We start from the raw sequence: 72,089 nt of genomic DNA on the forward strand, positions 1-72,089 counted from the left end.
AGGACCACCAACTTGATCCGTGAATATTTCTTCTGACCGTACATGCAGAGAGATATTGAGAGGTATGTGACCAGGGAGTGTGGGTGTCTGAAAGATAAACATCCCAACACATCAACCCAGGCACTTATGGGCAACTACAGTATGTATCCGTTTGAGATGGTCTCAATAGACTTTCTACATCTCGAGACGTGCAAGGGTGGCTACGAATACATATTGGTGGTGATGGACCATTTTACTCGATTTGCCCAAGCATATCCCACCACCAATAAAGCTGGTCAAACAGTGGCAGAGAAGTTCTTCAATGATTTTGCTTTGAGGTTTGGTTTCCCTACGAGGTTACACCACGACCAAGAAAAAGAAATTGAGAACCAGCTCGTAGACAAGCTAGGAAAATACTGTAGAATTCAGAGATCCCACACAACGCCCTATCACCTAGAGGGTAATGGACAAGTGGAACGTTTTAAGCGGACATTATTGTCGATGTTGCGCACTTTAAAGTGGTTGTCCACTACTTTTACATTGATGCCCAATTCGTAGGATAGGGCATCAATGTATGATCGGCCAGGGTCCCGCACGCGGCACCCCGGCCGATCAGCTGCTACTAGCGCCGGCGGCGGTGGCCGCAGGCCGGAAGTGATCACCAGCGGAGCTCCACCGTCAAATGGTAGTGGCCGCCGCGGTGTACTGCACATCCGCCTCCTATTCAATTGAATGGGAGGCAGATGTGCAGCACACCTCGGCGGCCACTACCACTTGACGGCGGAGCCCCACAGGTGAGCACTTCAGGCCGGTGGCCACCGATAACAGCTGGTATGTGGGGGTGCCACGTGTGGGACCCTGGCCGATCATACATTGATGCCCTATCCTACGGATTGGACATAAATGTAAAAGTAGTGGACAACTTCTTGTCAGGACTCTTGTTTTCCTTTGGGACATTTCTGCCCTTTTTCAAGATGGCGTCTTCTGTATCATGTGCCCTTACCTCCTGCCCTTATTACTCCACCCCAGCCTCTAGTCCAGTGCTAGAGTATTTTGCCTGAGATCCTCCTTCTGGTGGCTTCCTGGCTTTCTGCATGCTCCCGAAATTCTGCTGGAATCATCTGTTCCCTGAGAGCCTGCTTCATACTCTAGTTTCCAGCATTTCTCGTGCCCCTGGCTGTTTTGTGCTGGTTCCTCTGCACCTCTGCCCTCCATCTGCTTTGGCTCTCAAGTAAGCTGCTCTGAGTTCTCAGTCTCCTTATTCGGATGGTTGCTGAGCATGGGACTGGTCTGCACTGTCCGAGACTTTACCCGGGCCTCTTTGATTGCTTCTGCATTGTATGGACTTGCTGATGTATAATGGTGAACTAACCTTGCAAAGACTCATTATTCTGTGAACTTAAGACTGAGATTTCTCTGCATTTTTGTGCAAAACACTGTGTGCTTTAATATAGACTTTTCACCTATAAACTGTGTACTGTTGTGTCTCGCTCCACGCAAACAGTCTCCTTAGTTATCCACTATAATTGTTACAGGATACTCTAGCCCCTTTAGGAGACTGCTGGAGCAATGACTGCAGAAAGCAAGTTAGAGCAGGTGTATGCCATAATTAGATCTCTGCAGAAAGATGTGGAAGGTGTGCAAAAGAGACTTGGAGGCCTTGTGCACAATCAACAAGTGTTTGGACAAACTTTACAGGACTTAAGTATCCGTATGGCGGCTCAGGAAAACAAACTTGCTGGCTTGGAGTCCCAATATGGACGGGCTTTCCAGGACTTAAACACGCAAATAGCGGCACAAGTGACTTTACCCTCTGGTAAACCGCCACTAGCCAGTCCACCTAAGTTGCCACCATTCAGGCTTAATGGTGATCGTGACAAATTTTGCGGTTTTGTGAACCAGTGTATGCTATATTTTGATGTGCATGTTGACCGTTTTCCTACTGATCGCTCTAAAGTATTGTGTGTAATTATGCTGCTGACCTCATGAGCGCTCGCCTGGGCGAATCCGATGATCGAGTCTCGTGATCCACGGTTAAATGATTTGGATGAGCTCTTGGCCGCTATGGCATTAATGTTTGATGACCCTAATCGCCGCGCAACTGCTGAGTCTGCTTTATTATCTGTACGCCAGGGTAAACGCTCTGTTATTGAATATGCGACTGAATTTAGGAGATTAGCGGTTGATACTAATTGGGACAGTTATGCACAATTGCCTATTTTTAAGAAAGGTCTGTCTAGCATTGTGAAGGATGAACTAGCCCGTTCAGAGTCACCACAAGAGTTAGAAACGTTTATACAGCATTGTGTACGCATAGACATTCGTCTTACTGAGCGTAGACAGGAGAAATTGGCTGTATTTAACCGTATGTCTAATTTTTCCTTTCCTCCAAAAGAGCCTTCAGGTAAATCATCTCGGGAGGTAGAGGAGGTGGCCATGCAGATTGATTCTGTGCAGAGGCGTGAGAGTAATGAGCGCCGAGAGCACCGTCTGCGAGAGAGGCTATGTTTCTACTGCAGTCAGTCAGACCACTTCCCAATTTACTGTCCTAAGCTGTCTGACAAGGTGCTAGCAGCGGTAGGGGAGTATGATAACTGTGACGATGAGTCTGACATCTCTGAATGTAGCCTGCCATTAAACGCTGTTTTCCATTCTGTCTCTCTGGCTACACTTCCCAGGGAGCTGCAGGAAAAGAACTCTCACTCTTCACTCCCTATTAAGATTCTGTGTACAGGGCAGTGGATTTTCAGTGCGGCTATGATTGACTCTGGCGCTGGGGGCAACTTTATGGACATTACATTCGCCAAGGAACATGGCATTGAGATACAGCGTAGAGCCTCACCAATTGCCATGGAAACAATGGATGGGTCACCCTTAGTCTCTGGGCCTGTGGATCAGGAAACAGTACCCCTTGAAATTTTGTTGGAGCCTAATCATCAGGAGCAACTTTCTTTTCTATTAATTTCTTCTCCTCATTTTCCTGTGATTTTAGGCATCCCTTGGTTGCGTGCTTGAAACCAGATTGTCAACTGGGAGACCAAGGAGATTACCTTCCCAACAAGGAGCAACTCAGCGATTACAGAAGCCGTTCCTGAGTCCAGAGATAAAGAATCTCCTGCACAGGTTTTTTCTTTACCTTCTGTGTATAAAGATTTCTCTGATATTTGTGACCAGAAGAAAGCAGATCATCTTCTTCCACATAGGCATTATGACTATCCCATTGAGCTGCTTCCTGGGACAGCTATTCCTTTCAGTAATGTATACCCTTTGGCGGCACCTGAGCTTCAGGCCCTGAAGGAATATATTGATGAAAATCTGGCTAAAGGCTTCATACGCCCTTCTTCCTCACCAGCAGGGGCGCCTATATTTTTTGTGAAGAAAAAGGATGGGACCCTGAGACCCTGTATTGACTATAGGGAACTTAATAAGGTAACCATACGGAATCGCTATCCTTTGCTGTTGATTCCCGAATTATTGGACAGAGTTCATCATGTCAAGATATTCACTAAACTGGACCTTCGTGGGGCTTATAATCTGGTGCGTATTCGTTCCGGTGTTGAATGGAAGACAGCATTCAGATGTCGGTATGGACACTTTGAATACCTCGTGATGCCCTTTGGGCTTTGTAATGCCCCTGCGACGTTTCAACATCTTGCTAATGACATTTTTAGAGATCTATTAGATCAGTTTGTGGTGATCTATTTGGATGATATTCTATTTTTTTCTGACTCTCTGCAGGAACATGAGGAACATGTCAAATCTGTTTTGAAACGTCTGATAGAGAACCATCTGTATATCAAGCCGGAGAAATTTGAGTTCCATCGTTCTGAGATCCAGTTTTTAGGTTATATCATCTCTCCTCAGGGGCTGAACATGGAATCTGGTAAGATTCAGGCAATCCTTGACTGGCCGGTACCTAAGAACGTTAAAGAGGTCCAACGTTTTATCGGTTTTGCAAATTTCTATAGACGTTTTATTCAAAATTTTTCTGATATTGTTCGGCCCATCACTTCCTTGACCAAGAAAGAAAAGCCCTCTAAGTGGTCATCACAGGCTCAAGAAGCTTTTGATCGGCTTAAGACCCGTTTCACCTACGTACCGCTGTTGATCCACCCAGACCCAGCACAGCCTTTCATTGTGGAGGTGGACGCTTCTGATAATGCTTTGGGGGCTACTCTCTCCCAAAGAACTGGAGAGAAGAGTCTGCTACATCCTTGTGCTTGTGGGAGACAAGGAATTGCTGGCTATTATTGTAGCTTTCAAGGAATGGAGGCACCATCTGCAAGGAGCCACACAACAGATTGTAGTATTGACTGACCATCGGAATTTAGAGTTCCTTAGATCCGCTAGAGGTCTTTCTCCTCGGCAGGCTCGTTGGAATCTATTTTTAAATCAATTTAACTTTGTTATTTCGTACCACCCAGGTTCTCGTAATGGGAAGGCTGATGCTTTATCCCGATTCCATGCTGCGGATTCCGTACATGGAGCCCCGTCCAAGACCATTCTATCTGATGCCAACTTCATCGGAGTGATCCACAATCAAGACTTATGGAAGGAGTTCAAGGAGGCCTATGACAGTGATGTATTTCTGGCCAATCCTCCTGCTGATATCAATCTCGTTCTTAGGAGTGGCATGTGGTTCAGAGATCGACGTATCTACGTCCCTGAGGCCGTCCGTCAACAGATCCTCAAGTTGGTCCACGACTCCAAGTTGGCTGGTCCCAGGGGGGTACAGAAGACACAAGAATTCCTAAACAGATTTTTCTGGTGGCCGACTTGCCTGAAGGATACTAAGGACTATGTGCTCTCTTGCGAGGTATGTGCTCGTTACAAGACTCCTCGTGTGTCACCTACGGGTCTTCTTCAACCATTACCTGTTCCGTCTCGTCCATGGGGGTCTATCTCAATGGACTTCATCGTGGAGCTGCCTATGTGGCGCCCAGCTGCGCTTGGTACTACAGATCCTAGAGGGTTGCATAGAAGGATTTCTCCACAAGAGGCCCCCACAGCACACACACACCTCCACCTTCCACCTCAGACCACCAGAGGGAGCCCGTTAGAGATATAAATAGGGAAGGTGGAGCTAGGCAGCTCAGTGATTCAGCAGTTCCTGCTCAGACACAGAAGTAGTCAGTGCAGTCGAGCCAGAGCCTAGCAGTTCCTGCAGAAAGAGTTCAGTATAGTCTGTAGAGTGAGTCCAGACTAGAACTCACAGAGCTCAGGATAGAGAGCTAGGAGTGTGCCGACACTCTGAGAGTGGCGAAGAAGAGCAGCGTCCTGGCTGCAGTGTGTGTAGCCTAGTGAGGGGCTGAGCGGGGCCGAAGGCGAGTGGAAAGGGAGTGGCATAGGGGGCAGAGAAGCTTAACCAGCTCACCCCGAAGCATATACCGGACACCGGGTCCGAGTCTACGTGGATCTTCATGACCAGTAGAAAACAACCGGAACCCCTGGCGAACTACATGTCCCAGGATCACCAAAAGCTGATACGTACCAGGGTCAGGAATCACGGAGACCCCAAAGAATAGGGAGAGTGATCTCCAACAGAAGGCCCTATCACCAAGTCAGCAGGTGCAGAGCAGAAACCAGGTTAGGTCTAGCTCCAGGCAGGTCAGAAACTTACTACAGAGAGGCAAGAGACAGGAGGCTCTACACCCGCTCACTGGGGAGGATCTTGATATGCACCCTTCACCCTACAGTGCTCCAGGATGTGCCTGAACTTCCATCAGTAAAAGGTACTGAAGTGACTTTCGTGTGTGCTCCTATTCTTGCTCTGACCCGGCTGGGTCCCCTCTGTCCTGCATCCCCCTCCCTCCTACGCTGCCCTGAGGCCCTGCTCCACCTGTGGGGAGCAATACCATCTAAGCTGCCACAACACCGGCCTCAGTGGACTGCTGCAGCGCTGGTGATCCTCACCAGGCACCACAGGTGGCGTCACGAACATTTACAAACCTATTATCCCAATAGACATTCCCCTCTTTTCAGTTGTCCGCCCTGGGCCACGAACCGGGCCAGCCACCATGATATCCCCCAAACATCTGAGGGCCCGGCTGCCGAGTACCCCACGGCCCCGGGGGCGCGACAACTTCATCGGGTGGTATGAATACGATCCTGGTGATAGTTGATCGTCTGACCAAGGCTGCCCATTTTGTTCCTTGCACTGGCCTCCCCTCAGCTAAGGATACAGTGAAGTTGATTATACAAAATGTTTTTCGGCTGCATGGGGTCCTGGATGAGATCATCTCTGACCATGGAGTGCAGTTTACCTCAAGATTTTGGAAGGGGTTTTGCTCTGCACTCAATATTAATGTCTGTCTTTCTTCCGCTTATCACCCTCACACAAATGGCCAGACCGAGCGTACCAATCAGACTTTGGAACAATATCTAAGATGCTATATCAGCGATCTTCAGTATGATTGGTTGGAGCTTCTTCCATTAGCTGAATTCTCTTACAACAACTCTCAGAGTGCCTCCACTAAGTTAACACCTTTCTTTGCCAATTTGGATTTTCATCCGAGTATTTTTCCTAGGTCTCCGATTAATGCTCCTGTTCCAGCTGTAGAGGAAAGGCTGACTGCAATGAGGCAAAATTTGGAGGTTCTGAAGGAATCTCTGACCTCGGCTCAGGAACGTTACAAAAGATCGGCTGATAGATTCCGTAAACCAGCACCCATGTTTAAGGTAGGAGATTCCGTGTGGTTATCCACTAAAAATCTAAAGTTGAACTTTCCTTCACAGAAGCTTGGATAGAAGTTCATCGGTCCTTTCAAGATCAACGGTATTGTGAGCTCTGTGGCCTGCCGTCTGAAGCTGCCTAGGAATATGAAGGTACATCCAGTTTTTCATGTTTCCTTACTGAAGCCTGTGTCTCCTAATACCTTCCAGGGACGTGTTGTGCCACCTCCACAGCCTGTAGTGATTGATGGGCAAGAGGAATTTGTGGTGGAGGAAGTGATTAACTCTAGGACTCGCAGGAATCGGCTTCAGTATTTGAAAAGATGGCAGGGGTATCACCCTGAAGAAGACTCTTGGGAACCTGTGGAAAACATCAATCCCCATAAAAAGATTTCTCGTTTCCATCAAAGATTCCCTGAGAAACCGGGTCCAGGATCATCCTCAGGCTGCTAGTAAGGAGGGAGTAATGTCAGGACTCTGAATGTTTCATTTTCTTTTGGGACATTTCTGCCCTTTTTCAAGATGGCATCTTCTGTATCATGTGCCCTTACCTCCTGCCCTTATAACTCCACCCCAGCCTCTAGTCCAGTGCTAGAGTATTTTGCCTGAGATCCTGGCTGTTTTGTGCAGGTTCCTCTGCACCTCTGCCCTCCATCTGCTTTGGCTCTCAAGTAAGCTGCTCTGAGTTCTCAGTCTCCTTATTCGGATGGTCGCTGAGCATGGGACTGGTCTGCACTGTCCGAGACTTTACCCGGGCCTCTTTGATTGCTTCTGCATTGTATGGACTTGCTGATATATAATGGTGAACTAACCTTGCAAAGACTCATTATTCTGTGAACTTAAGACTTTGAGATTTCTCTGCATTTTTGTGCAAAACACTGTGTGCTTTAATATAGACTTTTCACCTATAAACTGTGTACTGTTGTGTCTTGCTCCACGCAAACACTTTCCTTAGTTATCCACTATAATTGTGACACTTCTTTAACAGCTGACGAGAAGAAAGACTGGAAGAGTTCTCTGTCAAAAGTGGTACATGCTTATAACTGTGCAAAGAGTGATGCAACAGGTTACTCAACCTTCTTCCTATTAAATGGCCAAGACTGCCAATCGACATCATGTTCGATACTACTGTGTCAGAGACTTACAGAACGTATCTGGAGTACGTTCGGAAATGGAAGGAACGGATGGCAGAAGCATACAACATAGCGTCCAAAGTGGTTATGCAAGGACAGAGCAAGAGTAAGGAGTACTATCATCGAAAATGTTATGGAACAGAAGTGGTACCAGTAAGCTGGGTGCTAGTCAAGAAGACAAGGTGTATGTGGTCGTAAAGAGGAAAGTCGATGACAGTCCAGTGTATGAAATCCGATTGGAAGGAGGGGACAATAAAACCAGAATAGTCTATCAGAATTTATTACTACCATGTCATTATCTCCCACCACAACAAGACTTCCCAGAAGCAGAGCGACATCGACCAAGATCGACTAAGAGACCACCACAGATTAAAGCTCCGGTGGGAGATAGTGACCTTGAAAGTTCCAATGAAGAAGAGCACACCGTTTTATTTCTCGGACCGGCAAGGAGAGGGATGTACCATCCTCAGGAGAGTGAACTAAGTCCAGAGGCTCCAGAGTTTGTACCAAGGAGTACAGATGAAGTCCAATTCAGATCTGATGATCGAACACCGGTCACTGGAGAGACCGATCGACACTCAGGAGAAGCAGAATTACCAGACCATGTAGAACCAAGCGATTCCAGAGAAGTGCAGGAACTTACAGAGGCAGTTCCAGGAGCATCTGAGGAAGCACGGGAAATGAGTGCGGCGGAAGAAACTCCTGTGACCGAAGAACCCGTGGTATCTGAGGAACAACCCTCCAGGAGGATGTCGACTCGAGAAGTGAAGAGGCCCGTGATACTGATGTATGAGACACTTGGTGAACCGAGTCAAGTGCCAAGGACTGTCGACTGGAAACAGGTATCTTTGCCTACGGACCAGGTAAGCCCACTGGAGTGGTATTCACCACTGAGAGGCAGTATGGAAGATGTTGCCTGGTGGAAAGACTTGTTTTCATGCTTTGATTTTCCTTAAAAGACTTTGTAGAAATAAAGAACTGTTAAGGCCTAGTGAGAGAGACAGCTTGTTGAAGATGTACGAAAAGCTCCAGCTGAAGCTGAAGAGATTGTGTTAATTGTGTTAATTGTTTATTTCTTACAGGAGTACTACAAGAAAAAGGTTGTAGAATAGATTGTTATAAATGTTTATAAATGTTATGCCAATTTGTATATAAAGTTACTCAACTTTCACCACTGTCTCAGAATTGGTTAGATTGACCAATTAAGAAGAATGTTGAGGACGACATTCAAAAAGGAGGGAGAGTGTGACATGCAGAAGTAGTGCGGTTGCTTCAAAAGCATCCAGCAACTCCAAAGACATACTGATACAGAATCTAGATTGTGAGCCCCAATGGGGACAGTGCCCATAATGTCTGTAAATTGTCTGAATTGTAAAGCGCTGCGGAATATGTTGCCGCTATATAAATAAAAAGATTATTATTATTATAACTGTTACAAATAACACAAGCACAGGAGACAGGAAGTGTTGTGCTTCGGTAGCATCCAGCAATTAGAGGGGTTAACACAGTCACAGGAGCCAGGGAGTGTTTCAGCAGAGTCCCAGGGGGATTGTGGGGAACTTGTTATTGTAGTCTGGCTGAAGCCGAAGAGAAAGGTGGTGTGTTATCTGGATCTGACAGAAAGCAACTGAACAGGATTCAGATCAGGAAAGAAACTAAACACAGGTGAGATAAACTCCTTGAACTAACAGTGCAAAGTATTATCGGGCAGGAAGATAAGAACTGGAAGGAATTGTATCACAGAGATCATCTCCCTTATCAAATCCTCCCCCCCTCCATTTCCATGCAGGATAAATAATGCTGTGTACTATTGTGTCCTTGTGAAGGAAAAGCCTGTGGTTGTGTATGCATAGAAGTGTGCTGCTAAGAGATCTAATCTATGCTGAATTATGCTACTGAAGAGACTGTAATACTATGCCTTGTGAAGAAACTACTGTATTGTTACTGGAACCGGTTGCTCAAGAAACTCAGACTGTACTGTAATGAAGATTGTTGCTGTAATATCCCTGAATTGCACTGGCCATGCTTCAGATTAAATTCCACTGTTAAACTGTTGAAAAAGACTCTTGTCAGATGTGTCTGGTCAGCAATTGAATCTATCGTGTGCCTGAGAGAAGCTGCAGCCTATGGTCGCCCTGAGTAACGGTTCCCCGAGGATTCCAAAGAATTCATGAAACCTGTCTCGCCCTATCTGAACCTAGCAGCGTGCGTGTAACACATGTTTAACGCAATGTCACTCTATCACACCTTATCACACAGAGGCCTTATAAATTCTAGATGATTGGAATTTTGAACAAAAAGAACTTCTGAACCTTCTGCGTATCCTGCTGACTACGCCAAATGTTTTGCCAAGTTTTTTTTAACGCTAAGGTTCGGATATGGCTTTAAAGAAGGAAACCACTTGCGATGTTACGCAATTTTATTTATAATAGTTGATTTAAAAGATAAAATACATAATTAAAGGAATAGTATGATATGATGATATTGCGAACACTTTTGTATATGTTATAATACAAATGTTAAGTACATATATATACTCACTTCATCACCAAGGAGCTTTTAAACATCATCCGTCGGGAATATCAGAGAAGCAATTTCACCAAGACAGAGAACTCCTAGAAATCTTCATAACACTGCATGGACAGGTATCACAACACTACACACCAGTGCAGGTACAACTTATGGCTTCTGCTCAGTAATATTCTCTCTGGCCTTATATAGTAAATGTATACTACTAAGTCTAATTCACCTTTGCCCCGACAGTGGCTGGCTGTAGGAAGAAAGATAAATCAGATACAGGCTCTTACATAGACAATGGTACACAATTCAAAAAGCTCTTAGGGATCAAGTACCGTATTTTTCGGACTATAAGACGCACTTTTTTCCTACAAAATTTTGGAGGAAAATGGGCTTACGGAGCACTGAATATTCATGCTCCTTAATAGCGGCACACAGTGTATTCCCAGTGCGGCTCCTGCTGCTGCCGGGCGATCGCTTTTGCCCGCTGTCAAAGGGCATGGATATTCACTCCCTCTCCACACCCATGGGAGTACACAGTCCCAGCGTGAGGAGCAGTGACTTCCGGCAGCTGATCTCTCCCTGTGAGCTGCGCATGGCAGTGACCCCATGCGCGGCTCACATGGCAAGATCAGTGCGGGCAGACAGAACACAGCGCTGGAGGAGAGAGAAGAAAGGTGAGTAGGAGTGTTTATTTTTTTATGTGCAGTGTGATGGGGATTAGGGGGACCATGAATACCAGGATAAGGATGAGGGGGGCATACATAAAGGGATAAGGATGAGGGGGACCATGCGTGCCAGGATAAGGATGAGGGGGCCATACATACCAGGGTAAGGGGGCTATACATAACAGGATAAGGATGAAGGGGCCATGCATACCATGATAAGGATGAAGGGGCAATACTTACCAGGTTACGGATGAGGGGGTCATACATACCAGGATACGGATCAGGGGGCCATACATACCAGGATAAGGATGAGGGGGCCATACATACCAGGATAAGGATGAGGGGGATCATACATACCAGTATATGGATGAGGGGAATCATGCATACCAGGATAAGGATGATGGGTGCCATGCATACCAGGATAAGGATGATGGGTGCCATGCATACCAGGATAAGGATGAGGGAAGTCATGCATACCAGGACAAGGATGAGGGATGTCATAAATACCAGGATAGGGATGAGGGATGCCATACATACCAGGATAGGGATTAGGGGTGCCATGCATACCAGGATAGGGATTAGGGTGCCATGCATACCAGGTTAGGGATTCGGGGTGCCATGCATACCAGGATAGGGATTAGGGGTGCCATACATACCAGGATAGGGATGAGGGGTGCCATGCATACCAGGATAAGGATGAGGGGTGCCATGCATAACAGGATAGGGATTAGGGGTGCCATGGATACCAGGATAGGGATTAGGGGTGCCATGCATACCAGGTTAGGGATTAGGGGTGCCATAATACCAGGATAGGGATGAGGGGTGCCATGCATACCAGGATAAGGATGAGGGGTGCCATGCATACCAGGATAGGGATTAGGGGTTCCATGCATACCAAGATAGGGATTAGGGGTGCCATAAATACCAGGATTGGGGTATGAGGCGTGCCATGCATACCAGGATAAGGATGAGGGGTGCCATGCACACCAGATTGGAGGGGTGCCATACATATCAGGATGGAGGAGTGCCATGCATATCAGGATGGAGGGGTGCCATGTGAAGCATCGGCGTCTCTGCCTCCTGGCGGACAGAGACGCTGTTCCCCTCACCGCCGCAGTCCAGGTCCGGCGTCCTCCGGCTCCCCTGCTGCTGTGGCGTGCAGCCACCCGGGCACCGTGCTTAGGGCACGCGCGCGCTCCCTCCCTCTTAAATCTAGCCTACCTGGAGCACCAACCTCTTACCTGTCGTGCCCACCAGCTCGCCTACCCGGAGCAACAGTCTGGCTATCTGCCGAACCAGCCTGCTTATCTACCCGGACCACCCATCAGCCTTCCTGCTGTGCTCATCCGCTGTACCCATCTGACCCGTGGGAGTCACCTGCTCTCACACAAGGTCGGTCCTAGAGTGGCACCTGGTCCCCCTGCTCGGTCCCTCCCTGGTTCACGGAGTTGATTGAGCCGCCGTGCGACATTGGTCAGGCCGAGTAGGCACTTAGTCACGCCCCTCTGGTCCCTCCTTGCACCGAAGCACAGAGGTTCCACCTCCCGGACTCATAACACCATGCATATCAGGATGAAGGGGTGCCATGCATATCAGGATGGAGGGGTGCAGTGCATACCAGGATGGGGATGGGGACCAGGTATAATAGGAAGGGGGGGGGGGCATATATACCAGGATGGGGGATATTATCAGAATCGGGGGACATTACCCCTATAGCAGTGTCAGCAACAGACCCCCTCCCCCTTAACAGGGCATCGTGACCACATTTTTTGCTTTAATTTTTTTTCTATTTTCCTCCTCTAAAACCTAGGTGCGTCTTATGGTCCGAAAAATACGGTAAGTAATTAAACACAAAAGGTTATGTAAATCTTCATGTTTTACAATAACCCTCCATAAACAGAAGACTATTGGTGATAGATGCTTCAGACAATGAATAAGCAGGTCCTAACATAGTCTTGTGTCTAAACTTCAAGTAAATACAAAGTAAATGAAAACAGAATGAGCCTTATCTATCTGTCAGTATATAACCAAACCAGAGCACATGCTGGTTTGATTTGAACACATTCTTTATATTTCATATTGGACCCAGAGTTCCATACATGTGTTCCTGAAATACTCGGTTTCACCATATCGCCCCTTATATCTATATAGTGCTGTCACACGTGCCACTTCTGAAGCTGCCAAAGGACAATTATACAGAAGCCCAAAACGTGACTTGTCTGAAATAAAAAAAAATTCTGTATGGCTCTATATGGTTTATTATATAGTTTCTGTATGGCACTATTATGTAGGTACTCACTGTAAGGCAGTATAATGTTGGTACAGTATAGCACTATTATGTAAGTATTGTATATGTATTATATATGATCCATACCAGCGCTCGGCCATATGGACACTCGGCATGCAATGCAAGTTATATACCTTGAACTACTTGGTCTCATCACTCCATTCGAACCCAATATCTTATGTCGCTAAACCATATTCAGAGACACAAATCTTCTGAATTCTGGGGGTAGGCGATGACCTTTATTAACAAATGATATAAAGCTCACACAAAAATACAGGAGGATCTTGCATTTTAGAATGGATGATGAAGAAGTCACCAGCCATCGCCACTGCTCCTGCGGAGGGCAAGTCTGGATCTGCCTGTTTACCATGTCGCTGCCAAGTGTCTTCTCATCTTCTCATGCAAGATTATCCATCCTCCAACTGTGACAATTATAAAGAAAGCAGAAGACATAATATCAATACATATTTTTTTATTTTACTCACTTATATAGCGCCAATTAATTCCACAGCGCTTTACAGACATTATCATCACTGTCCCCATTGGGGCTCACAAGCTAGATTCATATAAAATGTAACAGTAATGTACATATGGTAACAACCCTAATAAGGATAAAAATAATAAATGTCATAATAATGTACTCAATAATGTGAGGGAGGGTGGGCCGTGACACTTGCAAAATCTTGATGGCTGAGAATACAGAAATAGCGTTTCAGGAGTATAAAGATCTCAATAAGAAATGTAAAAAAGTAATCAAACTAGTAAAGTTATCTACCAAAACACAAATCGCCAGTGACATTAAAATAAATTCCCCCAAATTTTTACAAATATATCAATGCCAAAAAGAAAAAAATGGATGGTATCGGCCCTTCAAAAGATCATAATAAAATAATTATAGAGGGCAAAGAAAAAGCTGAAATATTCAACAGGGATGCCCAAACTTTTACATGCCACTGTATATGTGTGTGTATGATTGTGTCCATGTGATTGCAACTGAAGTTTGTTTGTGAGACGCACAAGAGTTGTTTACATTAGAACAAGCTCACTGACAGATTCTCAGCTAACTCACTCTGCAGCCAGATGTGCAGGGTAATAAAGAGTCTGTAAAAGCCACACAGTGTAAAATTTGTAAGGAAATCCAATTTCAAGCAATATTTTTAGCTCTATTTACATGCATTAAAGAAGTTATCCACTACTTGGACAACTCCTGTTTATACCCCACGCTTGGCCCCCGTAAAATAATAAAACTTATACTCCCCTCCAGTGCTGGCGCCGTTTCCGTGGTGTCAGAATTCGCTGTCCCCGGGGCTCACATTGTCTTGTTGTTGTGACATGTGACACCGGTGACAATCAGCGCAGGCGTCAATGTCTCTGCGTTCAGACAAATGGGACATGAAAAGGAAGGCAGAGATGAGCCGCATTCAGGGTCTCCTCTTCATGTTCGATTTGTCCAAAGGCGGAGACAGTGACGCCAGCACTGATTGGTCACGAGTGTCACATGTCACAATAACTGCACGAGAACCCCGGGACCGCGAGTGTCGACAGCGTGGGAACGGCGCCAACAAGGGAGGTGATATAGTTTATTTTATTTTATCATGGGAGGTGAGTAAGGCTGTGTGCCCACAATGCGTTTTTTAAGCGTTTCCGCAGCAGCAAAAACACTGCAGAAACGCATTAAAAACGCATGTTAGAAGGCCTGCCATGATCCCCAATGATAATCCGCGTGTGCTATGCACATGCTGCGGACATTTCTGCTGCGGATTATCATTGCGGAAAAAAACGCAGCACTATCAATTATTTTGCGGAAGCGCTGCATTTTCGCCGCCATTGACTTGCATTAGAATACGCCAATTCCGCAAGACTGCATCTGTACTTGCATAATTGGCGCGTTCTAATGTGCGGATGGTACCCGGGTGTAGAGGAGAAGAGAGTCTCATCCACACCCAGGTACCATTAAAAAAAAGCTGTAAAAAAAAGAATAAAATAAAAAATAAATATATACTTACCTTCCGGCGGCCCGCGCTGTGCTCCTCCTTACTTCCCGGCACTTCGCGATGGAATGAAGGACCTGCGCTGACGTCAGAGTCATGTGACAGGTCACGCGACGCTGACGCCGGCAGGTCCTTCAATCCACCGCTGCCGGCAGCCGGGACGGTGAAGCAAGACAGCGCGGGCCGTAAATATACGAGGGCGATCCAAAAGTAATGATAATCAATACTAAACACAATGAATATAGTCAAAAATTTTTTTTATTTTTCTACATAGTCTCCTAACAAGTCTATACATTTAGTCCATCTCTTTTCTCAACTTAGAATTCCCTTCGAAAAAAATTCTTGATCTTGACCCTCAAAAAAATCCCCAACAGCTGTTATCACGTCGCTATTGTCGTCAAATTTCTTGCCCCGGAGGTGTTCCTTGAGCCAAGGAAAGAGAAATAAGTCACTGGGGGCTAGATCTGGCGAATAGGGGGGGGGGTTGTTCCACCAGTTCAAAGCCCGCTTCTTGTATGGTAGCCATGGCAACTGCAACTTTGTGAGCCGGCGCGTTATCTTGGTGAAACAGCACTCCAGCCTGCCGTTTGCCGCGCCTTTTCTCCTTGATAGCCTCCCGCAATCTTCTTATTTGTTCTGTGTAGTAGGAGCCCGTAATAGTGGCTCCCTTCTCCAAATAGTCCACCATAATAATTCCTTCAGCGTCCCAAAAAACGGACGCCATAACCTTCCCTGCTGAGCTTGACACTTTGAGTTTCTTCGGTGTCAGTTCGTTGGCTCGTTTCCATGTCATCGATTGTTGTTTCGTTTCGGGATCAAAGTGGTGGATCCAGGTCTTGTCCATGGTCAAAAAACGTGACAAAAAATTCTCCTTGTCTGCTTGGAACTTTTCGAGACGTGCTCTTGAAATGTTAACTTGTTTCTTCTTTTGCTCGTCGGTTAACATTTTTGGCACCCAACGCGCCGAGACCTTTCTCATATGCAATTCTTTTGCAAGGATTCTTTGAATACTGCCATATGAGATCCCTGTGACCTCCGCTACATGCCTGATAGTCACTCTTCGATCGGCCAATACAACTTCTTCAACTTTTTTCATGTTTTCTTCATTGAGGGACGTGGATGGGCGTCCTTCACGATGTTCATCTTCCGTCGATGTTCTTCCCAGCCTAAATTCCTTGGCCCAGCGTGCAACTGTGGAATATGGAAGAGAAAAGACCCCAACGTTTCCACCAAGTCGCTGTGTATGTCTTTGGTAGTAATTTTTTTCAAGCAGAGGTATTTGATGACAGCTCTGAGCTCGTTTTTTTCCATTTTGATGTTCACTCCTCGGCAGTTCCTACTCAAATGAATGTAGCTCCCGTGAATCGTGGCCTATTTAAGTGATTTTTTTTTCCTGGACTAGTGGGTACCTAAGAGAGAAGAAAACATTTTATTTTAATTTCTGTGTGCAATAGAAATAACCGATTATCATTACTTTTGGATCGCCCCTCGTATATTTATTTTTTTATTTTTTGACATTCTCTCGGTCACACTATATAAATTCATGCCGGTTGCATGGATTTATATAGTGTGACCAAGTTGTCAAGCATTTTCCAAGTGATGCTAAAATCACAACCCGCATGCGGAAATGCAAGTGAAGAACGCTTCACATCCGCATGTCCCTGGCAGGAAAAACGCATGTACAATCCGCATGTACAATCCGCATGTACAATCCGTATGCGTTTTTTTCTGCCAGGGAGATGCAGAAACGCTCAGGAAAAAATCCTGAGCATTTCTGCATCGTGGGCACATAGCCTATAGGTTGTTTTTTTTTTTATCTTATCAGGGTTCAACATTTTCAAATGAAAAGATTCATTAGGTGACTCTTTGTATCAAAGTACACTGAGTGTATATGCATGCACCGCACGATGACATCACAATGGCTTAGAACCTCCAGCGACCGGCTGATGATGTCACAATCGGCCCCTGCGTATAAGTATGGGCGCCGGCCGGATCCCAGTCACTCACTATTGTGTGTTGCAAAATTTGCTATAGAAAGTGATATTTATTTGTTATTATCAGCGCCCTCCGGTGGGAAGAGAGAAAGGTAAGTCTGAACTTCATCTAATGAGTAATGGGAGTCTGTCCCAGGGGGAGACACAACCTGTAGATGATTATAGGGGGGACATATATAGATTTCCCTATAAAATTATCCCCAATAACAGTATAGACACGGTTTTGTAAACTGTCATTAACCCTTTTAGAACATGGCCAATATTTCCTCCTCTTCTTATTCTTCATTTTTCCAATCACTTAGTCAGGTGAAAGCTTTTTTTTTCTTTTTGTGAGACGAGTTGTTGCTGAAAAATGGGGAAACAATTACGAGTGCGGTGAAATGGTGAAAAGCAAAAGAAATTTTGCAACAGTTTTTTGTGCTTCCTTTTCACCGCATTCATTTTTTGGTAAGATTGATCTGGAAATATGATTCAGGGTCAGCGTGATTACAGCAATATCAAACATATTGCTTTTTTATTATCATTATTATCATTAGTATTATTATTACAGTGGTTACAACAATTTCAGAACTTTGTAAAAAAAAAAGTTTTTTTCACCATTTTATGAGCCTCTGCTCTTGTTTTTTTTCCATGGCGAGTTGTCATTATTATTGACACCATTTTTGGGAACATACAAAGATTTGATGACATTTTATTGCATTTTTTGGGGGGAAGATGCTGCGATAGAAAAAAAAAGGCAATTCTGGCGTTTTGATGGTTTTTCTTACTTTTATGGATACATTGATGCACAATATGTATATTTTTATCTCTTTAGTTTTTAATTAGGAACAGGAGTTAATTGAACTTTTTATATTTTATATATATTTTTTTAAATTTTTGTTGATATTTATTTTTATTTTTTTACTCCCCCTGGTAGACTTGAACCTATGATTGTTTGATTGTTTATACTATATACAGCAATAGCACAGTATTGTGGTATATATTGAAATTTATGTTCTTATTGTGCTGTAGTACCACAATTCTCAGCATGCACTTCTAGAAAAGTATAGGACTACAGGTGTCAGCATGCCCTGTCATCAGAGTCCTTATCATTCTGTAGTACTACAACACCCAGTATATACATCTGGAAAAGTATAGAACTAGCAAGATCCATCCTCAAGTCTTTCATTGTGCTTTGGTCTATAATGAAATTGATGTTCCTCTTGATGGATGGATGGATGGATGGATTCAGTAGTACTACAAAACTCAGCATGTCCATCCATCCATCCAGAGGGACATGAATTTCAATATAGACCACAGCACAATGAAAAACGTGAGGGTGGAGCATGCTAGTTCTATACTTTTCCAGACGTACATACTGGGTGTTGTAGTACTACAGAATCCATGGATGGACGGATGATTAGATAGATCGATGACATCACAATGGCTTAGAACCCCCAGTGACCGGCTGATGATGTCACAATCGGCCCCTGTGTATAACTATGGGCGCCGGCCGGATCCCAGCCACTCACTATTGTGTGTTGTACTCACGATTTCTGTGTTGCAAAATTTGCTATAGAAAGTGATATTTATTTGTTATTATCAGCGCCCTCCGGTGGAAAGAGAGAAAGGTAAGTCTGAACTTCATCTAATGAGTAATGGGAGTCTTTCCCAGGGGGAGACAACCTGTAGATGATTATAGGGGGACATATATAGATTTCCCTATAGAATTATCCCCAATAACAGTATAGACACGTTTTTTGTAAATTGTCATTAACCCTTTCAAAGCACGGCCAATATTTCCTCCACTTTTTTATTTTTCTGATCACATAGTCAGGTGAAAGCTTGTTTTTTTTTTTGTGAGACGAGTTGTTGCTTAGAAGAACAGCATTCATTTTACCTTATATTATACTGAAAAATGGGGAAAAAAATAATAACTATGGTGAAATGGTGAAAAAAAAACAGAAAAACAAAACTGTTTTTTGTGCTTTTTACCACGTTCATTTTGTGGTACGATTGATCTGGAAAGATGATTCAGGGTTCATATTGTTTTATTATTATTATTATTATTGTTATTACTTACCGTAAGTGGTTACAACAATAGTTTTAGAATTTAAAAAAAAAATTGATTTGTTTCACCATTTTATGGCAAGTTGATGTTTTTATTGACACCATTTTGGGGAACATACACAGTTTGGGTGACTTTTTATTGCATTTTTCGGGGAAGGTGCCGTAATAAAAAAAAAAACAAGGGAAAAAAAGGCCATTCTGGCGTTTTGATTGTTTCTCTTACTTTTATGGATATATTGATGCCAGAGACTGTATTTTGCAGATTAGAAGATGCACCCCAAATTTTGGGGAGGAAAATGGGAAAAAAATGAAATTAATAAAATAGTGCGTCTTATAATCCCCTTTTACGATAGCTTACCCGGGGGTGGTCGAGGGGGCTGCGGTGAAGCGGGATCCCAGGAGGCAGGGTCGCTGCTGCAGAAAGCTTTCAACGGTGGCAGGAGTGGGGCGATGCTGCAGGGCCCGGGCTGGAAGGTGGGGATGCTCAGCACAGTGCGAGACTGCTCCGGGCCACGGGCTTTCAGAAAATATCAAACAAGTCCCCACACTGCCCATCGTTTGCATCGTTTTCACTGCAGTGGACTTTGGGAAAATGGCGCATGTTTAGATTGAGATCTCCGCTCCCAAGATCGAGATCTCGGGAGCCGAGATCTACACATGCTCCGCTGGAGGCGTCCATTTTCCCGAAGTCCACCGCAGTGAAAACGATGGGCAGTGCGGGGGCTCCACTGACATTTTCTGGAAGCCTGGTGCCCGAAGCAGCCTCGCATCGCTGACCACCCCCACCTCCCAGTCTGGGGCCCACAGCATCGCCCCACCACCTTCAACTTCCTGCAGCAGTGACCCTGACTCCTGGGACCCTGCTCCACCGCAGATACCCCCCCAGCCCGGTAAGCTACAATTGGATTATAAATCGCACCCCCATTTTCCCCCCAAATTTGGGAGAACAAAAAGTGAGTCTTATAATCTGAAAAATACATATATATATATATATATATATGCTTGTTTTTTTTCTCTTTATTTTTGAAATCTTTATATTTTATTATTTTTTTTATATTAAAGAAAAACTTTTTTTGCTGAATTTGACCTCATTTTTAGTCCCTCTAGGGGACTTAAACTTATTGTTGTTCGATTGCTTATTACACTATATACTGCACTACCACGGAATTGACTGAGACTAATGCAATATTTTTACCGTCTTGTGTTTTTCTCCAGTGTTTGCAGGGCTCTGTTGAACATGGCATCTCTCTTCAATTCCACCCCAAAAATGCCACTTCTATTAGAAGATGTGGAAAAAGGAAAAGACCAGCAAGATGAGGATGAAAACTGCGAAGAACAGGACCTGCACGCCCGGACTGGAGTCTCCATAGTCCGCTCTTTCATTATTGTAGGCGTTCTAACCTTCATCAATCTGGTCACCTTCATAGCTGCCTTCACTTTCGTAGGTAAGTAGGCGTAAACCGGCTTATGTCGGGGGCAAGGTGTATAAGGCCCAAAACTGCAAAAAAAGAAGAAAATCTTCATGGCCAACGAGAAGGCTCGTTAGCTGCTGTGATGTCTATTCCTGCACTTCTCTAATTACAATAATCATTCGTGTTCTTCTTTTTGTTCTGGCAGGAGCGATTTCTTACCTACAAAGCGCATTTAAAATGGACGACAGCAAATCCGGCCTTATAAGCTTAGGTAAACTTTTAACATAAAATCCTATTCTATAGGTCACTTGTGAGGACGGCTGGAATCTCGTGACATCATAAGGTTCCAATTTTGTAACGTTCACATGATGGCCGCCTTTATAGTTACCAAAAATGCAAACAGTGATGAGGACGGGAGAAGTGTTTTCAGTGCAACAGTTTAAATAATCCTCAAATATAAATAAATATATGTTAAAGAAATCATTTCTATTAACTGTGACCTCTTGTTTTTCCCCTTCTAGTATTCACGATCAGCAGTGTCCTGTTTGGTCAAATCTATGGATACCTGGGTGACCGCTGGAACAGAAAATACATCATGTGTGCAGGGATGTCCTTCTGGTCGGCCATCATTCTCTGCAAGTCCTACGTTCCCAATGAGGTAACTGATCTAATTGGTAGAAGCATAAAGACTTAAGGCTCATGCAGACGTCTGTGGATCTCGGTGCCATCATGGACAATAATGCACGGACTGGCCGCGGTTCTTCCGACCCGAGCATCGCTATCACGCTGTCAGAGATCGGACCGGGATCCACCGACGTCTGCATGAGCCCTAAAGCCTCTCACTTGTTTGTATGTAGATCAGTATTTTGCATTAGTATTTGCAAGACAAAAGTGAGAGCGGGTCCAAAATTAGGAAAAGTTTATAATTTTTCCATTACCGTATTTCTTTAGGTGTCTTAGAAAACTTTCATAAATGGTCACTGAATATTTTTTTGTGTTTTCACAGTATTTTACAGTTTTTCTCCTAATTAATGGACTGTCTGGAGCTGCAGAGGCAAGTTTTAAAATAACTGCCCCCTCCATCATTGCCGACGTCTTCGTGGGAGATCGGCGCAGCCGCGCGCTTAACTTGTATTACTTAGCAGCACCCTTTGGCTGGTGAGTGTACATCTATTTATTGTTTTAAGGAGGGAATCATAGCCAAACTGTCTAAGAGTAAGTCCGACAAGGCGGATTTGCTGTGGACTTTTTTCGGTACGGATTTTGCTCTACAGATGCATGTACAATACATATGGATGGCGTTTCAAAAACCCCTCCGCAAGTAATGATCATGGTGTCGCAACACGTAGGGGGAGGATCAGCAGTGAACCAGCAAACATTTCTGGAATTGCTGCAGATTTCTAGGAAATTGATTCAAGACTCTAAATGGAAATATTTTTTCAGCAATGTCAAGACTTTCCCTAACAGAAAACTGCACTGATTGCTATGGGCAAAAAAGTTTTCTGCTAGACAGTTTGACTTTTAGCACTTATGACAAGAGCTCCTCAAAGAATGTGAAGACTCAGAATGATCTTACACTTTTTATTGTTTTTTTATAAATCATTTAAATGGACATAGGAAATGTTGTAATATATCTTATCAGGAAATATACTTATTTCCCTTCATTAATTCACTGATAAAAATCCATCTTCAGTGACAAGACAGATTGTAGCTTTATGCGGCATGGGGTAACAGTTGCTGCTCATAGAAGTCTATGGAGGGGGTGGAGTAGGAAGGAGGAGCCGGAAAAAGGCACTCAAAAATGTATATGTTTATATGTGTGCAGAAATTATGACAACTTTGTTTTTGTTTTTTACAGTGGCCTTGGTTACATCATTGGGTCTAAAGTGACAAGTGCATTTGGTGGCGCCTGGCAATGGGCCTTCCGGGTAAGTAATAGGTCTGAGGGATCTTGTGGACAAACTGTGAATCTTAATTATAATTCCTGAATCGTATTAAAGGGAATCTGGCAGTATGTTTTTCCATTTGATCTGAGAGCAGGGGCCCTGTAGGGGCAGAGCACCTGATTCCAGCGATGTGTCACTTACTGCTCCTTGTAGATGCTTTAAAAAAAAAATCACTGTTTTATTAGCAGGAGATTATGACGAGGGGACTAGTTGTCTCGTGCCATGTAGTCCTCCTGTTCTGTGTAACCCCGACCCCACCACTGATTGGTGGCTTTCTGCCTATGTACAGTGTGCACAGAAAAATCTACCAATCAGTGGTGTAGGCAGGGTATACAGAGCTCAGCATTCAGAGTACTGCTAGATCTGCAGCGAGAAAACTGGGATTTTATCAATACTTCACCAAGCACACCAGCAAGTGACACATCGCTGGAATCGGGGTCTCTGTCCCTGCATTATGCTGCTCTCAGATGCGCAGCAAACACCTCGTCGCAGATCCCCTTTAATGGAACCAGTTCCACAACAGTCTGTGCTCATGTCCTTTTTGTGATGAAACCTCTGTATATGTGATATGTGATGTCTCCTTCTTCATCTACACAGATCATCTCTGCTCTGGGCCTGGTAGGAGTCCTGCTCATGGCTGCATTTGTAAAAGAACCGTCCAGAGGAGCTGCAGAGGAAAAGAACAAACCACTGAGCTTCAAAGGATGGCTTATGGATGCCAACCAACTGCGTAAAAAGTAGGTGTCTTCTGTGCATTGATTTATGTCACTGATCTCCCCCGTGACTTCTGCGTCATTTACAAGTTTTTTACCCTTTTCTCTCTCTGCAGCCGAAGTCTTCTGTTTTCTACTCTTGGGACTATTATGGTAAAATTTGTGGCAGCTGCATTCGGCTTCTGGGCTGTTACTTTCCTGAAGCGTGCCCGGGCTCTCATGCTACAGAAGGCGCCATATCAGACTCAACTATCCAACTATGATGACAGGTACAAGTTTAGCAAACTTTAATTTGACATTCACTGGTGGGAATTTAATTCCCCCTATGACCGTTTTCTCTCTAAAAAAATATATTTATATTTCAAATTATTATTATATCAAATTATTTATATTTCATTTCTTCAAGCTACTTTACTAATCTCTTTACCGCTTTTCTTTGCAGTCTGATTTTCGGAGGACTTACGGTCATCTCTGGCATCCTTGGAGTTGGAACAGGGGCGGAGATAGCCAAGAGATGCAGGAAGTACAACCCTCGTGCTGACCCTATAGTTTGTGCGGTTGGATTGCTGGGCTCCGCCATTTTCCTGCTGTTGGCTATTATTCTTGCAGACATCAGCCTTGTGGCCACTTATGTAAGTACCTGGAGTACAGATTGCTTTCATCCCCTTACTGGGTCTCGGCTATAGGACCGAGCAGTAGAAATCATAGACTATGGCGGGGGCTGTCTATGAATGTACGGAGACTGGGGTGGATGAATGGATTATAAAGACAAAACCTATGGGGGATAGGAAAGCGTGCAAGACACAAATGTTTATATGTATTGTTCTTTACTCTCTGCAGGTGTTTATATTCATCGGGACCATATTTCTGAGCCTGAACTTTTCAGTTTCAACTGATATCCGCCTGGTGAGTGGAGAAAAGCGCTAAACTTATCATAGCTATAATTATATGTATGTAGTCAGTCTCTATGTTCTGTTTTTACCCATCAAATGCCCCATAATCCTGGCTGTGCCCAAGCGTCTGTTGGGTAATTCCCAACTAAAAATAAACCTGGCGCAAGATGATTAAAAACTTCTTTAGTAAAATCTCAGTCCACAACATGTCTGGGCTTCTTATCTATCCTGGCTGATTGTGCATTTAAAGGGGTTGTCCACTACTTTCACATTGATGCCCTACCCGTAGGATATGGCATCAATGTAGGATGGCCGGGGTCCCGCACGCGGCACCCCCGGCGATCAGCAGTTATTGGTATCTGCAGCGGCTGCCACCGGCCGGAGGGGCTTACCTGCGGTGTTTGGCCGTCAAGTTATAGTGGTCACCGCGGTGTACTGCACATCCACCTCCTATTCAATTGACTTGAATAGGTAAGGACTTCCGGCTGGTGGCAGCCGCCGCCGGCACCGATAACTGCTGATCGGAAGGGATGCCGCATGCGGGACCCCGGCCGATCATACATTGATGCCCTATCCATAGTGGACAACTTCTTTAACTTAGGCTTCAAGTATGTTCACTTTGTCCATGTTCTCTTGTCTCGTTGGGTTCAGTGACTCCTTCTGCTCATTCAGAATATTCTCTTGTTTCAGTATGTGGTTTCTCCCACAAGGCGATCAACAGCACAGGCGTTATCGATGGCGGGGTCCCACCTGCTGGGGGAAGCTGGAAGCTCCTATTTCATCGGGCTAGTAAGTAGCTGTTACATATTCTCACATCACTTTAGGGCTACATTCACACATCTGTTTCCATTTGTACATTGTCGCAAAACAGACCATTTTTCTCTTGTGTCATCTGTTTTTTTAAAAAGTGAAGGTGGTAGACTGTCCAAACTTTATTTATCCATTGACTCTTAATAATGGATCAATGAAAAATGGATGAAACACAGATGGAAAACTGAAGTACAAAGTATATCATCCTTTCTCCATCCATTTTTAACAGATTCCTATAGACTAGAAATAGTAACCCCAGTTTTAATTTTTATTTCATAAATCAATAGTACAGTACACATGAAAATAAGAAACGTTGGAATATATCTTTTCAGAGAAATCTGCTTCTTTCTCCTCTCGAACTGATCGTTTATTCTCAAAGTTCTCACTGTATTCAGTGAAGCATTACTGGGATAGGAGATGACAGTTGGTGCTTATAACATTCTATGGAGAGGAAAGAGGGAGGAGCTAGAGGCAGGCTCCCCCCATGTACATAGAATCTGATCAACAGCAATTGTCATCTCCTATCTCAGTAATGTAAAAATCTGTCTTCACTGATTACAGATTTTATCTGTGAATTAAGAATGTTATAAATTAATGGAGGAAAAATAAGCAGATTTATCTGATAAGATCTACCACAAAGTTGCTTATTTTCACGTGTACTGTATTGATTTTATAACGACAGTTACTCTTTACTGGCCAAGTCTGATCCGCAGAACGGATGAGAATAGGACATGCTCTGTCACAGTGGAGTTTTTAAAACTCGCTGTAGCCTATTCATAACATACTTAAAAGGGTTCACCGGGACTATTTGATTTTTTTTACTATGGGCTAACAGGCAAGTCGTTGCTAAATACCTGCCTGTAGTGCCCGGGACCGATCTCTGCCAACACCCGCGATTCAGTGGCCTCCCCTGATATCACGTTGACAGAGCAGCATCTTCTCTTCCGCTCTGTTGACGGGGTGGCAGAACTCCAAAGACAAGATGTCCTGGAGTTACGTCACAGATTATCTGCTGAAGAAGGATGTCACAAGTGTCCTGTTCCCAGACAATGTGTAGTACTGGAGCTGCGGATACTGGAAGCATTGCTGTTCATAGTTTGGAGGAGCCGCTATCTGCAGTGAGGCACCTTCTCTTTCTATGATCACCAGATTTCATTGGTATCCATTGACTGCTGTCAGCATAAACGTGTCCAGTCAATTATGTTTTTTTACTTTCATTAACCATACATAATTATTTATCTCGTCTCATCTTCAGATATCCGACCGCATCAAAAGTTACAATCCAGACTCGGCTCTTTCGAACTTCCGCAGTCTGCAGTACGCCCTCATGGTTTGCCCCTTTGTGCTGGTTTTCGGAGGAGGATTCTTTTTCGCATGCGCCCTCTTTGTTGAAAATGATCGTAAGAAGGCAGAGACAGAGTCTGAAGGTACGTGCAGAAATAAGTTAATTATCCGATCATATCTCTTACAGAATTGGATTAGCATTAGCTCCATAATTAGTAAATGTAATACCCAGCATCTGTATAATACATCCATCCCCATAACAAAGCTCCATAACATAACATTAACAAAGCTGCATAACATAACATTAACAAAGCTGCAATTAACTTATTATTATGGCATAAATAGTTTTATCCTAAGGCTATGTGCCCACGATGCAGAAATGCTCAGGATTTTTCCTGAGCGTTTCTGCATCTCCCCTGGCAGAAAAAACGCATGCGGATTGTACATGCGGATTGTACATGCGGATTGTACATGCGTTTTTCTGCCAGGGACATGCGGATGTGAAGCGTTCTTCACATGCATTTCCGCATGCGGGTTGATAAGCGCTTTCCAAGCGATTTTAGCATCACTTGGAAAGTGCTTGACAACTTGGTCACACTATATAAATCCATGCAAACGGCATGGATTTATATAGTGTGACCCCAAAGAATGGTTAAAAATAAAAAAATAAATATATACTTACCTTCCGATGGCCCCGGCAGTCTTGCTTCACTCCGTCCTGGCTGCCGGCAGATCGCGGTACACTGAAGGACCTGCCAACGTCAGCATCGCGTGACCCGTCACATGGCTATGACGTCAGCGCAGGTCCTTCAGTCCACCGCGATCTGCCGGCATGGGAGGACGAGCGCACCGCGGCCCGCCGGAAGGTAAGTATAACATATATTTTTTATTTTATTCTTTTTTTTACAGGTACTATGGCACCTGGGTGTGGATGTCTCCTCTCCTCCACACCCGGGTACCATCCCCACAATGGAACGCATACATCTACATATACAGTGATGCGGAGTCCATGCGGTCTAATGCAAGTCAATGGCGGAGAAAACTCAGCGCTTCCGCAAAATAATTGGTAGTGCTGCTTTTTTTACGCAATGATAATCCGCAGCGGAAATTTCTGCAGCATGTGCACAGCACATATGGATTATCATTGGGGAACATGGCAGACCTTCTACCATGCGTTTTTTAAGCGTTTCTGCAGCGTTTTTGCCGCTGCGGAAACGCTTAAAAAACGCATCGTGGGCACACAGCCTAAGTGTGACCCTACCCTACTGATATGGGGCTGATTATATGACATAAATTGTATTTGAAAAAATCTGCTATGTCTTTTTGGTGGAATCTACTTTTAAGAGAACCTGTCACTCGCCATAAATATACATTTATTTTAACCCGGTATAAATGCTGCTATTCTCCTGAATACGGCATTGTTTGTCTCTTGTTCTCAAATCTCCTTGTTCCTGATAGGTCTCCCTGCTCCCTTTACATTTATCCACTATTTTAGCCAACTGGCCGTTGTCATCAAGATGTTTCTCAAAAAGAGAAGTTTTTGAGGGTCACGCCCACTTGGCAAAAATAAATACAAATACTAGATTTACATAAAGGGAAAAGGGGGCAATTTCTCAGGAAATTAGAATCTTGAGGAACAAAGGATGAACAATGCCAGATTCAGGAGAACAACAGGATTTACAACGGGTAAAAAATGGTAAATGTCGGATCATCTCGTTCAATTGTTTTTACTTAACATTTACAAAAAAAATAACATTAAGAAGGAATATAAATTGGGGAGGGGAAAAAGGAGTAATGGGGTAACAATGGGAAGTTACAGGAGAGAAAGTAAAGGCAAGGCTAGTCATTATTATTAGTAATAAACAACTATTATAACTTTGACCATAATATGTGTAAACAATTAGTTTGGTATATATCCGGTATTGTTTGTTTATACAACTATTTTAGTTTTTAAGTTTTGGGTTTAGCCTGAGTAAAAAAAAACTCTTCCACTATGGCATTCATCTAACTAAATATCAGCTACAACATTTTTTCACTAATCGCAAAGTTGAACTTTAATATTGTGCGTTGATGCCTTTCCATTACTTCTAATATTGATGGAGGAATTATTTGCTTCCATTTTGTTGCGATTAAATGTTTAATCACCAAAAAGATATGACAAGAGATATGTTGAAATTTGGGTGGGATTTCTTCTAGACCTTGTGATAATAATATTAATTGTGGTGTAAGTGGAATATTGGGTTTAGAAATTCATAGGAGTAAGTTCAAAGTTTCTTTCCATAATTCCTTTATGGACAACTCCAAAATATGTGTAAAATGTCTCCCGGTTTAGCACAACCTCTCCAGCATAGAGGAGGTTGGGAAGGAAATGCTCTGCGGGGTCTCATTGGAGTAAAGGAGCACCGCAGCATAATGTTATAGTGCGTCTCTTGGAAACACGTAGTGGCACAATATGTCAGGTTTAATGCTTTACTGTACATGTAGATAATCCTTCTGTATCATTTTATATCAAATAATTTAATTTTATTTCATCTTTATAGACTTTGTCCTGAAGGAGGTAATATCTACAGCTCCATAAATTAGAACTTTTTAAAGCTGGACCTGAGGAAAAATGAAAGGTAAGATAAGATGGGAATAGTCAACTTTAACTTTTTTAATTTTTGGTAATGAGAATATATAATTTGAGAATATAATTTGAGTGGGTTTTCAGATCCTATTATTTCAGAGTTAGAATTTTTAGTTTCTTTCCAGGCCAGGTATCTCTTCTTAGAACTATTCAATCCTTTTACAAGAGGAGATAAAATATTAAGTACCAATTTTATTTTTTTAAGGGGATGAGTGATAATACCAGATGGGAAATATATTAGTTATACAACCATATAAATCATCGTATAAAACTGTACACTTGTTAAACTACGTTTTGCTTCTTTTGTTGGAGACAGTGGCTCCAGCTTTGCGGCACGAATCATCACGTTGTACATTCAATGTCCGTTCCGGCTATGACAACTTGCTGGAGGTCCTAGATTCATTGGGGATCTGCAGGGGTTTGTCTGACATCTTTAAGTTCCTGGATGTCTTTTAATGTTTTAGAAATACTTGATCTTTTACTAAAGCTAAAATAGTGGGGAGAAGATCCTTTACAGTAAAAATAGTTCTATTTAGATCTAGCTTTATTAACGCTACATAATCAATAATTTATTTTTTAATTTAAATTTATAGATTTAAAAAATTGCACTCATGTACTTCTTAGATATCCATGAAATGCTTAGTGCCGGCCAATATGAAACATTCTGGGTTTAGGAGTCCAGTGGGTGGTCTCAGATCTCACATAGTGATTGTCAGCCCCCTCTATATGAATGGGGGGTACAGTCCTAAACTAAGAATAAGCCAATATCACTTATCTTAAATCTTTTCTCACAAGGCTAGAAATCAGTAACCAGGAGTACATTGCCTGCCGCTTATATATGATATCCAGTTGTTTCATCTTCAGTCATATTTATTATTTCTACAGATCACTATTCCGGAGAGAGGCCTGATTGTGATCCGTCAATGAACAAAGAATCCAGCCGGATGTGACGACTCTTCCACAAGGCGAAAACAAGTCAGAAAAAAGAGACAGATTCCGGGCTCGGTCTCTGTTCTCGCATACGACATTTACTGGACTTTCCGCAGTCAGATGAACTCACGGAATAAAGTGAGGTTCCTGCTGCATCAAGAGGCAGATTCCGGGCTCGGTCTCTGTTCTCACTTCTGGATACGACATTTACTGGACTTTCCGCAGTCAGATGAACTCACGGAATAAAGTGAGCTTCCTGCTGCATAAGGAGACAGATTCCGGGCTCGGTCTCTGTTCTCGTCCTATCATGATTAGTGCCACATTGAAGACTATTGGGCAACACGGTGGCTCAGTGGTTAGCACTGTTGCTTTGCAGCGTTCGGGTCCAAACCCAACCAAAGAGAACAACTGCATGGAGTTTGTATGCTCTCCCCGTGTTCGCGTGGGTTTCCTCCGGGTTCTCCGGTTTCCTCCCACACTCCAAAGACATACTGATAGGAAATTGATAAATAAATAATTAAATATTATTTCAACTATTATTGAAAATTCTTATATTTGACTCCTTGAATGAAGCTAATAGTCAGTGTATGATAACATATCTGAGCCACTGTATGGGTCTTCACAGTGCTTAATAGAGGCAACTGGGGGTCAACCCAACAAATCATAGGAGCCTCAGGTCTGGTCAATGATTCCTCCCCAGGTCCACACATTGCATTCCATGTCCTGAGCTCACGTATGTGATCAGTCCTCCATTATGGTAAATGGAAAATATAGAAACAACCAATCAAAAGTCTAACACCTTACTGCCCTATGACATACTATTACATCATGGGCACATGGGATTAAACATGAACTGTGCTATTTTCATGGTAGTCGTGCTGTGCAGGCTTAGCAGCTGAGCCCGCACTTCAAGGAGAGTTGGCTGCAACTGCCGACTTTGGTGTTAGCACCTATCCCGACAGTTTAACCCTTTAGATGATGCGGTCAATAGCGACCACCGCATCAATATGGTGGACAGAAGGAAGGGGCCCCCTCTGTACCTTCATTATTACCCCCATGTTACAATCACGGTGTATCGATGGTTATCATGGCAAGCTGAGACCTAACAACAGCCTCTGGGTCTATCAGCAATGGAAGCTTGTTGAAAAAAAGAAGGATCGCTTCACTGTACCAAACTTTTAGGGTGCTCTGAAGAAATAGGTAGTATAGATATCAAAAAAGAACTTCGGCACTCCAATATGGATTCAAAAAATTGGTTTTTATTAGCAGAATTCCCCTTAAATGAAAAGCAGGCCAACGTTTCGACCTAACATGGTCTTTCTCAGGGCCTATGCTAAACATCAAAAGAATATATCCCATCAACATTTGTATATAAACAGAAAATAAGGAAAAACAAAATATACACATACATCTACTTATAAATGATGTGGAATAACCCACAAAAGATTGTGAAATAAATTTGTAAGGTACAGTAGAATATGCAAATAGCGTGCGTTTTTTTAAAAAAATGTTTATATATGTATATAAATTCAAGAATAATGATATAGTAGGAGACCTCATGCTGCCACAAGAATATAAAGTATATATTTATATATATATATATATATACAGTACAGACCAAAAGTTTGGACACACCTTCTCATTTAAAGATTGTTCTGTATTTTCATGACTATGAAAATTGTACATTCACACTGAAGGCATCAAAACTATGAATTAACACATGTGGAATTATATACTTAACAAAAAAGTATGAAACAACTGAAAATATGTCTTATATTCTAGGTTCTTCAAAGTAGCCACCTTTTGCTTTGATGACTGCTTTGCACACTCTTGGCATTCTATTGATGAGCTTCAAGAGGTAGTCACCGGAAATGGTTTTCACTTCACAGGTGTGCCCTGTCAGGTTTAATAAGTGGGATTTCTTGCCTTATAAATGGGGTTGGGACCATCAGTTGTGTTGTGCAGAAGTCAGGTGGATACACAGCTCATAGTCCTACTGAATAGTCCTAAATAATCAGTAACATGAAATATATTCAATTATTATAAAATGACAAACAATCTAGTCACCCATACTGAAAGCCCAGTGAATGACCCACAACTTAAAACTTTAATCAGTAGCATAGAATTATCCGCGAAACCCTGGTTTATTATCCTATCCAATAGACACTGGACAGAGTGAGTTTTATGTAATATAGGTAGAGGGATTTTTGGGGGGGGATATAGGAATTTTTTATTCATATTGTGCTTCATACTCCCTATTAAGTCCTTTCGGAGTGAGGATCTGTAGCGTATGTATCCAGTATAGCTCACGTTTTTTGAGGTTTTGAATCCGGTTGCCCCCCCCCCGTCTATTTGGCGGAATGTGATCAATTACTTGATACCTTAGTTGTGAAATGTTGTGGGACATAGCTAGAAAATGTGCTGGTATAGGTAACATCATGCGTCCACAACGAATTGTTGATTTGTGTTGTGAAATGCGGTCTCGGATATGTTGGGTGGTCTCACCAACATACGCGAGACCGCATGGACACTTAATTAGATACACCACATACGTGGAATCACAAGAGAAATATTCTTTAATAGAATAACGTTTGCCAGAATGAGGATGTGTAAAAGTGTCATCCTTAGTAATATTTGAACACTGTAAACATCCTAGACACGGGAAAGTTCCCCTCCGGGGGGTGGCCAAGGTGCGTTGGATTGGTCCCTTATTTGTGGATCCCATGTCAGCTCTAACCAAATGGTCGCGAATGTTTCGGGATCTTTTATGACATAGTAGGGGGACATCAGTAAATTCCTCTATATCCGGATAAGATTGCTCTAACAGGGACCAATATTTTTTAATGCACTTGAATATCTGTCCCCCAAAGGGGTGATAGGTGTTCACGAAAGTCAGTTGTGAGTTATTATTCCGTCGTGAAGTAGGTTGGGTGACCTGGTTCAAGATATGTGATGGGTAAAGACCATGTTAGGTGGAAACGGACTGCTTTTCATTTATGGGGAATTCTGCTAATAAAAACCATTTTTTTGCATCCATATTGGAGTGCCGAAGTTCTTTTTTGATATCTATACTACCTATTTCTTCAGAGCACCCTAAAAGTTTGATACAGTGAAGCGATCCTTCTTTTTTTCAATTGACTGTTTCTTGGGATTACGCTCCTGTGGCTTCAATGTCGTTCACAACCTTTGCCTTTAATCAGGAAGAAGCAAGTGGAATACTTGCACATGTCACAACTCCCGTTACATTTCTCCACACCCCCACTGAGGAAGTACGCATAAGGGACCTAAAGAAGGAACAAAGGAGGTATACCGCTTTGGATCTACACTGCGTTACTCTCGCAGAATATCACAAAACACAACGAATTCCACGAGGATGAAGAGTCAACCTACGTCCTACTCTATTTATTGATAACTCTGATTATTGCAGTAAGTTCGAGGGGATCCTCAACAAATGCTCAATGGACATTATTGTGTTGACAATTGATTTTCTCCAGAAGGAAATAACCAATCTACATACTAGGATTGCCTCTACTGAGCAACAATTGAGTAATACGATTTCATCTGAAGAATTTACAACACTGAAAAACAAAGTGGACAAAACCATTTCTGATTCTGAATATCGCAACGAACTCCAGATCCAGAAAAAATCTAAATTTCTATGTGACGCTGAAAACTACCTCAATAATCAAGTGTATAGATGGCGCTCTTCAGATCAAGGCAGAAGCAGCAGATCATACAGGCGAGGATACAACTCTTCTCCAGGCCGACACTCCTCTACAGACAGCAAACGAGGTACCTATCAACCAAATTATTTTTTGGATCAACGCAGAAACCGTCCACCAAGAATAAGACGAGGCGGGGGAGGCGATCGACAGACAGACAACGCTCGGATGACAACTCGTTCTCGGGTAGGACTAACATCGTGTATAACATCTTCTCACAATCCTTAGCACCGGCCGAATTAGACCTATTGCAAACAGGTCTTTCATTTAGCCCTACACCTGCCTTTGATACATTCCAACTGGAGCAAGAACTACAACGCTTTTATAGAACCTTAAGATTGAAAGTCCATTTTTCCTCTGGTAGGGGGCTTACTACTGATCCTCCAGGTGCCTCTCAGAGCAGCCAGAATGATGGAATGTTCTCTTTACATGGCTTGAAACTGCGTATTCCTAGCCATTTCCAACCGCCTTGTACATATTATCATGTAGAGACATATATTGACTTGGTCCAGAAAGACATTAATGAAGTCCTACAAGCCATAAAGAGAGGCGATCTGCATAACAAAAATAACCTCAACCCTGAGGAAAGTATGGCCCTCTCCTCATTGAAAAAAAGGAAAGAACTTATTGTAAAACCAGCTGATAAGGGGGGAGCAATTGTTATTATGGACCGGTCTTATTATATATCAGAGATATACACTCAATTGAATGATACTGAAACGTATCTACCTATAACACGTAACCCCACCACAGAGGTAGCTAATTTAATTAAAAATTTAGTCTCACATCATTCTCAGAGAGGCACAATCGATTCCAAACTGTCAGAATTTTTGGTCAATCCAAACCCAATAATGCCGGTATTTTATACCTTACCCAAAATACACAAGAATCTATGGGCACCACCCGGGAGACCTATTGTAGCCTCTACAGATTCTATTTTGTCACCCTTGGCTATTACATTAGAAAAAATTTTAACACCCCATATTCAGAAGATTACCTCATACCTTAAGGACACTACCCATTTTTTGACATGCATAAGAGAATTAGGACCAATCCCTACTAACAGCATCCTAACAACAATGGATGTCAACAGTCTCTATACTAGTATCAATCACCAGTAGGGCATTTGTGCCACAATAAAATTTGTAAGAGCCCATACTACATTCTCAGCCGATCAGATTGACTTTTGCAGTGATTTATTAACTTTGATCCTCACCAAAAATTTTTTCATGTTTGAAGATCGTTTTTTCTTTCAAAAGAGGGGTACGGCGATGGGCTCCAATGTGGCACCCCCCTATGCCAATATCTTCATGGGGAATTTTGAGATAGATCATGTATATACTCACCCTCTGTTTGAAAAGCATGTGCTATGCTGGAGACGTTTTATTGACGATATTTTCTTTATTTGGACTGGCACAAGACAAAACTTAAAAACTTTTTTTGATGACCTTAACAGCAAACTTACTAATCTGACATTTACCATACACCAAGACCCACATTCCATACGTTTTTTGGACACACGGATTACACTCGTTGACACAGGATATCTAGTCAGTGACTTATACACAAAACCAACAGATAAAAACAGTCTATTGTTGTATTCCAGTTCTCACCCGGGCCATATTAAAAGGTCATTACCAAAATCACAACATAATAGGGTGGATCGAATAGTGTCTACTGCAGATTCTAAAAAAATTAGACATGAGGAGATGAACGACAAATTTCGACAGAGGGGTTACCCATCACATATCTTGAACCAGGTCACCCAACCTACTTCACGACGGAATAATAACTCACGACTGACTTTCGTGAACACCTATCACCCCTTTGGGGGACAGATATTCAAGTGCATTAAAAATATTGGTCCCTGTTACGGCAATCTTATCCGGATATAGAGAAATTTACCGATGTCCCCCTACTATGTCATAAAAGATCCCGAAACATTCGCGACCATTTGGTTAGAGCCGACGTGGGATCTACAAATAAGGGACCAATCCAACGCACCTTGGCCACCCCCCGGAGGGGAACTTTCCCGTGTCTAGGATGTTTACAGTGTTCAAATATTACTAAGGGTGACACTGGAAGTGCATTGAGATGAAGGGTGCATTGCTGGAAAAGGGAAAAAAAAAAAAACTCTTTAAATATCTTAGTTTGCGAGTGTGAACGAGCTGCGTGAGTCCGGAGCGTAAGTGCGAACGAAAGTAAGTGTGTGACTTGTTTTTCAGTGACTTTGTATTCAGGGAGTTTGGAAGGGAGGACTTTGGACTGAATTGCTGACTGTATTTCATTAATTCTTTACTTTACTTTTTACTTAACATTCTGTATATTGCAATCCCCATTAGGAAATGAGCTCCATTATTGACAATGCTATCCAGTGTACATCTTGCCACATGTATGTATTCCTTGAACAGCAGGTCGAGGTTGCTTACTGCTGCGCGAGATGTGTGCACGTTGTGCGTTTGGAAGCCCAGATACTGGATCTAAATGAGCAGCTGGCAACACTGAGATCCATTGACAACATGGAAAGGAGTCTGCTGCTCACTGAGCAGCAGCTTACTGGGGTAGATGTGGGGGAGGGTGGTAGTCGGGAGCTGCAGGACAGTGAGGTCGCTAGTTGGGTGACAGTTAGAAGGGGTGGTAGAGGGAAGAGTGCCAGGGAGGCTAGTCCTGATCTGGCACACCCCAATAAGTTTGCAAAGTTGGCAGATGAGGGGAGTGATGGTACAGGGGTAGCACTACTGCAGCAAGGCATCTCCGGCTTTCAGGGGACGAGTGTCAGCTCCAGTAAAGAGGGAAATAGGAGAGTAGGGCAGGCTAGGCAGGTGCTGGTAGTGGGGGACTCAATTATTAGAGGAAAAGATAGGGCAATCTGTCACAAAGACAGGGATCGTCGAACAGTGTGCTGCCTACCTGGCGCTCGAGTCCGGCACATCGCTGATCGGGTTGACAGATTACTGGGAGGGGCTGGTGAGGACCCAGCGGTCATGCTGCACATTGGCACAAATGACAAAGTTAGAGGTAGGTGGAAGGTCCTTAAAGATGATTTTAGGGAATTAGGCTGCAAGCTGAAAGCAAGGACCTCCAAGGTGGTATTCTCTGAAATACTACCGGTACCACGTGCCACGCCAGAGAGGCAACGGGAGATTTGGGAGATAAATAAGTGGCTCAAGAACTGGTGTAGGAAAGAGGGATTTGGGTTCCTGGAGAACTGGGCCGACTTCTCAGTTGGCTACAGACTCTACGCTAGGGACCGGCTGCACCTTAATGGGGAGGGTGCAGCTGTGCTGGGGGAGAAAATGGCTAGAAGGTTGGAGGAGTGTTTAAACTAGGGATTGGGGGGGAGGGTATTCATTTTATAGGTGGGGAAGATAGTGCAGATAGTGACCTGGGCACAAATAAAGAAATTGGGGGTGGGGTTAGAACAGTCAATAAAGTAAGATGGAATAGAGGTACAGAGAGATACATAAAATGCATGTACACTAATGCCAGAAGCCTCACCAACAAAATGGAGGAATTAGAATTAATTTTGTTGGAAAATAATTATGACATGGTAGGGATATCTGCGACATGGCTGGACGAGAGCCATGACTGGGCAGTTAATTTACAGGGCTATAGTCTGTTCAGAAATGACCGTACAAACAAGCGAGGGGGGGTGTGTGTTTATATGTAAAATCATCCTTAAAACCTGTCTTGCGGGAGGATATATGTGAATCTAATGAAAATGTAGAGTCCCTGTGGGTGGAGATAAGGGGAGGGGGAAAAAATAATAAATTACTGATAGGGGTTTGTTATAAGTCTCCAAAAATAATGGAAGTAGCGGAGAATATCCTCGTAAAGCAGATAGATGAAGCAGCGACTCAAGGAGAAGTCATTATTATGGGAGACTTCAACTACCCTGAAATACATTGGGGGACAGAAACATGTAGTTCAAGCAAAGGAAATAGGTTTTTGACTACTATGAGAGACAATTACCTTTCACAACTGGTTCAGGACCCAACAAGAAGGGGGGCACTGCTAGACCTAATATTAACCAATAGGCCAGACCGCATATCAAATATATTAGTTGGGGGTCACTTGGGTAATAGTGATCACAAAATAATACGTTTTCATGTAACCTTTAATAAGATGTGTAGTAGCGGGGTTACAAGGACACTAAACTTCAGGAAGGCAAATTTCCAACGGTTAAGAGATCATCTTAGTGCAATAAACTGGGACGATATCCTGAGACATAAAGCTACACAAAGCAAATGGGAGACATTTATTAACATCCTGAATAGGACCTGTGCACAATATATACCCCTTGGGAATAAACATGCTAGAAATAGGAGGAAACCACTATGGCTAAATAGAGCTGTAAGGGGCGCAATAAGTGACAAAAAGAAAGCATTTAGAGAACTAAAGCAAGTAGGTAGTGATGAGGCATTAAATAAATATAGAAAATTAAATAAATTATGTAAAAAACAAATCAAGGCAGCAAAGATTTAGGCAGAGAGAATTATTGCCAGAGAAAGTAAAAATAACCCCAAAATATTCTTTAACTATATAAATAGTAAAAAACTAAAAAATGATAGTGTTGGCCCCCTTAAAAATAGTCTGGGTGAAATGGTGGATGAGGATGAGGAAAAAGCCAATATGCTAAATGATTTTTTTTCAACCGTATTTACACAAGAAAATCGCATGACAGAAAACATGATTAGTGATAACAAAAATTCTCCAGTAAATGTCACTTGCTTAACCCAGCAGGAAGTATGGCGGCATCTAAAAATCACTAAAGTTGACAAATCACCGGGCCCGGATGGGATACACCCGCGAGTACTGCAGGAATTAAGTAACGTCATAGATAGACCATTATTTTTAATCTTTAAAGATTCCATAATAACAGGGTCTGTACCACAGGACTGGCGTATAGCAAATGTGGTGCCAATATTCAAAAAGGGGACAAAAACTGAACTTGGAAATTATAGGCCGGTAAGCTTAACCTCTACTGTGGGTAAAATCCTGGAGGGTTTCCTAAGAGATGCTATAATAGAGTATCTGAAGAAGAATAACCTCATGACCCAATATCAACATGGGTTTACGAGGGACCGTTCCTGTCAAACTAATCTGATCAGTTTTTATGAGGAGGCAAGTTCCGGACTGGACCAAGGAAATGCAGTGGATGTTGTGTATATGGACTTTTCAAAAGCTTTTGATACGGTTCCACACAAAAGGTTGATACACAAAATGAGAACAATGGGGATAGGGGAAAATATATGTATGTGGGTTAAGAATTGGCTCAGTGATAGGAAACAAAGGGTGGCTATTAATGGAAAACACTCAAACCGGGTCTCAGTTAACAGTGGGGTACCACAGGGGTCAGTATTGGGCCCACTTCTTTTTAACATATTTATTAATGACACTAAACTCTGCAGGGTAATCAATACAGAGGAGGACAATTTTATATTACAGGAGGATCTATGTAAACTAGAAGCTTGGGCTGATAAATGGCAAATGAGCTTTAATGGGGATAAATGTAAGGTAATGCACTTGGGCAGAGGAAATAAAATGTATAATTATAAGCTTAATTGTAAAACACATGGCAAAACTGTTACTGAAAAAGACCTGGGTGTATTGGTGGACGACAAGCTCAGTGTAGTGGCCAGTGTCAGGCTGCTTCTGCAAAGGCAAATAAAATAATGGGATGCATTAAAAGAGGCATAGATGCTCATGAGGAGAACATAATTTTACCTCTATACAAGTCATTAGTGCGACCACACTTAGAATACTGTGTACAGTTCTGGTCTCCGGTGTATAAGAAAGACATAGCTGAACTAGAGCGGGGGCAGAGAAGAGCGACCAAGGTTATTAGAGGACTGGGGGTCTGCAATACCAAGACAGGTTATTACACTTGGGGTTATTTACTGTGGAAAAAAGAAGGCTTAGGGGTGATCTTATTACTATGTACAAGTATATGAGGGGACAGTACAAAGAGCTTTCTACTGATCTTTTTACTCTGAGGCCTGAGACGGGGACAAGGGGGCATCTTCTACGTCTAGAGGAAAGAAGGTTTAATCATAATCACAGACGGGGATTCTTTACTGTAAGAGCAGTGAGACTATGGAACTCTCTGCCGCATGATGTTGTAATGAGTGATTCACTGTTAAAATTTAAGAAGGGCATGGATGCCTTTCTTGAAAAGTATAATATTACAGGTTATAAATACTAGATTCCTTGATAGGGCGTTGATCCAGGGAACTAGTCTGATTGTCGTATGGAGTCAGGAAGGATTTTTTTTCCTCAATGTGGAGCTTAGTGTTTACCACATGTTTTTTTTTTGCCTTCCTCTGGATCAACATGTTAGGCTATGGGTTGAACTAGATGGACTTAGTCTTCCTTCAACCTTAAAAACTATGTTACTTTTACACATCCTCATTTTGGCAAACGTTATTCTATTAAAGAATATTTCTCTTGTGATTCCACGTATGTGGTGTATCTAATTAAGTGTCCATGCGGTCTCGCATATGTTGGTGAGACCACCCAACATATCCGAGACCGTATTTCACAACACAAATCGACAATTCGTTGTGGACGCACGATGTTACCTATACCAGCACATTTTCTAGCTATGTCCCACAACATTTCACAACTAAGGTATCAAGTAATTGATCACATTCCGCCAAATAGACAGGGGAGCAACCGGATTCAAAACCTCAAAAAACGTGAGCTATACTGGATACATACGCTACAGATCCTCACTCCGAAAGGACTTAATAGGGAGAATGACGCACAAGATGAATAAAAAATTCCTATATCGCCCCCAAAAATCCCTCTACCTATATGACATAAAACTCACTCTGTCCAGTGTCTATTGGATAGGATAATAAACCAGGGTTTAGCGGATAATTCTATGCTACTGATTAAAGTTTTAAGTTGTGGGTCATTCACTGGGCTTTCAGTATGGATGACTAGATTGTTTGCCATTTTATAATAATTGAATATATTTCATGTTACTGATTATTTTTCTTTGTCTTGTAGGTTGCTAATTAAGGTTCCCAGGGACCTCCGTAACGAATCCCATGCATTTTTTTCTTTGACTCTTCAGGATCCCCCTCCTTATTTTGCAATTTAATATAATATAATCTGTTTTTCAAGTATTCATCTCCTATAGCTCCTCCTAAGGTTGGCTCACCCTGCGTTATTCTGCTCTTGATTGAGTATAACCTCTTTCCACTGATTTACACCTTAAGTAAAGTCTATCCACTTACTTCCAGTGTAGCGTATATACTGCGCATGTCCGGAAGTGACTTGCGTTCCACTGTCTCCCTTTGCGTTCCAGCACGCGCACCGGAAGTCAGTATGGCCATACTGCGCATGACCGGATATACACCGGCGTTCTTTCACCGCTTCCACCAACGCACTAGTCCTATATAATATATATATAGTCCTATATATATAGTCCTTTATATAGTCCTTCCTTCTTTCCACCACACGGCGCTTTTTCGCGGTTCCTAGTCCATGCACTATTCCCTTCACGCCAGGTATGTAATCCTTCAGTGTTCCCTACGCCATTTTTGCTATTTGAACCGTTTGTTCTGTGTCTAATTGTTCCTACTTACCTGTAATAGAGTTTCTTTGCTGCTACTCCTCTTGTAACTAACTCTATGATGGACCATGACACCATATGGGATCAGTGACTCCATGAGCTTACATTGATATTCCCATTAGAAGCCTTATGATGAATATATTGCATGTTACCTACACTCTTTAATATAAATTGTACCCTTTTTCCTCATTGTAAATCATCTGACAACGTTTGTCCTTCAAGCATATATGTGAATATACAGTACAGACCAAAAGTTTGGACACACCTTCTCATTTAAAGATTTTTCTGTATTTTCATGACTTTGAAAATTGTACATTCACACTGAAGGCATCAAAACTATGAATTAACACATGTGGAATTATATACTTAACAAAAAAGTGTAAAACAACTGAAAATATGTCTTATATTCTTGGTTCTTCAAAGTAGCCACCTTTTGCTTTGATGACTGCTTTGCACACTCTTGGCATTCTCTTGATGAGCTTCAAGAGGTAGTCACCGGAAATGGTCTTCCAACAATCTTGAAGGAGTTCCCAGAGATGCTTAGCACTTGTTGGCCCTTTTGCCTTCAATCTGCGGTCCAGCTCACCCCAAACCATCTCGATTGGGTTCAGGTCTTGTTACTGTGGAGGCCAGGTCATCTGGCGTAGCACCCCATCTCTCTCCTTATTGGTCAAAAAGCCCTCACAAAGCCTGGAGGTGTGTTTGGGGTCATTGTCCTGTTGAAAAATAAATGATGGTCCAACTAAACACAAACCGGATGGAATAGCATGGCGCTGCAAGATGCTGTGGTAGCCATGCTGGTTCAGTATGCCTTCAATTTTGAATAAATCCCCAACAGTGTCACCAGCAAAGCACCCCCACACCATCACACCTCCTCCTCCATGCTTCACGGTGGGAACCATGCATGCAGAGTCCATCCGTTCACCTCTTCTGCGTCGCACAAAGACGTGTGTTCTTTAGCCCATACAAGAGTCTTCTGCTTGTTGCCTGTCCTTAGCAGTGGTTTCCTAGCAGCTATTTTACCATGAAGGCCTGCTGCTCAAAGTCTCCTCTTAACAGTTGTTGAAGAGATGTGTCCGCTGCTAGAACTCTGTGTGGCAGTGGCCTGGTCTCTAATCTGAGCTGCTGTTAACCTGCGATTTCTGAGGCTGGTGACTCGGATAAGCTTATCCTCAGAAGCAGAGGTGACTCTTGGTCTTCCTTTCCTGGGGCAGTCCTCATGTGAGCCAGTTTCTTTGTAGCGCTTGATGGTTTTTGCAACTGCACTTGGGGACACTTTCAAAGTTTGCCCAATTTTTCGGACTGACTGACCTTCATTTCTTAAAGTAATGATGGCCACTCGTTTTTCTTTACTTAGCTGCTTTTTTCTTGCCATAATACAAATTCTAACAGTCTATTCAATAGGACTATCAGCTGTGTATCCACCTGACTTATGCACAACACAACTGATGGTCCCAACCCCATTTATAAGGCAAGAAATCCCATGTATTAAACCTGACAGGGCACACCTGTGAAGTGAAAACCATTTCCGGTGACTACCTCTTGAAGCTCATCAAGAGAATGCCAAGAGTGTGCAAAGCAGTCATCAAAGCAAAAGGTGGCTACTTTGAAGAACCTAGAATATAAGACATATTTTCAGTTGTTTCACACTTTTTTGTTAAGTATATAATTCCACATGTGTTAATTCATAGTTTTGATGCCTTCAGTGTGAATGTACAATTTTCATAGTCATGAAAATACAGAAAAATCTTTAAATGAGAAGGTGCACACTTAGCTCCAGTACCGGCTGTGTCTCTTGTCTGATTGTTTAGGGCGGCGGCGCGGCTACTGCCTGATTCTTATAGTTACTGTGTGCGCACTCCTAATGCCTCCCCAGCCTATTGCTGTGAGTCACTGGATACTTAAACCTCCTCCACCCAGTAGGGGGTGCCTGAGCAACACTTTGATTCAGTGTGTTCTGTGCAACTGAGTTGCCAGGTCCTGTCCTGTATCTTGTCTGTTTCCGCCCCTGGGGGCTGTATACCCAGGCCTGTTACCTGTATCTGTGACTTCTAGTCTGTCTCCGCCACCATGAGGGCTGAGTTCCCAGGCTCGTTATTGTATCTTATTACTGGTTCAGCTCCTGTCTGAACTGTGTCCTAGCCCGTTACCTGTTTCTCTCTATGTCCGAACCTTCCCTTTTCCTGCAGTGTCTGAACCTGCACCTAACTCCAACTTGTTGTCTCTGAACTTCTGTTTGTGAGTTTTGTGTACACTCGCTACTTCATTGTAAGTACCATGTGTGTATCTAGTTCTGCTTGTTCACCGCACCTGCGGTTTTGCTCTGCCCTGCTTGTTCACCGCACCTGCGGTTTCGCTCTGCTCTGCTTGTCCACCGCACCTGCGGTTTCGCTCTGCTCTGCTTGTTCACCGCACCTGCGGTTTTGCTCTGCTCTGCTTGTCCACCACACCTGCGGTTTCGCTCCGCTCTGCTTGTCCACTGCACCGGCGGTTTCGCTCTGCTCCGCCCTGCATGTTCACCGCACCGGCGGTTTCGCTCTGCTCAGCTTGTTCATCGCACCTGCGGTTTCGCTCTGCTCAGCTTGTTCACCGCACCTGCGGGTTTTGCTCTGCTCTGTTGGTTTACCGCACCTGCGGGTTTTGCTCTGCTCTGCTTCTCTACCACACCTGCGGGTTTTGCTCTACTCTGCTTGTTTACCACACCCGCAGGCTTTGCTCTGCTCTGCTTGTCTATCGCACGTGCGGGTTTTGCTCTGCTCTGCTTGTTTACCGCACCTGCGGGCTTTGCTCTGCTCTGCTTGTCTACCGCACCTGCGGGTTTTGCTCTGCTCTACTTGTCTACCGCATCTGCGGGTTTTGCTCTGCTCTACTTGTCTACCGCATCTGCGGGTTTTGCTCTGCCCTGCTTGTCTATCGCATCTGCGGGTTTTGCTCTGCTCTGCTTGTCTACCGCACCTGCGGGTTTTGCTCTGCTCCACTTGTCTACCGCACCTGTGGGTTTTACTCTGCTCTGCTTGTCTACCGCACCTGCGGGTTTTGCTCTGCTCTGCTTGTCTACCGCACCTGCGGGTTTTTCCCTGCTCTGCTTGTCTACCGCACCTGCGGGTTTTGCTCTGCCCTGCTTGTCAACCGCACCTGCGGGTTTTGCTCTGCTCTACTTGTCTACCGCATCTGCGGGTTTTGCTCTGCTCTGCTTGTCTACTGCATCTGCGGGTTTTGCTCTGCTCTGCTTGTCTACTGCACCTGGGGCTCCTTTCCTGTGTCCTAGTCTGTCATGGTCCCTATCCTGCCTGTGTTCTTACCTGCCAGTACCCGCCTGTCTGCATGCCAGCCGTGCCTGCCAGTGCCCACCTGTCTGCAGGCCAGCCGTGCCGACCAGTGCCCATCTGTCTGCATACCAGCCGTGCCTGCCAATACCCACCTATCTGCATACCAGCCGTGCCTGCCAGTACCTACCTGTCTGTATGCCAGCCTAACCTGTCTGTTCCTGCATTCCCCAGTGTGGGTCAACAGCTGTGACCGGGGTCTGACCTGGAGTAGCACCTGGTCCCTCTGCTCAGTTCCTCCCTGGTTCACGGAGTCGACTGAGCCGTCGTGTGACCTTGGTCGGACCGAGTTGATACTTAGTTACGCCCCTCCAGACACTCCTCAGTTCATGGTCCAGTGGGATCACTAATCATGCTCACGCCAGTCAGTCCGGGCGTGTGCGTAACAGTTTGCTCAGGCCATGGTCCCCGTTGAACCCCACGATCCTTCGCTCTCGGAGACATTTGAATTCTTGTCTGGCGAATACGTGCACCAAGGAAAAAATTTTTTCTCAAGCTGAGGTCCAGGCGATTTACGCACCAGCCCAAATGGAGCAATCAGCACTCGTTCCTGCGGATCCACCACGGTACTATGGGGATCCAAAACAAAGCCGTTCGTTTGTGGAGCAATGTATGCTGCATTTCAAATTCTATGCTCACTATTTTCCCACTGATCGGGTTAAAGTAGCATTCATGATGTCCTACTTAGCGGGTGATGCCTTGAAGTGGATCACCCCCCCCCTATGGGAAGCATGGGATCCTATTGCCTCCGACCTGCAGGCCTTCCTGGTGGCCTTTCTAATGCTCTTCGATGACCCTAACCCTGAAGCTTCTGCTAAAGCTTCCCTTCCCAATATCCTGGAGCAGTCCCCATTGGTGATGCGTGTAGGTAGCCCACCAGTTTCCCAGCCAGAAGAGGCTTCTGCCCACACAGAATCCACACAGGATGACAATGCTCCATAGAATACATCTCTTCCCAACCTCAAGGGGGGGGTACTGTAACATCCCTGGCGGCATGCTGGCATGCCTTACCACATCTCACCTTGCAAGACCGCCATCTTACCTATCAATCCAGGCTGCCCACTTTGCTCCAGTACTGACTGTGTCTCTTGTCTGATTGCTTAGGGCGGCAGCCCGGCTACTGCCTGATTCTTATAGTTACTGTGTGCGCACTCCTAATGCCTCCCCAGCCTATTGCTGTGAGTCACTGGATACTTAAACCTCCTCCAGACAGTAGGGGGTGCCTGAGCAACACTTTGATTCAGTGTGTTCTGTGCAACTGAGTTGCCAGGTCCTGTCCTGTATCTTGTCTGTTTCCGCCCCTGGGGGCTGTATACCCAGGCCTGTTACCTGTATCTGTGACTTCTAGTCTGTCTCCGCCACCATGAGGGCTGAGTTCCCAGGCTCGTTAATATATCTTATTACTGGTTCAGCTCCTGTCTGAACTGTGTCATAGCCCGTTACCTGTTTCTCTCTATGTCCGAACCTTCCCTTTTCCTGCAGTGTCTGAACCTGCACCTAACTCCAACTCGTTGTCTCTGAACTTCTGTTTGTGAGTTTTGTGTACACTCACTACTTCATTGTAAGTACCTTGTGTGTATCTAGTTCTGCTTGTTCACCGCACCTGCGGTTTTGCTCTGCCCTGCTTGTTCACCGCACCTGCAGTTTCGCTCTGATCTGCTTGTCCACCGCACCTGTGGTTTTGCTCTGCTCTGCTTGTCTACCGCATCTGCAGGTTTTGCTCTGCTTTGCTTGTCTACCGCATCTGCAGGTTTTGCTCTGCTCTGCTTGTCTACCGCACCTGTGGCTCCGTTCCTGTGTCCCAGTCTGTATTGGTCCCTATCCTGCCTGCGTTCCTACCTGCCAGTACCCGCCTGTCTGCATGCCAGCCGTGCCTGCCAGTGCCCACCTGTCTGCATGCCAGCCGTGCCTGCCAGTGCCCACCTGTCTGCATACCAGCCGTGCCTGCCAATACCCACCTGTCTGCATACCAGCCGTGCCTGCCAGTACCCACCTGTCTGTATGCCAGCCTAACCTGCCTGTTCCTGCATTCCCCGGTGTGGGTCAACAGCTGTGACCAGGGTCTGACCTGGAGTAGCACCTGGTCCCTCTGCTCGGTTCCTCCCTGGTTCACGGAGTCGACTGAGCCGCCATGTGACCTTGGTCGGTCCGAGTTGATACTTAGTTACACCCCTCCAGGCACTCCTCGTTTCATGGTCCAATGGGATCACTAATCATGCTCACGCCAGTCAGTCCGGGCGTGTGCATAACACAGCAAAGCACCCCCACACCATCACACCTCCTCCTCCATGCTTCACGGTGGGAACCAGGCATGTAGAGTCCATCCGTTCAACTTTTCTGCGTCGCACAAAGACACGGTGGTTGGAACCAAAGATCTCAAATTTGGACTCATCAGACCAAAGCACAGATTTCCACTGGTCTAATGTCCATTCCTTGTGTTCTTTAGCCCAAACAAGTCTCTTCTGCTTGTTGCCTGTCCTTAGCAGTGGTTTCCTAGCAGCTATTTTACCATGAAGGCCTGCTGCACAAAGTCTCCTCTTAACAGTTGTTGTAGAGATGTGTCTGCTGCTAGAACTCTGTGTGGCATTGACCTGGTCTCTAATCTGAGCTGCTGATAACCTGCGATTTCCGAGGCTGGTGACTCGGATAAACTTATCCTCAGAAGTGTAGTATCGGCGTCTATGCCCCCTGAGAGGCAGAGACGCCGTCCCTCTTACCGCCGCGCTCCCGGCCCGGCGTCTTCCGGCTCTCCTGCTGCTGCTGCCGGCGCGCTCAGCTTCCCGGGCACTGTGCTTAGGCCGGGGACTCTTTAGGATGGCGCGCGCGGCCCCTTTAAGAGTGGGGGAGCGCGCGCGCGCCGTCCTAAGTAGTCCCCGGCCGATAGCCGGAGGACCTCTCATATAAATGGCACCTCCAAAATGGAGGTGCCCGTGCAAGGTTGTTGTTATGATCTGCAACAAGAACTAAGGAAAGATAGGGGAAAGCTGTCCCTACAGTAAGACTAAGCTGAATCCCTACGATGTAGCGGGCTGCCTGTTCCTAGTGAACAGACCCGCCTTCGTCCTCGGCTAGTCTGAACGAAGACCTATAGAATTAAGGGAGGGGTCCCTAAAAGAACTAAGGACTGGGACAAAAATGGGACACCCCCTAAACAGAAATTGTTGTAGAACACAAAAGACAAACTGACAAAAAGTATGAGAGGTCCAAGAGGACCAAGCAAACTGACAGAGATAGGCACCGAAGCACCAGGCTAGCAAAACAGTCAAACAACACTGAAGTCCAGCAAAGCCAGAAGGGTGGAGCTGGAATATATAGGCAGATGGTTCTAACAGTACCCCCTCTTTTATGAGGATCCTCCGGATTCTCCAGGCCCAGGCCTATCCGGAAACCTACTGTGGAAAGCTTTAACAAGCCTAGGAGCAGAGACATCATGCGTTCTTACCCAGGAGTTGTCTTCGGGACCGAAACCCTTCCAGGAGACAAGATACTGTAATCTCCCTCTATGCCATCTAGAATTCAAGATACGAGAAATTTCATATTCGCCGTCTTCCACCACAGGAGGAACTGTGACAGTGACGACCATATCAGATACGTCAGCCTTTTTCAACAAGGAAACATGAAACACAGGATTAATCTTCCAGGAAGTAGGGACATCCAACCTAACAGCAGACTGGTTAACAACCTGAAGCACTTTAAATGGACCCACAAACTTAGGACCCAGTTTTTTAGAAGGAAACCTCAACCGCAGGTTCTTCGAGGACAACCGAACCATGTCACCCACAGTAAACAAAACCTCTTTACGTTTCCTGTCAAAATACTTCTTGGACTTTTTGTTAGCCTCTTGAAGGTTACAACGTACATTAGTCCAAACTTTCTCCAAATCACCGGAAAAATTCTCCTCCTCCTGCACCGCCGACCCCAATTTGGAGAACGAACCAAAAGATGGATGTCTCCCAGTACAGCAAAAAAAAGGAGAACACCCAGCAGAGGAGGATGTATAATAGTTAAGAGCAAATTCTGCGAGAGGCAGAAACTCCGACCACACCTCTTGATTGTCCGCCACAAAACAATGCAAAAACTGCTCAACATCCTGGTTCTTTCTTTCAGTCTGTCCATTAGACTCAGGATGATAACCAGACGAAAATGACAAATGGACTCCCAACCTGTCACAAAAAGCACGCCAAAAGCGAGCCACAAACTGAGGTCCTCTATCAGAAACAATATCCGTGGGAACGCCATGGAGCTTGACAATCTCCTTAACAAACGCCTTAGCGAGTGTCTTGGCGCAGGGCAACTTAATGAATGGAACCAAATGACACATCTTACTAAAACGGTCCACGACCACCCAGATGACAGTAAAACCCTCGGACACAGGAAGATCAGTAATAAAATCCATAGTGAGATGCGTCCAAGGCGCACTAGGAACCTCCAGAGGGCAAAGCAACCCCGCAGCAGGAGTATGTGAAGCCTTTGACCTAGCGCACAAAGTACACTGACACACCCACTTGATGACTTCCTTCTGCCACCAGGCCAGCAAAAACTGCGACTGATCAATCTCTTAGTCTTCGAAATTCCTGGATGGCCTGCCAACAGAGACTCATGACACTCCACAAACAAATCTCTCCTAAAGGCTCTAGGCACGAACAACCTCCCATGGGGAGTGTTAGATGGAGCATCATCTTGAGCTTTCAGAATCCCATTCTCCAAAACGGAGTCCAAAGCCGCCACCACAACTCCTTTCTGTAAAATGCTCTCCTCCTCCTCGGCACCGACCGTAGGAGAGAAGCTGCGAGATAAAGCATCGGCTTTAACATTCTTAGTACCAGGGATATAGGTAACAGAAAAATGAAACCGAGAAAAAAAAAGTGCCCACCTAGCTTGACGGGCATTCAAGCGCTTGGCAGCCTCCAGATAGATCAAATTCTTATGATCTGTGAAAACCTGAATAGGAAATCTAGCGCCTTCCAAAAAATGACGCCAATGTTCAAACGCGAGTTTAATAGCCAACAACTCCCGATTTCCAACATCATAATTCAGTTCGGTTTCCGAAATTTTTTTCGAAAAGAAGTCACAAGGATGTCTCTCCTGAGACAAAACTGCTCCGACCCCCACCGATGAAGCATCGACCTCGACCAAAAAAGGCTTGGTCTCATCAGGCTGCATAAGGGGCAGAACTGAACCTCTCTTTGAGATACTCAAACACTTCAATGACCTCAGTAGTCCACTGGGCCGTATTCGCACCTTTCCTGGTGAGATCGGTTAGAGGTTTAACAATTACAGAAAAATTCTTAATGAATTTCCTGTAATAATTGGCAAAACCCAAAAATCTCTGTATAGATTTCAAACCAATAGGCCTAGGCCATTCCTGCACAGCCTGAAACTTCACAGGGTCCATCTCAAAGCCCTCGCTGGAGACAATGTAGCCCAAAAAACTAATTTTCTGCACAGCGAACTCACATTTCTCCAGCTTAGCAAAGAGTGAATTATCACCCAATAACTGCAAAACTTCACGTACACTCTGCCAATGGGACTCCAGATCTGGTGAATAAATCAAAATGTCATCCAAATACATAACCACATTCTTACCAGTCAGAGGTCTCAGGATGTCATTAATAAGGTTCTGAAAAAATGCAGGTGCATTGGTAAGACCAAAAGGCATCACCAAATTCTCAAAATGACCTACCGGAGTGTTAAAAGCAGTTTTCCATTCATCACCCTCCTTCACATGTAACAAATTGTATGCCCCCCAGAGATCAATTTTGGAGAACCACTTGGCTCCCACTAACTGGTTAAACAAGTCAGGAATTAACGGTAACGGGTAGGAATTGCTTACGGTAATCTTATTAATTTCACGAAAATCCAGACATGGACGTAAACCGCCGTCCTTTTTTTTAACAAAGAAGAATCCAACTGCCACAGGTGACTTAGAAGGTCTAATGTGACCAGCAGCCAGGCTAGTCTATATGTACTCCTCCAAGGCCTTTCTTTCAGGGATAGTCAGATTAAACAAGCGACTCTTGGGAAGAGTAGCTCCTGGAACAAACTCAATGGCGCAATCATAATCCCTATGAGGAGGTAAAACTTGTGACTCCTCCTCCAAAAAAACCCTCCAAAAATCTTGAATAGGTACAGGTAATTCCACTTTTTCCACAGCCGCAATGCGACTATTACAACATTTATCATAGCACTTCGGACTCCAAGACTTAATCACATTAGTAGACCAGTCCAATAAAGGATTGTGCAGTTTTAACCAAGGCAATCCTAGAACAACTGGAGAGGGTAAATTATCCAAAACAACCAAATCCAAAATTTCTTGGTGAACTCCATTGATAGTGAGAGGAAATGCAGCAGTCTTGTGAGTAATACATTTCAAAGGAGTGTTATCAATTGCAACCACAGAAATAGGTGATGACAAAGGTTTGGATTTCAATTTAATGTTTTCCAAAAACCCTTTATCAATCACATTAAGTGTTGAACCACAATCCACAAATACCTAAAATTCTATAAAATCTCCCTGCAGAGTAGTACTCCCAGAAAGAAATACTCCTGCAGTGCGTAAACGAGCTATACAGGCGTAACTGACCTTTTTTTTTCTTTACTTAAACTACGCTCACAATACTTAATCAAATGGTCACCTTTACCACAATAAAGACACAATCCCTCGGCGAATCTCCGGTCTTTTTCCTGAGAGCGGAGTGACATCGCCCCCACCTCCACTGGTTCTCCGCTGTCAGAGCAGATTTTCTGGGAACTAGGACCTGACGTTACAGGAGTTTTTACATCATTCACCCTAGACCTCAGTCTCCTGTCCACACGAACAGCTAACTGCATAGCTTCCTGCAGAGTCTCAGGTGCAGGGAATGCAATTAGCAAATCCTTAACCCTTTCACTCAGACCAGCAAGAAATAAACATCTCAGCGCAGAATCATTCCATTTAACTTCTGAGGCCCATCTCCTGAAGTGTGTGCAATAATTTTCAACATCATCTGACCCCTGATTCAAACGCCTAGGTTCTGATTCAGCAGATGAGATTCAATCAGGATCGTCATATAATAGCCCCATAGCAGAAAAAAATTCTTCAACAGAACTTAAACACGGATCATTAGGCTGGAGAGAAAAGGCCCACCCCTGTGGTTCGTTGCGCAAAAGTGACATAATAAAACCAATGCGCTGTGATTCATTCCCAGAGGATCTTGGTCTCAAACAAAAATATAACAAACAAGCATTTTTAAAGAAAAAAAAATCTTGCTGTTTACCATAAAAAAACATCAGGCAGTCCTACCTTGGGTTCGACAAAATGCGCTCCAGGACAGCTACTCACATGTTGCTGAAGCTCAACCACCTCCAGAGACAATCCCTGCAGGCGTTGAGCCAAGTCCTGGATGGAAACCATACTGATCCCCGAATTTCTTTCCTTTTAGTCTTTTTTGGGCTGGACTTACTGTTATGATCTGAAACAAGAACTAAGGAAAGATAGGGGAAAGCTATCCCTACAGTAAGACTAAGCTGAATCCCTACGATGTAGCAGGCTGCCTGTTCCTAGTGAACAGACCCGCCTTCGTCCTCGGCTAGTCTGAACGAAGACCTATAGAATTAAGGGAGGGGTCCCTAAAAGAACTAAGGACTGGGACAAAAATGGGACACCTCCTAAAAAGAAATTGTTGTAGAACACAAAAGACAAACTGACAAAAAGTACTAGAGGTCCAAGAGGACCAAGCAAACTGACAGAGATAGGCACCAAAGCACCAGGCTAGCAAAACAGTCAAACAACACTGAAGTCCAGCAAAGCCAGAAGGGCGGAGCTGGAATATATAGGCAGATGGTCACGTGACCGCAAAACACAAGATAGAAAAAACTAACAGGAGTGTTCTAACAGTTGTAGCTTTGTGTCCTAAACTCTGCTTCAGCCCTCAGGTCCCTCTGCTAGTCTGACTACCAGTCCAGTCCGCCAGCCTGACTACCAGTCCAGTCCGCCAGCCTGACTACCAGTCCAGTCCACCAGTCTGACTACCAGTCCTGTCCGCCAGCCTGACTACCAGTCCAGTCCGCGAGCCTGACTACCAGTCCTGTCTGCCAGCCTGACTACCTGTCTCCGCCAGCCAAGTGTACTCTCCAGCCCGACGGTCTGCCTACGATCCAAACCCGCCAGTCTGTCTATGGGCCTGGCTTGCCTGCCTATCCGGAGATCGTACCAGTTACCTGCCATGCCTATCAGCCAGCCTACCTGGAGGCTCCTACCAGTTACCTGCTGTGCCTATCAGTCAGCCTACCTTCTAGTTACCTGCCGTGATTACCCGGAGGCTCCTGCCAGTTACCCTTAGGAGTCACCTGTTCTCATACAAGGACAGGCCCAGAGTAGCACCTGGTCCCTCTGCTCGGTCCTTCCCTGGTTCACGGAGTCGACTGAGCCGCCGTGTGACCTTGGTCAGTCCGAGTTGATACCTAGTTACCCCCCTCTGGTCCCACTTTGCTCCGCAGCACAGAGGTTCCACCACCCGGATCCGTAACAGTTTGCATGGGCCATGAAACCCGGTGGCCCCCAGGCTCCTTCGCTTGCTGACCTGTACCAGGAGGTTTCTCGTCAGAGATCCCAACAGGAAACCATCCTGACCTACCTGCGGTCTGTCAACTCTTGCCTGGACACGCTGTCTGTCCCACCTGTGCCCGCCTCGAGCCGAGCGACACCCGCTCCGGCGACGCCGCTGCCTACCAATACCACGGCATCCAGCCTAGGACCCCGGCTTTCTGCGCCTCCTCGTTTTGGGGGTGACCCCGTATTATGTCGGGGTTTTCTGAACCAGTGCACACTGCACTTTGAACTTCTGGCACATCAGTCTCCCTCCGACCGGGCCAAGGTGGCGTTCATCATGTCTCACCTCACCGGGGAAGCATTGGCATGGCTAAAACACTCTATGGGAGAGAGGGGATTCCCTGGTGTCCGATCTTCCGGCTTTCCTCACTGCCTTCTGGAGGGTCTTCGATGAGCCCGGACGAAGGATTTCTACTGCCTCCTCATTGCTTCGTCTCCGCCAAAGGAATTTCACCGTGGGCCAGTATGCCATACAGTTCCGTACCCTCGCTTCTGAGCTTGCCTGGGACAACAAGGCCCTGGTGTCCACCTTCCGGGAGGGTCTTTCCGGTCGGATTAAGGACGAGCTAGCCGGCCGGGACATTCCTACCACCCTGGATGACCTGGTGTCACTGGCTACCCAGATTGACATCCGTTTCCTAGAACGTGCTAAGGAGACTACCCGGGAGAGAAGATTTCCTCATCTTGCTCCGGTTTTCCAGAAACCTGCTTCCCAACCAGCAACTCCCCGGGCACGCTCGCCCGAACCTATGCAGATCGACCAGACCAAGATGGTCAAGTCTCGACAAGAAACACGCCGACCCGAAGGGAGCTGTTTCTACTGTGGTAGTAAGGAGCACCTGATCCGTTCCTGTCCGGTGAAGCCGGGAAACTCCAGTGTCTAGGACCGCTCGGAGAGGTCGTCCTAGGCAAGAGTAAATCCTCTCGGTTCTTGACTTTAACCGTCTCTATTTCCTGTGGAGAGAACCGCTTCTTTGAAACCACCCATCTGGATTCCAGAGCCGCTGGGAATCTCATTTCCCAGTCCCTTGTAGAGAAGTATCAGATTCCTACCAAACCTCTGGCTGAACTATTGGCAGTCGCTTCCGTGGATGGAAGACTCCTTCCGGTGACCATCTTGCTCGTCACTGAGCCCGTAACCCTTCAGGTGGGAATGCTGCACTCAGAGAGGATCTCCTTCCATGTGCTTTCCAGACTCTCTCACTCCCTTTTGCTAGGTCTACCCTGGCTACAGAGACATGAACCCGTTCTGAATTGACAATCCGGTGAGGTGCTCCGTTGGGGGCAGGATTGCCATGAGACCTGCCTGGTCCCGGTTCCCCCGGCTCGACCTCCGGCTACTCCGGCTAATTTACCTGGTCTACCGGCACCTTACTGGTCCTATGCAGATGTCTTCGACAAGAAGGAAGCACAGACACTGCCAACTCATAGGCCATATGATTGCCCTATCGACCTGGCACCCGGTGCCACTCCACCCCGTGGGCGTATTTACCCGTTGTCGTTGGCCGAAACCCGGGCCTTTCGGAGTACATCGAAGAAAATCTGGCTAGGGGATTCATCCAGAAATCTACCTCCCCGGCTGGAGCCAGATTCTTCTTCGTAAAAAAGAAAGACGGTTCACTATGCCCCTGTATCGATTATAGAGTGTAGCGTCGGCGTCCCTGCCTCCTGCTAGGCAGGGACGCCGTTCCCCTCACCTCTCCGCTCCGTGCCCGGCGGCTTCCTCCCGCTCTGCTGGCAGCGCGCGCTGCTTCCCGGACTCTGTGCTTAGGGCACGCGCGCGCGCGCTCCCCCTCTCTTAAAGGGGCCACGCGCGCCGTCCTAAGGAGTCCCCGGCCAATGGCCGGAGGACCTCACCATATATAATGCACCTCCTCCAAAATGGAGGTGCCTGAGCAATGTTGTTGCAAAGCCTTTCAACTCTGCTTCAGCCCTCAGGTCCCGTTACCAGTTACCTGCCAGTTACCTGCCAGTCACCTGCCAGTCACCTGCCAGATTCCTGCCTGTTACTTATCTATCTGCGGTCCGACAGTCTGCCTACCAGCCCTGCCAGTCTGTCTATGGATCAGTCTGCCCGCTCACCTGGGAGCGCTCACCTGCTACCTGCCTGCTAGCCTACCTGGAGGCTCCGCCGTCACGTGCTGTGACCACCTGCCTGTCCAGAGACTCTTGCCCGCTCACCTGGGAGCGCTCACCTGCTACCTGTCTGTTAGCCTACCTGGAGGCTCCGCCGTCACGTGCTGTGACCACCTGCCTATCCAGAGACTCTTGCCCGCTCACCTGGGAGCGCTCACCTGCTACCTGCCTGCTAGCCTACCTGGAGGCTCTGCCGTCACGTGCTGTGACCTCCTGCCTGTCCAGAGACTCTTGCCCGCTCACCTGGGAGCGCTTCTCTGCTACCTGCCTGCTAGCCTACCTGGAGCCGTCACTTGCTGTGACCACCGGCCAGTCCAGAGACTCTTGCCCGCTCACCTGGGAGCGTCCACCTGCTACCTGCCTGCTAGCCTACCTGGAGGCTCTGCCGTCACTTGCCGTGACCACCCGCCTGTCAAGAGACTGTCCCCGTCACTTGCCGTGACCTCCTGCCCTTCTACTCAGAGACTGTCCCCGTCACTTGCCGTGACCTCCTGCCCTTCAACCCAGAGACTGTCCCCGTCACCTGCCGTGTCCTCCTGCCCTTCTACCCAGAGACTGTCCCCGTCACTAGCCGTGATTACCTGCCCGCCTTCCCTGGGAGCCACCCGCTTCCTTACAAGGACTGCCCCCTTGTATAGTTGTTCAGAGGTTCCACCTCCCAGACCCGTTACAGTTTGCTCGGGCCATGGAACCCGGTGGCACCCAAACTCCCTCGCTCTCGGACCTATGCCATGAACTGTCCCGTCAGAGGTCCCAACAGTAGTCCATCCTGAGCCACCTGCGGAATGTCAACTCTCGCCTGGACACTCTGACTGCTCCACCAGCAACCACCGCTAGTGTCATGACTCGCAACCCGGCAGCGCCGCTGCCCACCAATACCATGGCATCCTGCCCCGGTCCCCGGCTTTCTGCACCTCCTCGCTTCGGAGGCGACCCCGCTCAAGCTCGGGGCTTCATAAACCAGTGCACCCTGCACTTTGAACTCCTGGCCCACCAGTTTATCTCCGACCGAGCCAAAGTGGCATTCATCATGTCCCATCTCACTGGGGAGGCACTGGCATGGCTTAACCCTCTGTGGGAGAGAGGGGATCCCCTGGTGTCCGACCTGTCGTCTTTCCTCACTGCTTTCCGAAGGGTCTTCGATGAACCGGGACGAAAGACCTCATCTGCCTCCTCTTTGCTACGTCTCCACCAAGGGAGTCTCACCGTGGGCCAATATGCCATACGATTCCGCACCCTCGCTTCTGAGCTTGCCTGGGATAATGAGGCCCTGGTGTCCGTCTTCTGGGAGGGCCTTTCCGGTCAGATTAAAGATGAGCTCGCCGGTCGGGACATTCCTACCACCCTGGATGACCTGGTGTCTCTGGCTACCCGGATTGACATCCGGTTTCAAGAACGTACCAAAGAGACCACCCGTGAGAGAAGGTTTCCCCACCTAGCTCCTACTTTCCAGAAACCTGTCTCCTCTTCTGTCACTCCCCGGGCGCACTCACCCGAGTCCATGCAGATCGACCAGACCAAGTTGGTCAAATCTCGCCAAGAGTCACGCCGAGCCGAGGGCATTTGCTTCTATTGTGGCAGTAAGGAGCACCTGATTCGTTCCTGCCCGGAGAGGCCGGGAAACTCCAGTGTCTAGGACCGCTCGGAGAGGTCGCCCTAGACAAAAATAAGTCCTCTCCAACCCTGACTTTGTCTGTATCTATCTCCTGGGGAGAGAACCGTCACTTTGAACTCGCCCACCTGGACTCTGGATCCGCTGGAAACCTCATCTCTCAGTCCCTGGTTGAGAAATACCATATTCCCACCAAGTCTCTGGCTGAACCTTTGTCAGTCGCCTCCGTGGATGGAAGACTCCTTCCGGTGACCATCCTGCTCGTCACGGAACCCATAACCCTGCAGGTGGGAATGCTGCACTCTGAGGTAATCTCCTTCCATGTGTTGTCCAGACTCTCCCACTCCCTATTGCTAGGTCTACCTTGGCTCCAGACACATGAACCCGTGTTGAACTGGCATTCCGGTGAAGTACTCCGGTGGGGGCCGGCCTGCCATAAGACCTGCCTGGTTCCGGTTCGTCCGGTTCGTCCTCCACCTGTCCCAGCTAATTTACCCGGTCTTCCGGCTCCTTACTGGCCCTATGCTGACGTCTTCGGTAAGAAGGAAGCAGAGACATTGCCACCTCATAGGCCATATGATTGCCCAATCGACCTGGTACCCGGCGCCACTCCACCCCGTGGGCGTATTTATCCGTTGTCTGCGGCAGAAACCCGGGCCATGTCTGAGTACATAGAGGAGAATCTGGCCAGGGGATTTATCCGGAAGTCTACTTCCCCGGCTGGTGCCGGATTCTTCGTTGTCAAAAAAAAAGATGGCTCGCTTCGCCCCTGTATTGACTATAGAGGACTCAATCAGATCACGGTTAAAAATAAATACCCCCTTCCGCTCATCTCTGAGTTATTTGATTGCCTTAAAGGCGCCAGGATCTTTTCCAAGCTGGATCTACGTGGAGCATATAACCTGGTCCGTATCCGTCAGGGAGACGAGTGGAAAACAGCATTTAATACCCGGGACGGACACTATGAGTACCGTGTGATGCCCTTCGGTCTCTGCAATGCTCCCGCCGTCTTCCAAGAACTGGTCAACGACATCTTCCGTGACCTTCTTTACTCCTGCGTGGTGGTATACCTGGACGACATCTTGGTCTTCTCTCCGGATCTTCCCACACACCGGAGGGATGTTCGTCAGGTCCTGCTTAGGCTCAGGCAGAACCACCTCTATGCTAAATACGAGAAGTGCCTTTTTGAGCAGACCTCTCTTCCTTTCCTGGGCTATGTTATCTCCCGGACAGGCTTGCGAATGGATCCCGAGAAGCTCTCTGCTGTCCTAAAGTGGCCCTGTCCGGAGGGCTTGAAGGCGATACAGCGATTCCTGGGCTTCGCTAATTACTATCGTCTCTTCATTCCTCACTTCTCGTCACGGACTGCGCCCATATCTGCGCTCACCCGTAAGGGAGCAAATCCCAAGGTATGGTCATCCGAAGCTGAGGAGGCCTTCCTTTCCCTGAAACAAGCCTTCTCCTCTGCCCCTGTGCTGCACCGTCCGGACTGCAACAAACAGTTCTACCTGGAGGTTGATGCCTCCTCCTCTGGAGCCGGAGAAGTGCTCACCCAAAAGTCTTCCTCCGGGAGAATGGTAACCTGCGGCCTTTTCTCTAAAATCTTCTCCTCCTCTGAGCGCAATTACTCCATAGGAGACCGAGAACTGCTAGCCGTTAAATTGGCGCTGGAGGAGTGGCGCTACCTGCTTGAAGGTGCTCTATACCCGGTGATCATCTACACGGATCACAAGAACCTGGCATATCTCCAAAATGCTCAGAGACTTAATCCACGTCAGGCCCGGTGGTCTTTGTTTTTTGCCCGCTTCGATTTCATCCTTCATTTCCGCCCGGCGGACAAAAATGTCAAAGCTGATGCCTTGTTCCGATCTTTCCTGTCCTCCGACCAAGAGGAGGAGCCTATGCACATTATCGACCCCTCCAAGGTGATGAATGTGGCCCCCTTGGATTTGACTCGTCTTCCACCCGGCAAGACGTTCGTGGCGCCTCCAGACCGTGAGAGGGTTCTTCGCTGGGGTCATTCTTCTAAACTAGCTGGTCATGCTGGCCAAAAAAAGACCTTCCTACTCATTTCCCGGCATTACTGGTGGTCTACCCTGCGTAAGGATGTGGTAGACTTCGTCTCTGCCTGTTCATCTTGTGGCTGCAACAAAGTTCCCAGACACTTACCAGCTGGTCATCTCCTGCCGCTTCCCATACCTGTTGCCCCGTGGAAACACATCGCTATGGACTTCATTACGATCTTCCTGTCTCTGCCGGGTGTACTGTCATTTGGGTGGTCGCGGACTGCTTCTCTAAAATGGCCCACTTCATTCCCCTGCCTGGTCTTCCGTCTGCACCTGAGCTGGCTAAGGACTTTATCTGCCATATCTTCCGTCTCCATGGCCTACCCCTCCACATCGTGTCGGATCGAGGGGGTTCAGTTTACCTCACGCTTCTGGAGAGCCACATGTAAACTGCTGGACGTCACCCTGGACTTCTCCTCCGCTTACCACCCTCAGTCCAATGGTCAAGTGGAGCGGATCAATCAGATCCTTACCAGCTATCTCCGGCACTTTGTTAATGCCCACCATTCTGATTGGGTGGACCTCCTTCCTTGGGCCGAGTTCTCTTATAATAACCACGAGAGCGAATCCTCTTCCAAGTCCCCGTTCTTTATTGTCTATGGCCAGCACCCCCGGATTCCGTTTCCCGTCTCCGCCTCTGTGGACAACCCTGCCGCGCAGTCTCTTGTCAGCGAGTTTTCTACCATTTGGGAGAGTACTAGGTCTGCACTTCTTCAGTCCTCCGAGCGGATGAAGCGATATGCTGATAAGAGACGTCTGGATCCGCCTCAATTCCGTCCGGGAGACAAGGTTTGGCTCTCTTCCAAACATGTACGGCTCAAGATACCCTCCTACAAGTTAGGTCCTCGCTTCATCGGTCCTTTCGAAATCCTCAGGCAAATTAATCCAGTGGCCTACAAATTAAAACTCCCGGCCACCTTATGGATTCCCAACTCCTTCCACGTATCTCTCCTCAAACCCGTTGTCTTTAACTCTTTTTCCAACAATCCAGGTACTCCTCCTGCTCCGGTTTCCGCTGAAGACGTCTTTGAGGTAGAGAGTATTCTGGCCACTAAGAGGGTAAGAGGAAAGACCTTTTTTTTGGTAGATTGGAAGGGGTTTGGTCCTGAGGAGAGAACATGGGAGCCCTGGGAGAACATCCATGCCCCTCTCATCCTTGCTAAATTTCTCTCTGGACAAAAAAAGGGGGGGCCTAAAGGGGGGGGTACTGTAGCGTCGGCGTCCCTGCCTCCTGCTAGGCAGGGACGCCGTTCCCCTCACCTCTCCGCTCCGTGCCCGGCGGCTTCCTCCCGCTCTGCTGGCAGCGCACGCTGCTTCCCGGCCTCTGTGCTTAGGGCGCGCGCGCGCTCCCCCTCTCTTAAAGGGGCCGCGCGCGCCGTCCTAAGGAGTCCCCAGCCAATGGCCGGAGGACCTCACCATATATAAGGCACCTCCTCCAAAATGGAGGTGCCCGAGCAATGTTGTTGCAAAGCCTTTCAACTCTGCTTCAGCCCTCAGGTCCCGTTACCAGTTACCTGCCAGTCACCTGCCAGATTCCTGCCTGTTACTTATCTATCTGCGGTCCGACAGTCTGCCTACCAGCCCTGCCAGTCTGTCTATGGATCAGTCTGCCCGCTCACCTGGGAGCGCTCACCTGCTACCTGCCTGCTAGCCTACCTGGAGGCTCCGCCGTCATGTGCTGTGACCACCTGCCTGTCCAGAGACTCTTGCCCGCTCACCTGGGAGCGCTCACCTGCTACCTGCCTGCTAGCCTACCTGGAGGCTCTGCTGCCATGTGCCGTGACCTCCCGCCTGTCCAGACACTCTTGCCCGCTCACCTGGGAGCGCTTCTCTGCTACCTGCCTGCTAGCCTACCTGGAGCCGTCACTTGCTGTGACCACCGGCCAGTCCAGAGACTCTTGCCCGCTCACCTGGGAGCGTCCACCTGCTACCTGCCTGCTAGCCTACCTGGAGGCTCTGCCGTCACTTGCCGTGACCACCCGCCTGTCAAGAGACTGTCTCCGTCACTTGCCGTGACCTCCTGCCCTTCTACCCAGAGACTGTCCCCGTCACTTGCCGTGACCTCCTGCCCTTCAACCCAGAGACTGTCCCCGTCACCTGCCATGTCCTCCTGCCCTTCTACCCAGAGACTGTCCCCGTCACTAGCCGTGATTACCTGCCCGCCTTCCCTGGGAGCCACCCGCTTCCTTACAATGACTGCCCCCTTGTATAGTTGCTCAGAGGTTCCACCTCCCTGACCCGTTACATAGAGGACCCAACCAGATTACTATCATAAACAAATATCCCCTGCCACTCATCTCTGAGCTGTTCAACCGCCTTAAAGGTGCGAAGATCTTTACCAAGCTCGATCTTCGTGGGGCATATAACTTGGTCCAGATCCGCCAAGAAGACGAGTGGAAGACGGCATTCAATACCCGGGACGGCCACTATGAATACCGTGTGATGCCCTTCGGCCTCTGTAATGCTCCTGCCGTCTTCCAAGAATTAGCTAATTACATCTTCCGTGACCTCTTATATTTTTGCGTGGTGGTGTACCTGGACGACATCTTGGTCTTCTCTCCGGATCTTCCCACACACCGGAGGAATGTTCGTCAGGTCCTGCTTAGGCTCAGGCAGAATCAACTATACGCAAAATTTGAAAAATGCCTCTTCGAGCAGACCTCTCTTCCGTTCCTGGGCTATATTATCTCTAAGACAGGTCTACGGATGGACCCCGAGAAGGTTTCTGCCTTCTTAAAGTGGCCCCGTCCGGAGGGGCTGAAGGCGATTCAGTGATTCCTGGGCTTCGCGAATTATTACCGTCTCTTCATCCCACATTTCTCTTCCCGGACTGCTCCCATCTCTGCGCTCACCCGTAAGGGAGCAAATCCTAAGGAATGGCCGTCCGAAGCGGAGGAGGCCTTCCTCTCCTTAAAACTAGCCTTTTCTTCTGCCCCAGTGCTGCACCGTCCGGATTGCAACAAATTTTCTGGAGGTTGATGCTTCCTCTTCCAGAGCGGTGCTCACCCAGAAATCTCCGTCCGGGAGAATGGTAACCTGCGGCTTCTTCTCCAAGCTCTTCTCATCCGAGCGCAACTACTCCATAGGAGACCGAGAACTGCTAGCCATCAAATTGGCGCTGGAGGAGTGACGTTACCTGCTTGAGGGGGTTCTGCACCCGGTGGTCATCTACACTGACCTCAAAAACCTGGCATATCTACAGAATGCCCAAAGACTCAATCCACGTCAGGCCCGGTGGCCTTTGTTCTTCGCCCGCTTCAACTTTACCCTACATTACCGCCCTGCGGACAAGAACGTTAAAGCCAACGCCTTGTACCGATCCTTCCTGTCTTCCGATCAACAGGAGGAGCCTATGCATATCATCGATCCCTCCAAAGTGATGAATGTGGCCCCCTTGGACCTGTCTCGTCTCCCACCCAGTAAGACATTTGTAGCGGTTCCAGATCGTAAGAAGGTTCTTCACTGGGGTCATTCATCTAAACTAGCCAGCCATGCTGGCCAGAAGAAGACCTTCTTGCTCATTACCCGGCATTACTGGTGGCCTACCCTGCGCAAGGATGTAGTAGACTTCGTGACGGCCTGTTCGTCCTGTGCCCGCAACAAGGTTCCCAGACATCTTCCAGCCGGCCGTCTCCTGCCTCTTCCCGTACCTGCTGCCCCATGGCAACACATTGCTATGGACTTTATTACCGATCTCCCTGTTTCTGCCGGTTGTACTGTCATTTGGGTGGTCGCTGACCGCTTTTCTAAAATGGCCCACTTCATCCCTCTGCCTGGTCTCCCGTCTGCATCTGTGCTGGCTAAGGACTTCATCCATCACATTTTCGTCTCCATGGCCCACCCCTCCACGTTGTGTCTGATCGCGGGGTCCAGTTTACTTTGCGTTTCTGGAGAGCTACGTGTAAGCTGCTGGATGTCACCCTGGATTTTTCCTCTGCTTACCATCCGCAGTCAAATGGCCAAGTGGAACGTATCAACCAGACCCTTACCAGCTTCCTCCGGCACTTCGTCAATGCTCACCATACCGATTGGGTAGAGCTCCTACCATGGGCCGAATTCTCCTATAACAACCATGAGAGCGAATCTTCTTCCAAGTCCCCGTTCTTTGTAGTCTACGGTCAACATCCCCGGATTCCGTTTCCCGTCTCCGCTTCAGTGGACAACCCTGCCCCGGAGTCTCTGGTCAGCGAATTTTCCACCATTTGGGAGGACACTAGGTCCGCACTTCTTTATTCCTCCGAGCGGATGAAGAAACATGCTGATAAGAGACGCCAGGACCCACCTCAATTCCATCTGGGAGACAAGGTTTGGCTCTCCTCCAAACATGTTCGTCTCAAAATACCCTCCTATAAGTTGGGTCCACGGTTCATCGGTCCTTTTGATGTCCTCAAGCAAATCAACCCAGTAGCCTACAAGTTAAAACTCCGGGCCACCTTACGGATTCCCAACTCCTTCCACGTATCTCTCCTCAAACCAGTTGTGCTTAATTCTTTTTCTGACAATCCAGGTACCCCCCCAGCTCCGGTCTCCGCTGAGGACGTCTATGAGGTAGAGAACATTCTGGCCACCAAGAGGGTAAGAGGAAAAACCTTTTTTCTGGTGGATTGGAAGGGGTTTGGCCCAGAGGAGAGAACTTGGGAACCCAGGGAGAACATCCACGCCTTTCTTCTCCTTAAAAAATTTCTTTCTGGCCTAAAAAAGAGGGGGCGTAAAGGGGGGGTACTGTAGTATCGGCGTCTCTGCTCCCTGACAGGCAGAGACGCCGTCCCTCTTACCGCCACGCTCCCGGCCCGGCGTCTTCCGGCTCTCCTGCTGCTGCTGCCGGCGCGCGCAGCTTCCCGGGCACTGTGCTTAGGGCGCGCTCTCCCCCCCTCTTAAAGGGGCCGCGCGCGCCGTCCTAAGGAGTCCTCAGCCAATGGCCGGAGAACCTCTCATATAGAAGGCACCCCCTCCAAAATGGAGGTGCCCGTGCAAGGTTGTAGCTTTGTGTCCTAAACTCTGCTTCAGCCCTCAGGTCCCGCTGCTAGTCTGACTACCAGTCCAGTCCGCCAGCCTGACTACCAGTCCAGTCCGCCAGCCTGACTACCAGCTCAGTCTGCCAGCCTGACTACCAGTCCAGTCCGCCAGTCTAACTACCAGCCCTGTCCGCCAGTCCTGTCCGCCAGCCTGACTACCAGCCCAGTCCGTCAGCCTGACTACCAGTCCTGTCCGCCAGCCTGACTACCTGTCTCCGCCAGCCCGACGGTCTGCCTACGATCCAAACCCGCCAGTGTGTCTATGGGCCTGGCTTGCCTGCCTACCCGGAGAACGTACCAGTTACCTGCCGTGCCTATCAGTCAGCCTACCTGGAGGCTCTTATCAGTTACCTGCCGTGCCTACCCGGAGGCTCCTGCCAGTTACCCGTGGGAGTCCCCTGCTCTCATACAAGGACAGGCCCAGAGTAGCACCTGGTCCTTCTGCTCGGTCCTTCCCTGGTTCACGGAGTCGATTGAGCCGCCGTGCTACCCTGGTCAGTCCGAGTTGATACCTAGTTACGCCCCTCTGGTCCCTCCTTGCTCCGCAGCACAGAGGTTCCACCACCCGGATCCGTAACAAGAAGCAGAGGTGACTCTTGGTCTTCCTTTCCTGGGGCGGTCCTCATGTGAGCCAGTTTCTTTGTAGCGCTTGATGGTTTTTGCAACTGCACTTGGGAACACTTTCAAAGTTTTCCCAATTTTTCGCACTGACTGACCTTCATTTCTTAAAGTAATGATGGCCACTCGTTTTTCTTTACTTAGCTGCTTTTTTCTTGCCATAATACAAATTCTAACAGTCTATTCAGTAGGACTATCAGCTGTGTATCCACCTGACTTCTGCACAACACAACTGATGGTCCCAACCCCATTTATAAGGCAAGAAATCCCACTTATTAAACCTGACAGGGCACACCTGTGAAGTGAAAACCATTTCCGGTGACTACCTCTTGAAGCTCATCAAGAGAATGCCAAGAGTGTGCAAAGCAGTCATCAAAGCAAAAGGTGGCTACTTTGAAGAACCTAGAATATAAGACATATTTTCAGTTGTTTCACACTTTTTTGTTAAGTATATAATTCCACATGTGTTAATTCATAGTTTTGATGCCTTCAGTGTGAATGTACAATTTTCATAGTTATGAAAATACAGAAAAATCTTTAAATGAGAAGGTGTGTCCAAACTTTTGGTCTGTACTGTATATATATGTGGAATGTTTGAGCTGAACGAATCTGTAACAGAGTGAAATTTGCTGAATATATGTGCAGCTGCTAAGTGAGATTTGTGTGACAGAGGCCTCATGTATGTTTGTTTCTTTATGTGAAGGTACAAAATTACATTTAAGTCTGAGAAAATGATGATACATAATTAAGTATTATCTATATAATATATATATTTCTATATTTCTTTAGTAATTATTACTTCTTGATTTAGCTAATAGTGGATAAGGGTAACCACACATTAAAATGGTTTATAAAGCAAATTTACATTTAGAATAATTTTTCACAATGATAATTTTATAGTATTCAAGGATATTATTATTTTTAATGGTTACATAAATAGGTACACACCTCTTCAGACAAATATATGCTATGACATTTATGCAAAATATTTATAGAAGAATAATTATTTTTAATTTGGTTCTGATATATAAATTATTTTCTAAAATAATATTTTTTGCCATTAAGGGGGAAAATGTGCTTTTGATCCCGATTACATAATCACTTTTGATCAATACTTATTTTTCACACATTTTAATGAAGAAGAAATATTAATAAGCTACAATGGTATGATTAAGAAGGGTATTACATGCAAAGTTACATAATTTAATCATTTTTGGTAATACAAGGTTATGACAAATATGAAATCATCCAGATAATGGAAATATAAGGGTATTTTTATGGAGAATACAATTACTCTGCATTTGTCATTAACATATAAAGGCCTTATTTTTATTATTATTATTATTATTATTATTTTTAGTCTTAATTTAATTTTTCTTTTTTCAATTTTATTCTTACTTTCTTCTTATTTTTTCATTTTTCATTTTTAATTCTAATTTTTTTATTTTATTATTTCAGTTCAATATCTCAATTGAGAAAACACATTCATATTTAATAAAGTAATGTCTAGTACAAGAATATTGCTTCATTAAATATAATGATATGGTTCCAATATAAGAAAAAAGATATTTCAATTTTTTGAGTAAACACAAGTCATTCTTGCATTCATTCATTCATATATTTATTCATTTTGGTTCATGAGTATACTTTCTTTGGTATTATTGGTAAACACTAGTGATTAGCGAGCTTGCTCGCCACTGCTCGGTACTCACCCGAGCATCTCAGTACTCGAGATGCTCGGAGCTCGCCGAGTACTTTCGAGATGCTCTGGCGGGAGCTAGGGTCCCTGTCCTGCATGTTTGGCGCTATTTAGAGCACCAATCATGCAGGGATTGTCTGCCACTCACTGTAATGCCACAGCCATGGTGGTTGTGGCATTACAGTGATTGCCCAAATCGATGGGAACAGTGCTCACAGAGAAACATGAAAAGCCGGCAATTCAGCAGCGGCATACACCGGTACCGACAATTTAGAACAGAAAGAATAGAGCATCACACATAGATTAGATAGATAGAAACATGTCAGTCACATATATAATAAGTACAGTGACAGTGTTGGTTACTGTACTTGTTATTTAGTGTTAAAATAAAGGATTTATTAAAAAAAAAAATAATAGTGTTTTCATGCACCCGTCTCTTTAAAAAAGCCGGCCGGCAATTCTTCAGCGGCATACATCGGTACCCGACAATTTAGAACAGAAATAGAGCATCACACATAGATTAGATAGATAGAAACATGTCAGTCACATATATAATAAGTACAGTGACAGTGTTGGTTACTGTACTTGTCATTTAGTGTTAAAATAAAGGATTTATTAAAAAAAAAATTGGCATAGGGTTCCCTGTAATTTTAGTCTCTAGCGGAGGTTAAGCAGACGGCTGGGGCAGATGTCTGAAACCTGGGAAGGGGGTAATACCCACGGAGCTTCCCAGGCCACTAATATCAGCCCCCAGCTGAATACCTAGCCTTTACCAGCTATTAAAATGGGGGACCCCCCCAAAAAAGTGACGTGGGGTCCCCCCTATTTTAATAGCTAGCAAAGGCTAGGCAGACAGCTGGGGGCTGATATTAATAGCCCAGGAAGGGTGGCATGAATATTGGCCCCCTCCCAGGCTAGAAACACCAGCCGTCAGCCGCCCTATGGATGCGCCAATTCTGGCACTTATCCTCGCTCTTCCCACTGCCCTGTAGCGGTGGCAGTGGGGTAATAGGGCGGGCGTTGATGTCAGCTTATAATGCCAGCTGAGATCAAGCCCAGGTTAGTAATGGAGAGGCGTCTATAAGACACCCCCATTACTAACCCCATAGTCAAAGTTAAAAAAAAACACAAACACCCAGAATAAAGTCCTTTAATTGAAATAAACGCACAATTCTTTAATGTTCTAAATTAAACCATACTTACCATCACGCCCATTCCAGCTGAAGCCAATGTCTTCTGCAATAAAAGTAAAATAATAAACCAACCTCATCCTTACATTTCCATGGTTCCCAGGACGGCTCCAGCTCTGCTACATTCACATGACAGGCTGGATCGCAGCCGAAAGCTGAATTTCATGAAATAATAAAAAAAAAATTGACGTGGGGCTTCGCCCTATTTTTGTGTCCAGCCAGGTACAGCAGGCAGGAGCGGGCTGCCCCCAACCACCAGCTGCCAATTTGTACCTGGCCGGACACAACAATATAGGGAAGCCCTTTTTTTTCTTTATTATTTCATGAATTTCATGAAATAATAAAAAAAAAAAATACATGGGGCTTCGCCCTATTTTTGTGTCCAGCCAGGTACAACTAGGCAGCTGGGGGCTGGAATCCGCAGCGCATGGAGGCCCAAGCTTTCTGCCCCCCCCCCCCCGCTGTAAATTGCAGTCCGCAGCCACCCCAGAAAATGGCGCGTTCATAGAAGCGCCATCTTCTGGTGCTGTACCCAACTCATCTAGAGCCCTGGTGCGGTGGGTCACTGGGTAATAAAGGGGTTAGGGTCAGCTTGGTATTATCAGCTGGCCCTAAGCCCGAAATTCATGGGGTCACGCCAATATTAGACATGACCGCCATGAATTTCTAGTAAAGTATTTAAAAAAAACACAACACCCAGAATAAAGTCCTTTAATTTAAATAAACGCACAATTCTTTAATGTTTTAAATTAAACCATACTTACCATCACGCCCATTCCAGCTGAAGCCTATGTCTTCTGCAATAAAAGTAAAATAATAAAGCAACCTCATCCTTGCCTTTCCATGGTTCCCAGGACGGCTTCAGCTCTGCTACATTCACATGACAGGCTGGATCGCTGCCGAAAGCTGCCATCCCGCTTGCCATGCCGCAGACTCTGAGAAGCGCAGGCATGCTTGCGCTCATCAGTGTATGGCTGTGACGGCATCCAGATGAGCCGAGTTCATGTCCAATGAACTCAGCTCACCTCATGCACGTCACTGACAGCGTGGGAAAATTCTCCTGCGCATGCGGTGAGCGTGAGAGAATTCTCCTGCGCTCACCGCAAGCGCAGGAGAATTTTCCCACGCTTGCGGTGAGCGCAGGAGAATTCTCTCACGCTCACCGCATGCGCAGGAGAATTTTCCCACGCTGTCAGTGACGTGCATGAGGTGAGCTGAGTTCATTGGACATTAACTCGGCTCATCTGGATGCCGTCACAGCCAGACACTGAGGAGCGCAAGCATACCTGCGCTTCTCAGTGTCTGCGGCATGGCAAGCTGGATGGCAGCTTTCGGCTGCGATCCAGCCTGTCATGTGAATGTAGCAGAGCTGGAGCCGGCCTGGGAACCATGGAAAGGTAAGGATGAGGTTGGTTTACTATTTTATTTTTATTGCAGGAGATCGTTGGCTTCAGCTGGAATGGGCGTGATGGTAAGTATGGTTTAATTTAGAACATTAAAGAATTGTGCGTTTATTTCAATTAAAGGACTCTATTCTGGGTGTTTGTGTTTTTTTTTAACTTTGACTATGGGGTTAGTAATGGGGGTGTCTTATAAACGCCTCTCCATTACTAACCTGGGCTTGATGTCAGCTGGCATTATAAGCTGACATCAACCCCAGCCCTATTACCCCACTGCCACCGCTACAGGGCAGTGGGAAGAGCGAGGCTAAGTGCCAGAATTGGCGCATCCTATGGGGTGGCTGACGGCTGGTGTTTCTAGCGTGGGAGGGGGCCAATATTCATGGCACCCTTCCTGGGCTTTTAATATCAGCCCCCAGCTGTCTGCCTAGCCTTTGCTAGCTATTAAAATAGGGGGGACCCCACGTCATTTTTTGGGGGGGTCCCCCATTTTAAGCCTTTACTAGCTAGGTATTCAGCCCCCAGCTGAATACCTAGCCTTTACTAGCTATTAAAATGGGGGACCCCAAAAAAAATGACGTGGGGTCCCCCATTTTAATAGCTAGCAAAGGCTAGGTATTCAGCTGGAGGCTGATATTAGTAGCCTGGGAAGCTCTGTGGGTATTACCCCCTTCCCAGGCTTCAAACATCTGCCCTAGCCGTCTGCTTAACCTCCGCTAGAGACTAAAATTACGGGGAACCCCACGCCAATTTTTTTAAATAAATCCTTTCTTTTAACACTAAATGACAAGTACAGTAATCAACACTATCACTGTACTTATTATATATGTGACTGACATGTTTCTATCTATCTAATCTATGTGTGATGCTCTATTCTTTCTGTTCTAAATTGTCTGGTACCGGTGTATGCTGCTGGTGATGAATTGCCGGCCGGCTTTTTTAAAGAGACAAAAACACTATTATTTTTTTTTAATAAATCCTTTATTTTAACACTAAATGACAAGTACAGTAACCAACACTATCACTGTACTTATTATATATGTGACTGTCATGTTTCTATCTATCTAATCTATGTGTGATGCTCTTTTCTTTCTGTTCTAAATTGTCAGGTACCGGTGTATGCCGCTGATGAATTGCCAGCCGGCTTTTTTAAAGAGACGGGTGCATGAAAATCGGAGGGCACTAGTGTGTTCCAATTGCCCTGCTATGTTTTTCACGCACCCTCCTATATACCTTGCCTGCCTGTCTGCCTATATATTCTGCCAGCCTGACGTTTAATTGAGCACTGTTCCCATCGATTTGGGCAATTTTTGACCTTCTGCAGACCGCCGGGGGGACCGCCAGAAAAATGCTCGAGTTTCCCATAGACTTACATTGGGCTCGTTGCTCGGGTCGAGCACCCGAGTATTCCAATTTGCTCAACCCGAGCTTCGAGCACCCGAGCCTTTTAGTGCTCGCTCATCACTAATAAACACTTGTTTCAAAACACACTGACACCTATGGGTTGGAAAAGGTAATTACACCTATGACATAAAAATGTTCTATCACATGAAGAACTTGATTAATAATGAATTACTATCTATTATTGTTTTATTATTCCAAACATAATTTATTTTAATATTTTGATAATAATTAGACGAACATTATTGATTGCTATGGTACCCTATGATATTATAGGTTAGGAAAGTTGCCAGATTTGGTATCAGATTAGCGAATGAAGACTTCAATCAAGACATTGCAATTATTAATTCTATCTTAATAAAGATTTTTCATATTTATAAATTAAAGAGATTCTCAAAAGTTACAAGAAGAAGCAACCGATATACGGAAATCTCAGAAGGTAAAGATGTTGTGAATGCTGAGTGATAATAGACTGTGTCAATTACAATACATTCACACCACTGATAACCACGACTGCAGAGGACGATGATCCTATATGAACTGGGTTGTGTTCAAGTTTCATCATGTTCCAGTGGTTTCCTATCACCTGAAAGCTGGTGAATAATAACGGAGTGTCAGGATTCTGCCAGCCTGATATATGTGTTCTGTACATTAAGGATTAAGTACTGGTTATGGTGCTATATAGAGCAGGGAAGTGTCAAGTTAACCCTTGCTTTTCTGACCAAAGACGTCACACCTGTTCCAAAAGTGACAGGAGACCAGTGCGGATGACACGGAGGATTCCAGAATTATCCAAAGACAATCCAACGTACGTCCAGGTGACACTGCACAGATATTAAAGCTACATTTCATCCATGGACTTTGTTTTCTTATCAATTGACACACATGATCTTTCTAATAAAGAGTACAGTTTAAAGACTGAACAATAATGAACACAATTATGGACTGTACAATATCTACACGCTATAATTTATTTCAAAGGAATTTTCATCTAAAGACTGTGTTTTAAAAGAACCAAGAAGAAGACGAGACAAGAACCGATGACATCAGATGATGACGATTGGACCCGTGATTATTTCGATTTAGATTTAGGGAAGTATAATTATATATGTTAAATGAATAAACAGACTGCGACCCGCATAATAAATGACGTGGGTTAATGGTCCCCAGAAAAATTCCGACCCCGTCTCCACATAGCCCACTCAAGACTTATATAAAACTAGGAGAACAGCTGAGTGAAATCGCATGAAAAGACTTTATTGTAGACATAGTTCATTAAAAGACAATACATAGCATTAATAGTTATGACACAAAATTAAGACAAGCAGACAAATGGTCCCGCATGTTTGTAAGTGGGTCTCTCCAGAGGTTCACCCCTAGAGTCAGAAGGGTGCATGCTTACACTAAAACAGGGAGAGGGACGCACAATCAGGGCAAGCAAAAAGGTCACTCCCATATGGACCATGCGGTCCAGAAAGACCCAAAGGTCATATTGTACCAAACTTACCCTAATGTAAGGGGCCCCAGACCTCTGGGAGACCACACAGGGACCAGATAGTGAATGAGAAAGGCCTCGACGCGCGTTTCGCCGGGTGTAGATCAGCTTTATCAAGAGGCGTGTGTGAGGGTGCTGCCAGGACCTTTAAATACGCCCAGAAGTGTCACATGATACATCATGTGGTCGTCCAAGATGGCCGCCAAGTACTGGATGATGGGCGGCGCATGCGCAACGGCCGTCACATATCCCGCGCACGCGCCCCAGCTGTCATGACGTCGGCGCGCGGACCGAAATGCAAATGAATGCTATTCCCGGCGGCGCGCCGAAGGC

At 45.8% G+C, this 72,089-nt stretch overlaps 1 protein-coding gene across 1 annotated transcript; it reads left to right on the forward strand.

Annotated features, from left to right (window-relative positions):
- The first annotated feature begins 20,527 nt into the window (after nt 1–20,527).
- On the forward strand, nt 20,528–35,521 carry LOC141221650 (protein spinster homolog 1-like). Its single transcript, XM_073666545.1, has 15 exons — nt 20,528–20,735; nt 20,908–20,973; nt 21,224–21,360; nt 21,709–21,860; nt 22,561–22,630; nt 23,246–23,385; nt 23,478–23,630; nt 23,804–23,993; nt 24,202–24,267; nt 24,945–25,043; nt 26,320–26,491; nt 28,889–28,905; nt 33,247–33,330; nt 33,399–33,595; nt 35,233–35,521. The coding sequence occupies exons 1-15, from the start codon at nt 20,528–20,530 to the stop codon at nt 35,519–35,521; spliced, it is 2,040 nt and encodes a 679-aa protein (XP_073522646.1).
- Nucleotides 35,522–72,089: the final 36,568 nt, after the last annotated feature.

The sequence above is a fragment of the Phyllobates terribilis genome, unplaced genomic scaffold (genome assembly GCF_046119375.1).
Source record: "Phyllobates terribilis strain yellow unplaced genomic scaffold, ASM4611937v1 Scaffold_326__1_contigs__length_2130411, whole genome shotgun sequence".
NCBI classification, from domain to species: domain Eukaryota; kingdom Metazoa; phylum Chordata; class Amphibia; order Anura; family Dendrobatidae; genus Phyllobates; species Phyllobates terribilis.

Coding starts and splice junctions, on each gene's coding strand:
- LOC141221650 (XM_073666545.1), top strand. CDS start 20,528: ATGGCATCTCTCTTCAATTCCACCCCAAAAATGCCACTTCTATTAGAA. Junction 21,361..21,708: donor AGTCCTACGTTCCCAATGAG/GTAACTGATCTA, acceptor GTGTTTTCACAG/TATTTTACAGTTTTTCTCCT. Junction 23,631..23,803: donor CTATCCAACTATGATGACAG/GTACAAGTTTAG, acceptor TTTTCTTTGCAG/TCTGATTTTCGGAGGACTTA.